We start from the raw sequence: 56,384 nt of genomic DNA on the forward strand, positions 1-56,384 counted from the left end.
GAATTCGGGAATTAATGAAGGAGGGCAAAGCTTGATGTTTCTCTACGGATAGTGAAGGAGTTCTATTCTTTGGGAAGCGTATTGTGGTGCCTAAGGATCATAACCTCAGGCGAATTATCCTGGATGAAGCCCATAGTTCGCAATTCTCCATTCATCTGGGAAGTACTAAAATGTATCAAGATCTCAAGCAAAGGTTTTGGTGGACTCGCATGAAGCGAGAAATCGATCGATATGTCATCGAGTGCGATGTTTGCCAAAGAGTTAAAGCTGAGCATCTCAAGCTAGCTGGTACCCTTCAACCGCTACCTATTCCATCATGGAAGTGGGAAGAAATTAGAATGGATTTTATCACCGGATTACCCAGGTCTTCTCAAGGGTATGATTCTATCTGGGTAATTGTGGATCGATTGACGAAGTCGACTCATTTTCTTCCAGTGAAGACTACTTATCTCGTCAAGCAATATGCGGAGTTGTACCTTACCCGCATTGTCTGTCTTTATGGCATTCCTAAGAAAATTGTCTCGGATCGCGGCCCTCAATTCGTCGCTCACTTCTGGAGAAGTCTTCATGAAGCTATGGGAACTGATCTCACCTACAGTACTTCTTATCATCCTCAAACCGATGGTCAAGCTGAGAGGGTCAATCAAATCTTAGAAGACATGCTACGAGCCTGTGCTCTCATATATGAAAAGAAATGGGTTACTTGCTTGCCATTCGCAGAATTCTCCTACAATAATAGTTATCAAGCAAGTATCAAAATGTCTCCTTTTGAAGTCCTCTACGGAAGACGGTGCAGAACTCATATTAATTGGTCTGAATCCAGAGAAAGACCTTTCTTTGGCCCGGATTTGGTAAAAGATGTCGAAGAACAAGTCAGAATTATCAGTGAGAATCTTCGCATTGCTCAATCTCGCCAAAAGACTTATGCCGATCGTCGCCGCCGAGAACTCCATCTTAAGATTGGCGATTATGTCTATCTCAAAGTTTCTCCATTTAAGGGCACTCGACATTTTCAAGTGAGAGGAAAATTAGCGCCATGTTATGTGGGATCTTTTCGGATCACCAAGAAAGTTGGAGCAGTGGCTTATCAGTTGGAACTCGCTCAATCACTCTCCACAGTGCACAATGTCTTTCATATCTCTCAATTGAAGCAGTGTCATCGTGTTCCAACTGACGTCATCGACCTTGAGTCACTTGATCTTCAACCGGGTCTTACCTATGAAGAACACCCAATTGTCATTCTTGACCGAGATGAAAGAAAGGTGAAGCGTAACATGGTGAAGTTTATAAAGGTTCAATGGAGCAATCATTCCGAAGATGAAGCCACGTGGTAGCGTGAAGATCAGATACGTCAAGAATACCTTGAATTCTTCTCTAATGAGTAAGTTCAATCTCTACCACACCCATGACTTAATACATCATCTCCTAGATCTTTATCTCGTCTAAGCTTGGCGCTTTATCCTTTCTTCTCTGTCTATCTAAATCTCGGGGCGAGATTTCTTTAAGGGGGGGCAGATTGTAACATCCCGGGGTGAAGACTTCAAAACCGGAACCTCCGGGTTCCAAAAACCGGAACTTCCGGTTTTACTCTGCTTCGTGGGCAGAGCACGAATCGCGGCGCGCCGCGCGTCGCCACCGCCGCCGGCCATCCACGCGACACGCGCCGGCCATCCTCGGCTGCCGTGCCGTCCCCTCACTCCTCTCCTCGCCTTAAGTCCCGACCAGCCCTTCCCCTCAAATCCTAACCCTATCCCTAGCCCCAACCCGCCATTGCCGTTGCCGTCCGAGCTCCGCCCTCGCCGTCGATTCGTCGTCTCCGGTGAGCCGTGGCTCGATTCCTCGCATGGGGAGCTTCCTTGCGTCGTCCTCCTCCGATTTCCTTCCTTACCCGGCCCCTTACCTCGCCGTGCAGAGCCGCCGGCGTCGCCCTCTGCCCGCCGCCGCCGTTCGTCGTAGCGCCGCCCTGCCGTTGCTCCCCTCTGCTCGTGCCGCCGCTGGTGAGACTCGCCACCGCCTGGGACACGCCGTGCGCGCGCCCCCTGCCCCTCTAAAGCCCTGCCTCGCCGCGCCGCCTCGCTTCACCGTCGCCGTGCGCGCACGCGCGCCCCGTGCCACGCACGCCTTGGCAAAATCCGGCTGAACCCGGAACTGCCGGTTTTAGAAACCAGAACATCCGGTTTTGTCAAGCCGGAACCTCCGGTTTTGTCAGGGTTGCATATCCAAATTGTTATCTCGTGTACATCTTTTCGCACATATCATTTCATGCATTTTATTTTATGCATAAGCGTATCATCGCACTAATGCATGCATCGCATTCATGCATTATAGTGACCGAATCGTCGGATAACGAACCCGTGGAGCCCGCCGAGTCCGTCGAGCATGAACCCGGAGTCCAGTTCGCGGTCGAGCCCGAAGCTAACCGAGGCAAGCAGCTAAGCATGATTCCTTGCTCCTATTTACTCTGAGTTAGATAGTTATCTCACCGGGTTATGTTGGGGTTATATGTATATTATGTATGTATTGCATCCTTGTACATATTTGCGTGCATTATCCTTCCTTGATTTGTTATCCTTGTTCTTGGCACTAGTTAGTTAGACAATTACTTAACCTGACTAGATGCTTAGCCCTGCTTAGAGTACTTCTTCTCCTCACTAGACAGGAATAATTTGGAGGATCACATTTACCGGTTATCCTTGTTGCACTGGTTCGGCTTGGTGGTAAGAGTTTGGTAGTATCGAGATTCGAGCGGAATAGTAGGGCCTAGAGAATGAAGTCACATGGGCATAGTCCGCTTGGATTGATTAAGGACCGAGTGGATGACGTCGGTTTTGAGCACCTTTCCGTGCTACCACATATCCAATATAATGGTACGGATGAGCCAACTACCTTCTTTGACTTGATCATTGGGGCCCGGTCCCAGATACGTGGCCAAGGGCTATGCGGGGAGGCTTAGTGGGTCCCCGAGTAGAACTATGTATAGGAAAAATTTAGAGATGTCCTCGGTGGAACTAAGTCTCCACGCGCAAGTTGGGCGTACCCTCAACGGTTGAGCATTGTTGGGAACGGTTGACGCGAGTACCCCCTTATCCAACTTTTGCGGGTTGGGTGAGTCGCATGGTCCTTGCGTCGTGTGGGTAAAGTAGTACACCCTTGCAAGGTTTGAATCAATTCGAATTGCCGCGCTCTCGGTTATGAGCACGCTCTTTATCCCATGAACTCCTCGTAGAAGTGCGGACATGTGGAAGTGGGTTTTAGTAACTCGGGAATAACTATGTTATTCTTATTATGTTCTACTAAAATTTAATGGGGGTTCGGGCAACATTAATTAATTTTGCTAGGTGTTGGTTTAGAGAGCTCATGCTTATGTAATAATTACTTAACCTTAAAGCTTTTACTTGAGCCTTTGCATGATCCTTGTTTATTTAATCGCGTAAGTCTTGCGAGTACCTTTGTACTCAGGGTGCTTCTAACCCGAGTTGCAGGTGAACCGGAAGTGGTGTTCGGCCACTTCTACCCCGCCGATTCAGGCGCGGGGGAGGAGTAGGTCATTGAGGCTGGGATGGTGTCCTTGAGCAAAACATCATCATCGTAGTAGGTTTTATCGTAATCGAGCTCCGTGAGAGCATGTAAATATAATAATCTTTAAGTTTCTGAATAATATGGTTTTCGTGAGCCCAAGGCTTGTAATGGAGATTAGTTTGAACCTTCCTATGTTGAGCTTGTAATGTTAAGTTCCGAACTCTGGTAATGTAAAACTGCTCTTTGTGGTTCATTGGCGATGTATTCGCTTGTAAACGGTATGTGTATATGCTGATTCTGGGCGTAAGTTGGAGCACATACCGGGACTACCGGATTTAATATTATTTTAGGCGAATGACGTGTCGGTTATTCGTGTCTCTAGATGGGAGGTAACACGTGGCACGATCTCTGGCAGGCACGTGTTAACTCTCATCTGGAAGATAATGACTGGCGGTTCGTTTAAAATAGTATTAAATTGGGTGGTTCTCACACGCAATTACTACCACAAGGGACGAGCCTCATCATACCGCTGGCTGCTCCTCCCACATCATTGCCAAATTTCTCTGGGATCAACATTCCTTCTGTTCACACAGAAAGAATAGAGTTAGAAATTGTAAGTCATACTCCACCTATGTAAATATGTTTTAATTCTACCCTATCCTGCAAGTTTCCCTTGATTTCTAACTAACTGCTCATGGAACCCTTTGTAAACACAACCAGGAATCTAGTAGCAAACCTGAATCCACTACCCAAGTAGAAAATTCTCTATAAGATAGTATACCAAAGATTGGTATGAAATTCTGTACAGAGCAAGAGCCGTATTACTTTTACAATGCTTATGCTCGAGACAAGGGTTTCAGCATTCGAAGGAGTAGTTCACACAATGTCAAAAATACGACAACAATAAAGAATAGAACATTCTGTTGTTCTCGTGCAGGTATTAAATTACATCTTTTATATTACTTTCTTCATGGCTGGGGATACAATGTCATTATATCAATTATTTTCTTTACCAATAGGTATTCGGGGTACTGATAAAAGAGAAGAAAATTCAAAGTATAGTAGACCCGAGACACGATGTATGTGTCAAGCACGTATGAAGATAAGTCTCACAGATGGGTTGTACTACGTCTATGAATTTGAGCCTGAGCATAACCATATTCTTGCTATTGCCAGCCAAGCCCATCTTTTGAGATCTCAAAGAAGCATAACCACAACACAACTTGCAAGTGTCGAACCTACTAAAGCAGTCGGCATATCAAATAAAGCCACTTTTGATCTCATGGCAAAAGAAGTTGGTGGAAATGAGAATCTTGGATTTACACGTGAAGATATGAAAAATAAATTGTATTCAACGAGGTCATTGAAGATAAAGCAAGGAGACACTGGAGGACTGTTAGAATATTTGGAGAAGAAAACATCAGAAGATTGGAAGTTTTTCTATTCCATTCAGGTTGATGAGGATGAGCTGATAACAAATATTTTCTGGACTGATTCTAAAATGGTTTCAGACTATGAAGTTTATGGTGATGTCATTTGCTTTGACACAATATACAGAAAGCTAAATGATGGGCGTCCATCATTGTTCTTAAGGTGTCGTCTAGGCGACGCCAAGGCGTCAAGGCGCTCAGGGAGGCCAAGGCGTCGCCGACGCCCAGCAAGAAGAGAGGAAGAGCAAGGGAAAGGAGCGACCGGGAGATGAAAGGAGGAGCAAGAAGGTTACCAGAACTAGCAGGCGACGACCTCCGCCTTCCTCATCCTCGACGGCACCGGCGCCGGCGAGATCTGGCCCCCCAAGAGAGAGGGTGTAGGCCGCCAGCACATGGAATCCTCGGTGGCGGTGCTCTGCTCCGTCTCTGCCTACCTTCCGGCACCCCTTCCTAGAGCGGCGGCGCTGGTGCTCCATCTGGGGGTGGCTGCGGCAAGGAGGAGGATTGGCGGCGCTGGTGAGGAGGACCGGCGGCGCTGGTGCTCTGTCTCGGAGGAGCGGGCGAGCGGCGGCGCACGATGATAGGGTGGAGAGGGTGGGCTCACGGGAGGACTGGATGAGTAGTTTATGGGCTGGTAGTGACTTGGTGGGCTGGGCCTTACATTCTTCTCGGACCTTTTCTCTTTTATTTCTTCTTTTCTCATTTCTTTTCCCTTTATACTGCTAATATGCTGCTTTTACGTTGGTGTATGGCGTCGCCTCGCCTCGCCTAGGCGTCGCCTAGGTGTCCAGAGGAGGTAGGGCACCACACCTCGCCTCAACGCCTTAAGAACAATGGCGTCCATTCGGTTTGCTAGTTGGAGTGAACAGTCATAAGAAAACAACAATTTTTGGTGCTTCACTTTTGTATGATGAAACTGCTGAAAGTTTCATTTGGATTTTCAAAACCTTTTTAGCTGCTATGTCAGGAAAGAAGCCTCAGACCATTCTGACAGATGAAGATGCAGCAATGGCAAAAGCAATCAGGATAGTACTACCAGAGAGTCATCACAGGATTTGTGTTTGGCATATGAACCAAAATGCATGCAAGCATCTTTCTGGAGTTGTGGAGGATTATAAGAAGTTTAATGTAGATTTTCAGAACTGTATTTATGATCAGGAGGATGAGGACGATTTTATAAATGCATGGAACAATTTGCTAGACAAGTATAAGCTACGAGAAAATAAATGGCTTGAACGGTTATTTGATAAAACAATTTGCTAGTCAAGGTTAAGGAGAAGGAAATTCATGGATGTGATAGACCAATTGGTGGATTTGAGAAGGCAACACAAAAGAAAAAAAAGACCAGGAATGATACAAAGGCATCTGCTTCTACAATGGAAGCAGATATTGGTTGCGCATCTAGTTTTGAGATGGCAACACAAAAGAGAAAAAAGACCAACAATAAGCCAAAGACATCACATTCTGCTATGGATGAAAATATTGTGACACACTTGCAGCCACACATCGTATTGGTATAAGATTTCAACAATATTGTTCATATCAAGATAGGTCATATACTCATTACCGATAGTACTATTCCTTTTTTTTATTGGAACAGGACCATTTGGGGGCTAGTACACACCAACATCCCATACAGATACCAGGGTGCTATCCAGGCTACTATCCAGTTGGGAATGGTTTCATGCATCCATCATTCAGTTCATTTTTTAGCACCCCTAACCTTGGTCAAGATACACAACAAGGAAATACCACTTGGTCATTTGATGCAAATCCCTACAACAATACTTTTCCTTAGTTCAATTGATCTCTTGAAGCAAGGTCACATCCATATAGCTATAGGAGAATGGATGCGTTCTCTGCACAATCCATCAAATCCTATGTATGCAGCAATTTATCTTAGCAAGAATTAACTAGATTTTCTATGTTTTTAAAATTGTTCAGGAACTTGGGTTTCAACCACACTGGAATGTTCCAATAAAGATCTCTATTTTTTTCTAGTGTGGTGCAAATTGTACAGATATGAAAAATCCAATTTTGCATCTTCTTACGAACTAATCAATCGATTGGAAGTGCATATTTCTGAAAAAAAAAGGAAAAGCACAAGACAACCAACCAGTCTAAATTTATCACGGAACTAAAATCACTTGCTATTAGAGAAGGACCTTAAAGAATAGAGGCTATTCCCTTGGAGCCATTATAAAATTTCGCAATTCTTTCTGCGCCACTAAAAAAGTTAGAGCTCCCACCCAACCACTAACCCAATTTTATCTGGACTTCCAGACCACTGCCGTCCAAATCCGTCACGTTGACTGTCGGTCAGACTCGTCGGGAAGCATCAGCAGTTCCCATTTTACCCCTCCTCACCTTGACCCTACCTTACCCCTCCTGCGCCGCCGCCCTCCTTCCTGCTGTGCGCCGTCACCGCCTCCTGCTTGCCTCCCTCGCCCGCCGCCGGTCCCAAGCACGCACGAGCGCTGCAGGCCGCCCTGCGCGCGCTGCACGCGGCCCCGCCTCCTGTGCGCCGCTGGGCCACGCCATGGCTGCTGCCTAAGCGCCATCGGCCGAAGCTGCAGCTCGCCCCCGCCCGCCTCGCCAGCCGGAGCCGCAGTTCGCCCGTGCAAGCCTCGCCGGTCGGAGCCACAGCTCGCCCCGCCCACGTCGCCGGCATGGGCGGGGCCTCGCCACAGGTGCGCCATCCTCGCCAGTCACCGTCACGCGCCGCCAGCTCCATTCCTACCATGTGGCAGAGCACCTCTGCGCCGGCGAGCCACGGCGAGCCAATCCCCGGCCTCGCCTGCGCCCTCGCCACGACACCGCCCCGCTCGCCCACTCCCCGTGTGCTCGAAGCTCCGCTCCCCTACGCAAATCCACGGCGCCCATCCCTTGCTCCGCGTCGAGCGCACGTCGCGCCGACGTCCTGCTGGCCACCACGGCGCCGAGCGTCCGTGGATGACCTGCCCAGGACGGAGAGATGATGAGGAATGCGTTGAGGTTTCGGCAGCTTGCTCCAATCGTGCGAGGGAGGCATTGGTTGTCGCGTCGTGTAGGGAAGGGAGGTGCTGCAGACAGCAGCGGCGATGGCCTCCTGGTGGCGGCGCTGCGTAGGCGTGGGCGCTTGCCCTCTTTGCGCGCACGACATGGAGGCGCAGGCAGCCGGGTTCTGGGGGGGCAAGGGCGATGCAGGAGGCTCCGGTCAGCAGGGGTCGGCAGCGGTGCTAGGCTTGATGCCTGGTCTTCTAGCATCTCGCAAGCAAGAGAGTAACGGAGGACTCGTGTCACCGATGCAAGGGAAACTCGGCTAGGTCTTGCTTGGGACCCCGACTTGCATGCTGGCGTGTGCTACTTGAACTCGGAGGGGAGGTGTGCAGTCCTCTGGCGTGCTCGCTGCGGAGCCCCCACTTTCTCCCTCTCTCCGCCCGAGCTGACCCTCCCAAGAGCTCCTCCACCTTCCAAGGAAGCTCTTAGGTCCGGCCATCACCACTCCCCTTCACCGAAATGCCGCCTCCGCCGCCAATCGCCGCTGCCGGAGCAACAGCTCTGCGGGGGACCCCCAATCCGGTCGCCTCCTCCCCAACCGAAGCCTTGGAAGGGTAGATCTCATCTCCCTCACGCTCCCCCACCATTTTAAGCTGCTGCAGCGCAAATGGGCACGCCACCACCCCTTCCATCGCCGAGCCCGTTGAGGAAGAAGACCGATGTGAGGGGCAAAAGAGACATTTTAAGCTGCTGTTAGCTGCCATTCCACCGAAATCTAACAGCAGTGGCACGTGAGTCCAAACAAAGTTGGGTTGATGGCTGGTTGGGAGCGAGAACTTTTCTAATGGTATGAAAGGAATTGAAAACTTTTTTAATGGCCCGTACGGAATTGCCTCTAAAGAATACACCGTAGCCTTCATGTTGTCACCAAGGTCATGCCTGAGCAACTCGGACTCGTGGATCCACGCATCCTAGCTCAATGAACCATCATGGGACCTTGACTCGACGTAGCAATGAGGAACACCAAAAATTGAACTCTTCACTGCACAAATCGAGATCCTGCATCACGAATCGAGATTGTGACCACCCGAATTGAAATGTCACAACCGAAATCGAGGTTCATAAGAAGAATCCAGAAGGCGCCGCACAGCATACCAGAAGAACCCGTGGAGACCCCGTCGGAGACCATTGTCGCCAGCCTCTTGCCAACCAGCTCAAACCTCGCACCGCCGCGGAGGCCGCTACGCTGCAATGCCGAAGATGATGGGCGTCAACACCAAGGCGGAGGTGGCCCGCGCGGCGCGGCGGAGGTGGAGCGCCGCAACCGGGAGGGGCGCGCCCAGGAGGAGGCCTGCTGGCATGCTGCGGAGGGCCCCAAGTCGCGCTCGGCGTGCCACCGCGAGGAGGACGCCGAGAAGCGCGTTGAGGCGGCTGCCTGCCATGCCGAGAATCACCACATCGCCGAGCTCGAGCAGCAGCAGCTTGCCGCCCCCGCGCGGAGCCCCGACCGCAAGGCCACGCGCGTGGGTAGGCCCGCCGTGCCGAAGGTCGCCGAGGCCGAGCTGGCGCACCACCGCGAGGAAGAGCGGCTCCGCTTGCAGTGCAAGGCCAAGGCAGCGAAGCAGCGGCAGGCGCGCACCACCGAGATTTACCTAGCTGCTGCTCAAATAAATCATATTGCTGCCGAGCGTGAAGTTCGGATAAGCTCTTCGATTTTTTTTGAAGGAGTACCTGTATTAATAGTTAAGGAAGACATACAAATACAAGTAGACCGTACAATGATATGGAGTACAGCTGTCCAACCCAGATTGCAGAAAGGGCCACAAGAAAACAAAAATTACATCTAGGTCCCTGGACCCTATTGCAGGCCGAACTTGCCGAAGATCCCCACCGCGGAGGATTGCCAGCTCCGGCCGCCGCAGCACCACGCCAGATCGGAAGGTGCTCCATCGCACAAACGCTTTGAAGAAGCCGCAGTGGACACTCGTCCCAAAGAATGAGATGAGGCCATCGCCGAGACGCCCATCGGCCGGGGCCACGCCCTTAGTAGCCATGTTCCCGTTTCTGTTCCCGGAACCGAAACGTTCCCGGAACGAGGAACAACGCTTATGAAGGATTTTTACACTAAATTGTTCCCGGAATGTTCCTGTTCCCATTCCGGAACGAGGAACGTGGCCACGTTCCACGTCCTCGGCTTCTATGGCCACGCCCCAAGCACCCTGGATCTTGGAACGGACCTTGCTGACGACGACGTCCGCCACCGCAGGAACCTCGAGCCCAAACCAACCACCAATCTTCCACAAACCTAGCAGTCACCTCCGCACCTCGGAAGTAGAAAGCCGGCGACCCCATCAACCCACGAAGGCAACGAGGCACCACCGACGGACTCCTGTACAAAGACTCCACGCAGAGAGACCTACCTCCACGGGCTCGCCACCGGTACCGGAGTGGAGCACCAACGGGGCGAGAAAGAGCCCGAGAGGACTTATTCCACCACGCCGCCGCCGCCGTCGCCTCGCCAACGTCGTCTGGAAACCTAGACCTAGACCCCCTAGGACTAAACCTAGACCCTACTAAAAGCGATCGGGTGCTCTAGCCTAAGAGGGGGAGTGGGTGAATTAGGCACTCTTAAAATCTTAACCTATGGCTCCAACTAGTTTGCACAAAACTTAACCTAAAACAAGCTATCTAGATATGCAACTACGGTTTACCTTAGTGTAAAACCTTCATCCCAAAAGAGTTTAGCAACCTATAGCCAATCCAATCAAGATACAACTCTATGAAAGTAAAGGCTCACAAATTGCAATATGAAATGCGGAAGCTTAAAGGGAGGGATGAGAGGAAGAAAACTCTCGACACGAAGATTTATCTCGTGGTTCGGATTGCCACAAAGGCGTCCCTACATCCACGTTGTTGAAGCAATCACAAAGAGTATCGCTTTCCGGCAATCAAGTCTCTTCCGTGAACACAATCACGGTCACCTTGATCCCGATCTTCACTAAGGGAGATTGCCCATGAAGGAGGGGTCTCCGTCCACCGCACAATGTTGTCGACGCCGCTCCACACCAAGCCGGAGGGTCGTAGACTTGCCGGCGAACCACCAATTGCTCCAAGGGGCCGGCGCACCGTAATACAAGTGTGGTTCACTCTAGAACCAGCCACAAGGATCTTAACCTTACTTGTTCACTCACTCAAGAGTTAACCTAGCACTAACACTCACAAAGTTTGTGCTAAGGACTAAGGATTTGATCTTTATGCTCTTGGATGGCTTGGAGGTGTTCTTGGGTGTGGGTATGACTTCCAGCAACTCCAGCAAACTCAAAATGGCCGGGGTGAGGCGTATATATAGGCCACCAAGTCTTGTAGCCGTTGCTCCAACGGTCAGCAGAAATCAGCATATCATCGGATGAACCGATGCCTCTGCATGGGGTGGCGTCGGTTCATCCGGTCACTCTCAGACCTGAAGTAGCCGTTGAGCCTTTGACGCACTGTCTGCATCACCATCGGTTTAACTGATGACTGGGTGTCGGTTAAAACGGTCACTCATAGCACTCAACTAGCCGTTGGGCCTCTTTCTCTTCTGCTGACGTCATTACACCGGTGCTATGCTCCGATGCACCTTCGGTTCAACCGGTGCTGAAGGCGTGGCTCCTGCTCGTTTGACATCATCTCTGGAACATAGTATATTGAATGCACCGATGCTTGACTTGACACCGTCGGTTCAACCGGTGCTTCACTTCTTTCTTCACTTGATCTCCAGAGGCGCTCAGTCTTGCACCAATACCTGGGTGTCGGATCTTCCGACAACCATCGGATGCACCGATGCTATAGACATCGGTTCTTCCGGTGCTACTGATTTCAGTAGAGCTCATCCAATTCAGCGTTTCTTTGAGTTCTTTCTTCGTGTTTTGCTTTGTATGGCCTTTTTACATCATCCCTGGGATCTAGAAATGTTCACTCAACAAAACCATTAGTCCCATTGATTGCGTTGTCATACGATCACCAAAATCACTCGAAATGGCATAAATGGTTTCATGTTCGTTACAATCTCCCCTTTTTTGGTGATTGATGATAACACAATCAAAGCAAGTATAAAATTTACAAAAAATTGACAAATTGAACCACTTACACTTACTTGGATGCTTACCACCATCCAATGATGGCTTGGCCTCCCTCTAAAACCATGATTCCCCCTTGTTCCTTCCCCTATTTGCTACTCCTCTCTCATGTGTTGATTTGATCCACTCGGCATTTCTTTCCTTTTGGAATATACTTTTCCGTCTTGGGAACAACTCTCCCTCTTTGTTGGGAACATGCCTTGCTTTGATCCACATCTCTCCCCCTTTATAATCAAATCACCTAAAAAGTCATGCACCTAAAAGGTCTTGCAAAATAATATAGCTCAAGAGAAGATTAGTAGTCTAGGGAATTAGTTCTGTGACTTATGATCCAAATATATGATATCAATGAAGATACCAATTTGAAAATTTTACTATGGTGGATCACAAAATCACAAAACTAGCATGACATGAGCTAAACTTTCCATAAGTATGTGCACAAAATGATAATGTAAAAATCAAGTGCACAACTAGATGTTATAACTAGAAAGCTTAGATCATATCATGCACGGAGGTAGCTCTAAAATAATAAGGAATTGGCAAAGATACCAATTGAATGAATTTAGAACCTTGCATACCTCCGGCGGATTCTTTGTTTACTTTGCATGTACCGATTTGAAAGTGACTTGCAACAATTGAAGTCTTTAGAAGATGAGCACTTGGTACACCAAGGTTAAGCAAATGTATGAGCACATAGACTATGAACTTAGATATGAGCATTTAAGTTCAATAGAGTATGACTCAATATGCATGAAAGCGCATTGTTTTATCTAATCACTCTTATAGAGTTGTTTGTTCACATTGATTGTGAATAACATTTTCTTAGAGTGTTAGCTCCATCGTGAGACTACAAAAGATAAACTTGCAAGCACATTAGTCTCAAAATCACAAACCATAGAGTGAACTCCCCCTAAATGTGTGCATTTAGTATTTGAATCACCAAGCAAATGTATACACATTGATTTTGGCACAATTGGAAAGTTTACCCTATAGCTTGTGTTCATGGTACACATATGAAATACATATCTCATGAGGTTCATGTACCATGAAGGGTAACCTTGTGTAGTTTTTTACACATTTATCAAACCATGTAGGTTGCTCATGGGTTAAAATCATGACACAAGCAATCCACCATATATAACACTAGGATATGCAATATGCAAACATCCTAGCAAAAGCAATGGAGCTACATGATGCTTGAAATGAAATCTATCTACCATTACCTTAATATGGAGGACTTGGGCAACAAATGTCCAAGTTGTGAACTTAGCTTCTTTGGCTTGAACCTTCACTTCAACTTGTAAGCCAAGCCTCCAAATCCCCTGAAGTCATTCTTGGGCTTCAAGTCTCCTTTGGATCTCACACCATTTGAGGCCCCTTCATATTGGTGATGATGTCCTTGGGCACCCAAATGGAGTGGTTCCAACTCCTTTCCTTCTTTCCAACCTTGTGAGCAACCATCTTGCCATTTGTCTTTTTTTATCATATAGGAGGTGCTATTGCTTTTATTCATCTGATTGGGCTTGGTGTAGATGAGAAAACTCTTGATTGTGAGTTTCCTTTTGTTCTTCTCATCCGGAAGCTTCTTTCTTGGTTGAGGACACTTGTTGGACTTGTGGCCTTCTTTGTGGCACTTTGAGCAAGTCACGGTGGACCATTTCTCAAGCTTCTTCACCATATCTTCACGGTTATCTTGAGAAGGTTGGACATTGCTCTTTATGCATTTGCCCTTCAATATATACAAGTCCTTCATGAGTCTTTCCCCTTCTTGCTTGAGCTCATCATTCTCCTTGGCAATGAGATCATCACATGATACTACAACAACATTCTCATTGCAATTCTCATTGCAAGGGTTAGAGCAAGATTCATCAATTAAATCAATGCAAGAAGTTGAAGCATCTATCCTAGATATTGGAATTGTACAAGAGATAGTTTGCTTCAATTCCAAAGAGTCATTAGTATCATTAATGCTCTCAAATTTTAATTTGAGCTCTTCATGCTCCTCGCTAAGCAATTTGAATTTGCACATCAAATCTTCAAAATTTGTAGCAAGAGAAGCATTTAGATCATTGAGGGCATTAAGATTTTTAATTTTTTTTTTATTGCTTCTTAATGACTTTTTGGTGCTCATAAACAAGCTCAAGAAGTTCATCAATTGAAGGAGAGTCGGAGTCATCATCACTTACATCGCTATCCATACCTTTGGCCATAAAACAAGTGATGGATGATGATCCCATGCGGGTGGTGAATTTCTTGTTTGATTCATCACTTGAACTTGCACTTGATTCTTCACCACCGCTAATCCATTCACTAAATATGACAAATGATTCATGCCTGGAATTCTTCTCCTTCTTTTGCTTGTTCTTCTTAAACTTCTTTTCAACCTTCATAAATTGATGGTGAGGCCCATCTTTGAGGAAGACCATATACCCTATTGAGTTGATTTCCTTCAAGCATTTGTTCATCTTCTTTACTTGCTTATAGAGGTTGGGGTGTATTGGCTCTTTATTATCACTTGAGGAGTTTGTTACATCCTCTTCTTCCTCATCACTTGAGCTATCTTTGATAGCCATCTTCTTCAACTTCTTGAGTTGTTTGCATGGAAGTGTACTATTTGTTGGTGAAGAAGATGTCGCTTTTGTCTTGATGTCATTGCGTAGCTCATGGGCGACCACCTTGTTAAGGACTTGATTTGATGTCAACGTGTCAAGCTCTTTCTCATATAGAATTGTGGTCACCAAATCATAGTCCGGCCTTCGGAGTGAGTAAAGGATCTTGCGAATGAGTTCCAAATCTTCAATTTGCTTCGCACCTAAGGAATTGATCTCATTTACAAGAGTGTTTAAGCATGAGTAAATAGATTCGGCATTCTAATCATCAAGTTGCTTAAAGTTATTAAGCTTATCAATGAGAACATAATATTTTTCGTTGGCAACATCCTCCGTGCCCTCGTGGTAGCCTCCACGTGCACAGAGACACAGACGGAGACATGCAAAGGAGACAGAGAAGCCCCAGCCGACTAGGCAACGGTATCGCCTAGAGGATGAGAGAGATGAGATGAGAAAGGCAGTGTCGGCGGTCGCAGCAGTCTAGCTAGCACCGGGCATGATTCCTCGTCACCATGATGGCTGGCCTTTCATGTCATCGGTCGCAGCAGGGACCAGACGACACGGGAAGATCTCATCTGATCCCCGCGACACGCGCGTCAAATACGCCATGAGATCGAAGCATGACGACACGCCCACAATGGAACAAGATCATGAGACATATATGTAAGCTAGGGCTCTAGAACTAACAGCAGATCTGGAGAGTCATTGGGCTGAAGAATTTCCCTTTTTATCTCGTGAGAAACTGAGAATAATCCATGAGCGCGAGTCGTGTCAGAAGATTGGGGATATCCATTTGGTCAAGCAATCTGGATTCTAGACAAGATACACGCCTCGTACTTACATGGATAACAAGACACATAGAAAGCATCGGAGTGATCCGTATTTTTGTTAGAACAACTTGCTAGAAGCCTAGGAGCTTCCAATCGGACCCTCTCATAGTTGCACAAGATATTCCGAGACAATCGACAGAGCAATGAGTCCGCTACTCCCAGACCGCATCGTACCCATCACTGCTACTACCAGAGGTTTATCAGCTGATCAACAAACACATGCCAACTGCCCGCATGCAGCGACATGCTCGCCGATTGTCCATCAGAGGATCGATGCGTATCCAAGTGCTCACTGACAAATTCCACCGAGCTGAGCTAAGGCACCACATGCCCAATGCCATGCATGAGATTGTTTGCTCTGATGCCCGGGGCGAAATCCAATTGGCATCTCTCTGAATGCAAGCCTAGCAGCTTTGTTTGCCCCACTTGGCCCAGGGCCCAGGCAACCTCACCACCCACTGCGAACAGGAGCACGGAGTCGGAGGGAGGACTGGCCGCGCCGGGCGGCACCACGCACGCAGGCAGCTCATGGTGCGTTCCCTGCCCGCTTACCAATCGCGTCCCGTTCTCCTGCTCCAGCATGGAGCGCACCTGCCATTCTGCCGGTCGCAGGACATTCAGCAGCGGACTTGGATCACACAAAAGCAATAATCGAGCATTTATATGTTCACACATTTTGCCTCAATAGAAAACAGTATAAGAACAACTTCATGTAGACAGTTCATACATGACGATGCAGTATTAGCCATGAACCATCAAGTAATTACAGAAAGCTGCATGCGTCGTCAAAGAAACGAGCCGATGGAAATCAAGCAACACAGAAAAGGAAATGAACATCATAGTTGCTGCGCACTCAAAGAACTAGTCTCTCTCTTTATGCGAATGGGAGACAACTCAGATCAGCTTTCCCAAAATCCTCCTGTTTACATCGAAAACTATAGGAACTGGAACGCTCCCTTCTCGTGGTATGATGGGCAACAACCCGATTGTAATAAACACACCCTACAAATACTTTGCCTTGGCAGCTGATCAGACACTTCAGTTACCCTACGTGGCATTCTATCACCAAGAAAAACCCTACCTTGTAAATTTCAGAGATCAGGATACCAGAGTACCTAAACACAGGGATACAGATGCATCTACATTCCAGGATTCTCGCAGGCTGTGGGTGCCAGTTGCAATCCACAGCAACTCAAGGCTTGCAACATGTAGCCATGTTAAGATTTTCAGTTTCTTCTAGCTACCGGGCCAGAAGCCTGTATGATGGCATGTCCTCAATCCGCTGAATATCCTCGATCAAAAGCTCCCTTTCTAGCTGACGCCGTGTTGATTTCATGACCGTCTGCAGTTTTAGTGGTACAGTCAGGTGAGCAAGAGTTCCCAGGACCCAATATGCGGATTATTCAATTATCTATGGATCTTTCATACATAAGGTCAAGAAAGGATAAGTTGATATCCAGAGAATTTAGAGATTTAGTGGAAAAAGAACATACATTGAAGTCCATGTAAGTAGCATGCATGTCAAGCCATTGCTGATCCATCAGCTTGAAGGTTATGCAGTAGAGAATGTCAAATGCTTCATCATTTTCTGAACAACAAAAAGAGCCAAAACATTGAATTAATATTAGAAACACTACAACTAGATCCTTCAGTTATCTCAAAGAGTCACATTTATGAGTGTTTTCTGCCTCTGAGAAGTACAAGCGTAAAACTGAAAGATAGCATTACTAATTATGGCCTTAGACAACTGTGTGGAACTTCGCAAATATGGACCATCACCAGATTCATTCTTGTGGTCATTAAACACACAGGACTTGTTCAAAATGTGCATATTGATGTACTCTGTTCTTTTAATAGTAGTCATCACCACAAGAAAACAACCTAAGTCCAAACAGAAATAAGACTTCACGGGTGCAAGGAATAGTTGAGACGAAAGAAACTAGTAGTAGTGAACAGCTCTTGTAGATTATGATCAACATTTCAAAATAGAGTACTGAAATAAACATTATACCTGAAAGAAGCTTTAGGAAAACTGCTCCGAACAATGACCTCGGTTTAACTGCACGGGCAGGACATCAAGATTGAGTGTCAGTTAAAATGAACTAAAATTGACCAGGTCAAAAAATTCTTCAGACGTTTCTTAAATTCTGCAGAACTATTATTATCTTGCACTATTTAATGCACACGAAACTTATGGTTGACAAACCTGCTTGGAGATCAAGCATCTGAATGAGCATGAAGGTTATATTTACACCAGCTACAGCAAATGGATACTCCCAGATTGCACGGTCACCATTCTGCTTGCGAAGAAGTTCCTGAAAAGATTTCTGCACAGAAGAGTTTGTTAGAGTGATTTGTGGCAATTATGGACAAGTATCTGAGGTAATTGTCTCAATGCTATGACATGATGAACATTTCAATTTAAAAATCACTTGTGATAACAGATCTTTCAGCGTCCTATACTGTTTTTCCCCCTTTTCGCCTTTCCCTTTTTGCACGGGGGTAACAAGGAAAGATTAGACATTCATAGTCAGAGAATTGCAATATATGACAATTTTACTATTAACTCTGCAAATAATTATGTTCAGCAAGCCATCTAGCTTGTTATATTCTAAACACAAATGCTAAAGACTACAGAGCCTCGAGCCTTTAAGGCCATATAAATCATAACATAATAGCATGTAACGAGGAAAACATCACTGAAAACAAGGATTTGCACTCACTGGATAGTTCCTTGCAAAGTACAACAGATTCTCCAAGGAGATGAAGCCTCCGCCTCTGTAATGCCATCACACCAAAGGACCATCCATCAGACTAAAGGATACTACTGACAAAACAGGTAACAGCTAGCAACTGGAACATAGGAGAAAGGTCAAATACCTAAAATCTGTAGATGGGTCTTTCCCTTGCCAACCCATCTCTTTCCATTGTTCTGATATTAGACCCCGAAGCTCGGTTCCAGGAAAAGCATCACACCAAAGAGCCCGTAATGCTTCCTGATAGGGCAAAAAAAAAAAAGATAACAGGTTGAGTAACTAGCTACGCTTTCTCAAATTTCATCTGAAAGGACAAATGATCTGGATTGATATATATAATTCCAACAGGTTAAGTTTTAACTCATTAAGCAACAACTGATCTTAACAAGTCCTTGAATAAGAGACTATCTATGTCCTGCACTATTAACAGCAAGTACTTCCTTATGGTTTGCTCAGATCTGCGGACATGCTAGATTTCTCGATTTTACAGTCATGTTAAATTTCATGGTCAGTCAATGTCAATGAACATCTCGTCTCATGTTCACCATCTTGTACTGAATAATTAGATAACATGGGATCCCACAAATACCACAAGATGAAACCGCATAAGAAGAGTTTGTTGTCAATAGCAGCCAAAACAAGTACCTGATGCTCTCTGTTTGCACTATCATACTGAACTTCTATTCTGTTCTGCAGCCTCTGTAGGCATTCTTCCTGAAACAGGAAAAGGAGAATAAGTTAATTGCACGTAAAACTTCACTACCCCGCACAGCATCCAGTCAAAGTTAAACTACTACAACATTCGTGAAATTAATAAAAATTAATTCATGCTCAGAATAGCACTGAAGTGAATTAACAGAGACGTAGCAAATTTTATGTAGATAGCACGAAGCAATGCGAGATCAGAGGAGGGTACGAAAGTTCAGGACGAATTTGGGGGCTAAACGGTGAGGAATTTGAAATTCCACTGACAAGCTCGAGAATCTGGGACAGCTTTAGAACAGCTAAAGCAAATTTGGGGATCATCAAGCCAAAAGAGAAGCAGGCGAATCGCACCTGCGTAGGCGTCAAATCGAACGAGAGGCGCGCATCGCTGTCCCTCCTCTGCGCGCAGACGCAGGAGAGCCCCCTCCCGATCCACGCCGACGACCCCGTCAACACCTCCGCTGCAGCACCGGCGTACGGACAGCACGGACCATGAGCACCATCGTCCCCGTGGAAGGAGCAGCAACAATAGCCAGAAGAAGAAAAGTGGACAGAAAACAAACGAATAACCAGACAGGAGGCGAGGTGAGGCACCCGAAGAGGAGTGGTGGAAGGCGGCGGCGCGGTCGGAGCCGGAGAGCCGGCGGACGGCGACGAAGGAGCCGGCGCTCGCGTCCATCTCGCCGCGGGACACGGCAAGGCAACGCGTCCCTGGCCTCCCCCACTTAACTCCCTCTTGTTAGATTTTAGGATCGACTAGACACGGATCAAGAGAGGTTTTTTCCATCTTTCCTTTTCATTTCATTCATAAGTACAAGAGATTCTAGATCTAGTACATAAAAAATAGAAAATAGAAAAGTGCGCAGAGGGAGAGACCATCACCACCAGCACTTGAACTCAATCCGGCAGCCATCTCTGGTTCGCTGATGAAGATCTGCTCTAGGTCAGCGGCGAGTGATGCAGCGGCTTCACGTTCACGGCGGAGTTGTCGTGGACGACGGCGCCAGCGACGACGAGTCGAGGATGTAGACGGAGATAGTGGTGGTGCTTCCCACTGCTCCAGCGCCCCCTCCAGATCGGCTTAGGGTTAGGAAATGTGGGTGAGAGTGCTGGCAGCGCGGTGAACCTCGTACCGAGTGCCCCGGCCCTCACCCCTATTTATTTGGCGCTGTACAGTAGGGGCCCACCAACCATTAATGGGTTGGGCGCCCCCGATCAGGGCGCGGGATTAAGGGCCTCATAAGCCGTTGGGCTTATTAGGAAGGAGATCAATCCAACATTCTCCCCCTTGATCTCACTTTGTACTTTAACTTCTTTAATTGTTCCATCACAGATTAATGAATAGAGCATGCTTTATCGTCACGATATAAAACCGATAGACTCAACAGCTACCACACATATCACTGTTTTGAAACGAATTCTTTATCTTTTGGACCCTTTTACTCTCCAGAAATCACAGTCTTTCCCTTAAACTCATGCCGGCTGTGTGTTCCATGAACACATTGGGTGGTAAGCCTTTAGTGAGCGGATCCGCAAGCATTTTCTTTGTACTTATATGCTCGAGAGTAATGGAGTGATTCTGGATTTTCTCTTTCACAACATAAAACTTTATGTCAATGTGTTTGACAGCACCACTTGACTTATTGTTGTGAGCATAAAACACTGCTGGTTCATTGTCGCAGTACATTCTGAGTGGTCTTTAAATGTTGTCTACCACTCTTAAACCGGGTATGAATTTCTTTAACCATTCAACCTGCCCCCGAGGCTTCATAACATGCCACAAATTCAGCGTACATCGTCGATGACACAGTGACGCTTTGTTTAGAGCTTTTCTACGATATAGCTCCCCCTGCGAGCAGTGGCGGAGCCAGGAATCCTACCAAGGGGGGGCCGGACGAACATAGATAACTTCTACATAAGCGCCAAGGATCAAATTGTCAATTGCTGACATGCTGCTTGCCCCGACTGTGCTTTCGTAGCCTAAGAGCTAGAGCTTTAATAAGAGTTTTAGTTTGCTACCGACTGTTTTCCTGAGTGTTGTGTGCCTGTAGGGCATGCAGTCTAACTGGCTCTCTACTTTGGACTACTATTTGCTGCAGTGCTCACTGCTGAGCAACTGTGAATGGTACTGGATCCTCAGAAATCGGCGCAGAGCAAGGGGGGCCACTGCCCAGGTTCGCCGACACTTGGCTCCGCCAGTGCCTGCGAGTGTGAACACATAACCGGACGTGGACTTTCGGCCATCGATGTCCCCCGCAAAATCCGCATCTGAATACCCTTCTATCTCTAGGGAATCATATTTTCTGTATGTTAGCATGAGGCCTTTTGTGCCTTGCACATAACGTAAAACTTTCTTTACCATGATCCAGTGTGCCTATCCTGGATTATTTTGATATCTGCCAAGTATTCCGGTAACAAATGCTAAGTCATGGCGTGTACAAACTTGAGCATACTGTAGGCTTCCGATAGCTGAAGCATATAGAACCGCTTTCATTTGATCGATCTCATACTGGTTCCTGGGACATTGAAATTTCCCAAATCTATCGCCCTTAACTATAGGAGCAGGTGAAGACTTACAAGCAAGCATACTGTATTTCTTTAGAACTTTTTCCAAATAAGCCTTCTGTGACAATCCTAATACCCTCTTCTTCTATCCCGATGAATTTCAATTTCCAAAACGAATGAAGCTTCACCGAGATCTTTCATATCGAAATTTGATGACAGAAATTTCTTTGTCTCCAGTAGCAGACCGACATCACAGTTAGCAAGTAAAATGTCGTCCACGTACAGGATAAGGAAAATGAATTTTCCACTTTTAAACTTTGCATAAATACAGTTGTCCTCTTCATTCTCTTTAAACCCAAATTTCATTATGGTTTCATCAAACTTTAAATACCACTGCCTAGAGGCTTGCTTTAATCCATAAATAGATTTCTTTAAGCGACATCCTATATGTTCTTTTCCTTTCACGACAAAACCTTTTGGTTGTGCCATGTAAACATTTTCATACAGATCCCCGTTAAGAAATGTTGTCTTTACATCCATCTGATGTAACTCTAAGTCATAATGTGCCACCAATGCCATTATAATCCTGAAGGAATCTTTACACAAAACCGGAGAAAAGGTTTCGTTATAGTCTATCCCTTCCCTTTGCGTAAAGCCTTTTGCCACGAGTCGTGCTTTGAACCTTTCTACATTTCCTTTGGAGTCATGTTTTATCTTGTAGACCCATTTACAACCTACTGTTTTGGCTCCTTTAGAAATTTCCTCTAAGTCCCAAACACCATTGGAACTCATTAATTTCATCTCATCCTTCATAGCTTCCAGCCATTTAGATGAGTGAACACTTCTCATGGCTTCTTCATATGAAGTGGGATCACCCTCCATATGAATCTCTTCTGTATTATAAACTTCATAGTCGCTAGAAATGGCCGACCTTCTTTCTCTTTGTGACCTTCTAAGAGCCACTGTTTGTGGTACATTTTGTGTCTCAACTTCTGGCACATTTTCCATAGGGGGTTATAGCTCCTCCTCCTCATGTCCAACCGCGGGTTCAGGCGGTTCCTGGATGACAGGTTCCAAACCTTCGCTCACTGTTGATATGGGTGGAGTTGCGACAGGTGTTGACACCGTAATATCTGGAATAGTTGGCGCAGCAACAACCGAAGAAGGTACTGGCGTCACTATTTCAGGAACTTTTGGTACAGCATCAACATGTAGTGAGAAAAATGGCTCTTGAATCATAGGAGTAGGCACATACACCCGCTTCTCCTCAAGGTCAATTTCTCTAGGTACCATGCTCCCCCTGATCATTTCGTTTTTCTAAAAAGACAACATGTCTCGTTTCTACAAACTTTGTATGTCTATCTGGACAGTAGAAACGAAAATCTTTCGACTTTTCAGGATAGCCTATAAAATGACAGCTTACCGTTTTGGGATCCAGTTTTCCAATACTTGGATTAAACACTTTAGCCTCAGCTGGGCTCCCCCAGACCCGCAGTTGAGTCAATGAGGGTTCTCTTCCTGTCCATAGCTAATTAAACTATGTAATTAGTTATTTTATTTAGATATATTTAATATTTCATGCATGCGTTCAAAGATTCGATGTGATGGAGAATCTTGTAAAATTTTGGAATTTTAAAGGCAACTTACAAGGCTTGATTCGCCCTTACTCGTTTGATCTGGGGCCTACGGAATGTTACGAGATCCTAAACTTTTATTTATATTATAAAAGTTTATATATTTATTTGTAAATAAAGATTATATATATACATCTCCTGCAGACTGTGGTGGGCGATCTGTTTCTGTCGAACCACCTCAGCCTCACCAGAGCGGCAGAGCATCTGAAAAGAGACGAAGGAAAGCAGGCTGCACTGTACCATCCGATTATCTGAGCTGTCATTTTCGGAAAGTTACCAATGATTTTCGTACGTGGCTGCTTGTCCCGCTGACGCAGCTATCGCCGACCGATGCATCAGGATCCGGGGCAGCAGCAGTTTGGTCCGGGTGACAGGTGACTGGCGGTTGAACACCCCGGGTCAGTGGATCTGGACCGGACAGGTGCATCACACGCTGTCCACTTGACCAAATCCCACCCACCTTTCATCTCCTTTGAAAGGCAGGGAATTCGGCGTCAGGCTAATCATGTGGTGCGTGTGCGTGTGCGTGTCTTAGTTGGGACTACGCATATGCCTATTCAGCCTCCTTAAGAAATGCATTCATTCTTCGGCGTCTTTTGCATTGCCAGCCAGCAGGGATCCGGCGACGTACTGGTAATACCAGATTGGTCACGATTACGGACAGAGTACAAGCCTAAATCGTGTCGAAAATAAACAGAATCATCGGATATACTAATGTTTTGACCGCACGGGCTAACAATAATGGGTCCGACTGGAGTGCAAGTAGCACAACCGTGCAAGGCTGCAAGAAACGCTTGCTAGGCCTCCGATCCCCATCGAACGGTGCATGTAAATTTTGCAGAAGAACCCTCCCGCACCAGCAGATCCGCCCCATGTACACTTTGCACAAGCCCCCTCCAAATACTATACCTCATCCTCACCGGTTCGTGAGTTCATGTGCCTGGTGATCACGTAATCTCCACGGTTCGGCGTGACGAGGTGCCGCCGCCGCCCTCCATCCAACCGCAAGAACGAGCTCTGGCCGGGCACGGACGGAGGACACTCTGTCTCTTCCCGCAGGTCGCCAGAACTCGGCCGCCGGCCACCACTCGGCCGCCGCGCACCACTTCCTCAGACTCGATAGTTCAGGCTTCTGGTCGGTGTGGGTCCCTGCTGCGGTATTGGAACCTGCGTCCACTGGTTTTAATTTCAACGATCAGCTCATCGCCTACGTGCGCCCGGCTCAGGTGAAACAACGATCATGCTTCTTGCATCAGGTGAACAACGCGGAATGATTAATGCTAAATCCTATTTGCTGCAGGAGGAGAATAGTTAGTCGTATAATAATAGATGAAGTTGGGCATAATAGGCGTAATTGCCCAAACAAGGGGAGCTGAAGCAGCGGCTCAAACATGCTCGCATTTACCTGTGGCAATGAAGCAATGTGTTTAGTGCTACACTTTCAGGATGATTTGCTAAAATAATGTGCACTTATATTTTTTTAGATGCCAAAAACAATTTGGATGCTATGTCAATTCTATAGTTTTATTTTCTCTTTGGATCCTGGAACACATTTGTATTCAAGAATTCCTCCACTGTAACACCTGTCCCAACTTCCTGCCTTCTCTGCTCTTATTTCATATGCAGCAGCAGCATGTTACCTATACATACAACTCGATTGCTGAGGCAAAAGATCATCTATTTTCATTCTTGATCACTCTTTCATTCTCATAACTATTGATGTCTGCAAACACATACACACACTATGCATCTATGCTGCTCAATTCTCTGAATTTAGCTAACATAAGAGAGAAAACAATCTTGCATTATCGAAGCAGGGAGCATTCTCACAAGCCGATTTTTATTAGCGACACAAAACTGATGTACATACTCAATTTTACAGTGCGTCAAAGTTGTATAGATGTTCATTACAATGGCAGGAACAACAATTTTGTCTGCACAAACAAGGATTACAGCAACTACCACCTCCATGTTGCGTCCTCCAAAATCATAGAATGAAAATGAAACAGTTATTGCCCACGGAGTGCCCTTGACAACGGCAGCGAAAGAAGTTTGTGGCCAAGACCTGGGGCATCTGGAGGATGCCAGACAACGAACTTGTCAAGGCGTTGCCCTGCATCCTAGAGGTCAAGGCGTCCTGCATCTTAGCCTCTTAGGGGCCACGGCGGCGGCGCTCCGAGGCCTGATGGCGGGCGGCGTCCTCCATCCTAGGGGCTGCGTCGGCGCCGGCGGTGCTCCAAGGCCTGATGGCGGGCACGGCAGCCTGTAGCCTTGTGGAGCAACGAGGAGGAGGAAAGTGGTGCGCGGCGGCCGAGTTCTGGCGAGCTGCGGCAGCGCTCGGATGGAGGCAGGCCGGCGGCCGAGTTCCGGCGAGCTGCGGCAGCGCTCGGATGGAGGCAGGCCGGCGGCGGTCGAACGAGTGAACACCACACCGATTACGATTGGGATTAATCTTGCCAAGGGGGTTTTCGTATTTTTGTTTTGCATCTCTGATGGGGTGCTGAGAGGGTTTATGTGTAAAAAAGTATGTCACCGTTGGATAGTCATCGGACACATCACAACAGCTGCTTGCACGCTTGCACAATTGGCCTGATTGCACCCAAGTAGCCGCCAACAATAATTAAGTCGTCATAAAAAACAATAATTAAGTCAGAGCAAGCGAGACGGTGAGCCGTCCTGATCCCGCGACGGTTAGGCGGGCGGGCCGGACCCCAAGCCGGGAAAGGGCTCGCGTCGCTGATCGCATCGTGTGGGCCGACACGGCTGCGCTGGGGCACACCGCCTGTCCCCATTTTCCGCGGCCGCCGCTCGCCCGCTCCCCATCGCCGGAGAGAGGCGGAGAACGACGGATCGGGTGGTCGGCGTCGCGGCGTGCTGAGGGCCGAGGCGCAGAGCGCGGGGGGACGGCGGGACGCAGCCTTTGTGTGTGAGGTCGCCGCGAGCGACCGGCACCGGCGTGTCGGGCCGATGCCGGCGCCGGCGGGACGCGCGCGCGCCTCCCCGCGGGTCCCGGTGCACCGACCGGAGGTGAGCGAGGGCGATGGCAAGCAAGTTGGTCGGAGTCGGAGGGCCCGTGCTGCGCTAGCTTCGAGCCTGGGCTTTCGCTGCTGGAACGGAGCAGCATGTGGCTCCGCGGCACTGTAGCTCGTAATGGCAACGGCATACGAGCGCTGAATTCTCATTCTCTGCTCTGTTTCCTTATGCAAATCATTTTCGAAACTTTTGCGAATGAATGGAAGGAGTATATGTGGGCGCGAACGACATTGTTGAGTGTAGGAGACGGTGCTCGATGGTCCCGTTGCATTATTTTTGTTTGGAACGGTTGGTGTAAAAAAAGTCAAAAGGGAGCATCATTAAGGGGTAAGTCGGCATGATTAGATCCTACGGGGGCCATCATTTCAGGATTAAGTAGGATGATGAGAAACTTTACCGTGCTCCTCTATTATTCATGCTCGGCGGCGGCTTGGCGCTTCTTTTCATGCAGCATAGTACTACAGTATCACCCACGCTACTGTACTGTATGGTCATGGTTTAACAAAGCTCTAAAGTGAATAGACTGCGATCAATTAACCTTCACAGAGAAGCCATTAAGGACCTTTTTTTTTTGTTTAGCGGGCAAAGGCTGAAAGGCGGCGCGAATGATATTGTTCTCTCACGCTCAGTCGTTGAGGCCAGAAGTATACACGCCCGAGTGGTTACACCAACCTAAGTGAACAAAAGCATTGTGCTAATCATTGGTGCCCAAGCAAAGCATCAGACTGATTACGCTCAGAACATTTTTAATTTTTAATGTAAAGATGATCTCGGTGTAAAGCTGCATTGAGGTTCCGGATTATTTTTCTTTTAAAAAAGGATGGACTAAAACTGCATCGCCGCATCTCCTTTTCAAAAACAAATCCATATCGGAGCATGGAACCTCATTCCTATCAACAAGGGCGGCAGCATGCCGTGGCAAAGAGTGATTTACACTGTACGCTCCGCTTGGTGCCATAGGAATCAGTTCGTTTTTCTTTTTGTTGAAAATATGATCAGTTCAGAATTCAGATCCACACCATATATATGCATAGCTTAGCCGGCTTGATATGCTTTGCACGTGCGCCTCACGTGACTTGGTGCCGTGTGGTGGACTCTGGAGGAACCCAACAAGCCGGACCAAACTGTAACTGCAACAGTTAGCGTTTCTGTTTTCAGCGTAACTGTCACAAGCTTGTGGCTGAAACTATCGTGCGTGTGAAACGGCGCGCACAGTGTGCCGAAGAGCTCGCAAAAAACATCGTCGTCCAAGAGTAGATCGAGCGAGCGAGGCAAACAAGAACAAGAAGGCTTCATTTGAAACGCCAGCCAAGGTCAATTTTTTTTAAAAAAAAATTATGAAACATGCACGGCATTGTTATTTTGTTAATTCGTAGACCTAGGCCACGGACGTTGACCTCCTAGATCTCGATACGCACAGAGCTACCGCAGCGTGAGTTCCGAAAGATTCTGGTTGCAAATCCTGAAATCCATGGCCTAAATTATTGCTCCCGACTGAGTCATTAAGGGCGCAGGATCTGTTGGCCGCGCACATGCAGAGGCAGATGGCACGTATTTTTTTCTCATTTGACCCTTTTGTAAAACTATTTTCAATAGTGGACGGCTCAGGAAACTATTTCCAAATCTGACCACACTTGATACGCCAATTAAGTTGGCGCTGAACGTTACTTCATTTACGCCAAGACGACTGGCGTGGTTCTCCGGCCGTTGAATGTCCCCATGGCATGTTGACCGGTTGGAGTTCCGACGTGGCACACTGCTACCGCGCCAATTGCCCTGGCGCGGGTCTCCTCCCATGTAACAGATCTTTCTCCCATTTGGCTGTGGGCCCTGATTGCATAATATCCGCGCCGGGGCCGTTGTCGCGGAGTCGCGAAACCCTAACTCAGGGGTTCTTAGTTGTGGGGTCCTGCGGTCTTCGTTTACCCCCTACCCATCCCTCTAGTGGTCTTTCCCCCGTAATTAGTTATTTTGTTTAGTTCATTTAATATTTCATACATGCGTTCAAAGATTCGATGTGATACGGAATCTTGTAAAGTTTTGAAATTTTGAAGAGAACTAAACAAGGAGTGTACCTGTATAGTTTCACTTTGCTTTCGTGAAAATAGATAGATTGGTCACTAGGAGCTGGATCAGTGATACTTTTCCCTTGCTTTTCCTTCAGCGCGAACTGATGGGCAGGCTATCTGCCTGATTGGACTCAAGCCAGCATATGGTTCAGACTTCAGTTTAGCCCAACCGCACTTGGGCAGGAGGATTTCATTATCTCGTTCCTGGAATCATAGACGTGGTCAATATTGCTGACCAATTAGATCTTCGTAATCTCACACAAATTAGAGCTTTGCCACAAGCTTGAGACTTGTTCGTATGTTCTCTAGTAGTACATCACAGCATCAGAGCTGACTGGAAGGGTAGAAATTTACAAGGCTGGAGAGCGATTCATGGCGAAGCACGCCATGCCGAACAGGAACCATGAGAGCATAAACATCTAGGAGTAGTTCAGACAGACTTGAGAGTGCCCAAGCATTACGGTTCGTTTCAGCAGTGCCAGCAAACTACTGACAGAAGTGAGAAAGGCTAGTTCTTGCGCACGGTTCGTTTCACTGGCTCAGGAGCAGCAACGCCTCTGGCGGTTGCTGCCCGAACCTGTGGAACGGGTGGTGGTGGTGCGGCTCCTCCGCCTCCACTTCCCGTGCCAACCGCGGCAGCTCCGGCCTTGTCACCAGGTTTTCCTTGTCACCCTCATCGCCGTCCTCTCGCCGTACCGCTCCTCGAACCGCGAGTTGCTCCGGCCGTAGCCGCGCCCGCCGTCGTCGCGCTGCCACCGTTCCTCGTACTGCGAGTTGCTCCGGCCGTACCCGCGGCCGCCGTCGTCACCTGGCGGCTGCGCGACGGCGCGCGAGGCGCTGCTGAGGTTGAAGCTGCCGAAGCCCTTGATCTCGCGCGCCCGCTCGCGCTCCTCCTCCAGGAACGGGCCCCGCTCCAGCAGCTTGAGCACGCGCTCGGGCTTGCTCTGCCCGGCAAGGACACCGCGCGGCCCCTGCCTTCCACCACGGCGTTTGGGCCGCCGCCGCCTCTTTTTTGGGGAGGGGATGGGGACTGCGCAGACCAGGCAAAACGGAGTCAGAATTTAGGGCGCCAATGGCTCCGGCGCGGACATTATGCAATCCGAGCCCACAGCCAAACGGGAGGAAGATCCGTTACCAGGGAGGAGACCCGTGCCAGGGCAATTGACGTGGTAGTAGTGTGTCACGTCGGAACTCCAGCCGGTTAACATGTCAGGTAGACATTCAACGACCAAAGAACCACGCCATTTGCTTTGGCGTGAATGAAGTAATGTTCAGCGTCAACTTAACTGACATATCTAGCGTGGATCAGATTTAGAAATAATTTTTTGAGCAGTCCACTATTGAAAATAATTGTACAAAAGGGTCAAATGAGGGGGGGGGGGGAATACACGCACCACGGCACCGGTGGTGCGTACGGCCACTTTTCTCCGAGGCATTCTTGGTTATCTTATCACGGATTCAGAGCGGCAGCACACACATGTTGGTGGGCTGGCTAGGCTTCGTTTCCACAGTTTCTGCCGGGGTAGCGTGTGCGTGGTGGCCGGTGTCACGGTTTGGCAGTTTTTTTTTTTTTTGAAGAAAAACGGTTTGGCAGTTACAGCCAAGCTAGGGTTTTGTTTAGTTGCAGGGTGTAAAATTTTTAAAAGAGAATCTTTCTATATTTGAAGTATTAAACATAGACTAATTATAAAATTAATTACAGAATTCGTCTGTAAATCGCGAGACGAATCTAATGAGCCTAATTAATTCATCATTAGAAATTGTTTACTGTAGCATTAATGTAGCAATTTAGCACATAATTATGGTCTAATTAGGTTCATTAGATTCGTCTCGCGATTTACAGGCAAACTGTGCAATGTGTTTTTTTATTTCGTCTAGATTTAAGTCTCGATGCAGGTGCCGAAAAAAAAATTGGAATTTTGAATTTTGTAACTAAACAAAGGCTAGCACTTTTGGAGTAATGGGCTTGGCCCATTCATTCTAAAGCATTAAAAGAATTTAAAGCCCACTATTAATGCTAGGGAATCAATGCTTAATTCCGTACCGGGAATTGAGGAGGATCTCAACCGACTTAAAAGGTGGACTTCGTGTACACCACTTGTGAAGCCGGTAAGAGGAGGACGGTGAACCACACGCGCGCGCGCGCTCGCCTCGCCGGGCAGGGCCGGACGTGACGTGATGTGCTGAAATGAGAAGGATGTTTTGCAGTAAAGAGTATTAAAACAGAGGGTTAATGTCGTCACTAATGACCGGACATTGAAGGCTCTTTACGACGTCCAGGTTCGTTGAACCTGAGGCACATTAACTGCCGCTCATCAAAGCCATTCATGACGTCCAGGTTCGTTGAACCTGAGGCATCTCGTGCCTATATAAACCAGCACTCTCTCCTCTCATCCTCACTCATTTTCAAGCACTCATCCAGGTACTCCTCTTCAGGAGACCTCTCCCTTCTCCCTCAGCTGCTTTCTGCCTTCCCCACCGCTAGCACTGCGCGCACAGGTCTAGCGAGAGCAGGGCCTCCGGAACCTCTGCTCGCTGAAGGTCCTGCACGGGACGCGGGCAATTAGGTTTTTGGGGGGCGTCTTGACGCGACTGCTCGCTCCCTGAACAACTACTTCGTCTACTTCCCGGCGTGACCGTTCGTGGGACGACTACTTCGACTACTTCCCGGCGTAACCGTTCGTGGGACTGCACTGCGAACATCTTCCTGCATCGACATAGTTCGGCTACTTCGAGCAAGGCCAGTCGAATAGCATGTCTATTCCAGCTGGTAACGACGCAACCGGTGCCTCCGGCACTGGTCCCGTCTTGGGGTACTTACTAAACCTACTCTGATTTAATTCTTTGTTCATGCTTATTAGTGAGAATAACATGAACACATGCACATATCTTGTACACACATTATCACTTATCTATATCATGAAATTGATATTAATATTTGAAATTAAAATATACCGAAAATTGTCTAGATATCTAACAAGCACGCAGTGCTTCTTCCCAGGCGTCCTGACTCCTGAGATGATGCGCTGGAGATGCCGGATCAGTTGAGAGTCGGGATCGATGATTTGAACCAACCGTGTGTGTGTGCAGCCGTACGTGCGCCGCGCCTCCGTTCCGGGACCTCCCGTGCGGCGACCTCTAGGCACGTGTGTGCTGTGTACGGGCAATAGGGCTCGGGCGTGCGTGCAGAGCAAGGCAGGCGGCCTGCGCATGTGGATCGAACAGCTCAGCGTGGCCGCGCCGCCCGTCGGAGCATGGCATGGTACTGCCCGGCCGGCCGGCAGGCCGCCGAAATCGATCAGCTCTGTGGTCCTGGTTCCTTTCGCTAAACAAACGCCGCGGCTCCTCATCACCTCACGTGGCTGGAAGAGGAAGAAACCACCATCCTTCTCACCTGCGGTCCACAGAGGCACATGCTGACGATCGATTCAGGATGGGAAAAGCGCACACGGTGCGCGGCCGGCCATGGAAGCTAGGCCTAGGCTGCCGTCGTTCCAGCCTTCCAGGAATCCACCGTCGCCAGGGGTCAGGGCCCCCCAGCCGCGCCGTTTAACCACCGGTGCGGACAAGCTTCGGCCGGCGGCCGAGACGGTCATGGTTCAGCGATCAGAGCACGACGGCTTGAGGTCGGGTGACCGCTGCCCGCACGGCGGCGTCAGGTTCACAAAAATGAAAAAAACTAAGTAATTCCTCACGCGTTGCTGCGGAATTTGAGAGAATTTTTTAATAAATCTATGAGAGGATATGCATCTTTTATAATTGCAGGAAGGGAGCAGAAAAGTCAGACGATGAGTTGAAAAGCCATCAGTAGTGGTATTTGAGTTATGATCATTGTGGGTGATGCTAGTGGGGGATTATGATCATTATGGTTAATGCTAGTGGAGAATGAGGGGATGATACATGGACGGATAGATTTTAGAGGACACTTATAATCTGACGGTAATGAAAATAGAAGTGATGTGTCTTAACGTAGTCGCAGAGAAATAAAAGTAAACGACGGTTAGTGAGTTCCGTCTATATAGAATATATAGATTGACCGAGGCGTTCGTGCGCGCCGGGGGGGCGAGCACCGCCCACGGCCGCGTATTGGGCTGGGAATTTGACGCGGAAGAGAAGAAAACAAGCGGTGGACTACTAGTACCACGTCTTCCTGGGCTCGTGTTACTAAGGGATGGGCTCTTGACAGAACTGCGCTGGCCCAACAGAACTAGCGTATTACATTATTTTGTAGCCGAGACATGCTTATTACGACCATGTGAAAACCGGTCTTCCCTTTAATTTTAGGTCAATATACATGGAGAACTTCATCAGAATTTTACAACCAATCCTCTTTCAGATGAACAATCCGCGCATACTCGTTGCCACGTCAGAATTTGTGAGGTGCAATTCAAAACTATCGGCATCAATACTCTTTCTGGATGCCCCTACGACGACCTCCTCTTTACATTTCCAGTCGTTGAATGCGTACAACTACCACGTATACGTATACCGAACTAAATACAAAAAGAATTACAAAAAAATATGGGGAAAATACAAATGGAGACGACGAAGCAAGCACGGGTGATAAGTGATAACACCGCATGCAGCCCGTTATCGTTTCACATAAAACTACAACATACAACGCGAAGAAGAAAAGAATAGCGGCGGAGACTAAAATAGAAAGGCGGATCTCTTTTGCAGAGTTCATCGTAGCGTCGATCTGAACATTGGGCTGCAACCTCTGCGTCTCAAGCAGTGGCCGGCGGCGAAGAGAAGATGAGGCTCAACAGGAGTCCGACTAGGACACCTATTAGGCCAGCGAACGCGGCGAACGTCAAGGAGAAACCCGTGTCGCCTTTGCGGCTCCGACGCCTCCGGAGCACATCCTGAAACAACATTGTTCTTCTGGTAAGTTCAAAGATTAAAAAAAAAAACTAAACAGTTCTTTTACATTTTGCTCAAAGCAGGTGGCCTCCTTCAACACAGCAAATTATTTTTACTGTATATTGAAGTTTCATTAATGCAAAAGCCAAAGTTCAAATTGCTCAAGAAATTAAAGAAGGGAGACAAAGTCGAAATGCAAATATGATCAAGTAAAATATGGGTCCAGAATGAGGCTTAAGAAGTTTGATAAACTGTACCAATTCACGTTGCATTTGCTGATTTTGCTGAAGCATGTTATCTCTTTCATCCTTCAGGCGCTGAATTGTCTGGATCTGAATAAGGTAAAAGAAGCCAAGAAACGGTGACAAAGGTACCCAAAAGGATGTTTTGTCATTCATAAAGTACATGAGTCGTGTTACAGTAAGAATATTCATATAACACTCGCTTTGTATGATCCCAGTTTTTACTTCTTTTTCAGTTGAAACTTGGAATGTGTTGAGCAGGATAAAAAGTGCTACTCTAGTTGAAATGGGAAATTGTAATTCTGGTCCATGCATAGTTAACAAGTGTGGCAGAGATTATTAAAAAAACAAGTGGTTAACAAGTGTGGCAGAGATTATTAAAAAAACAAGTGTGGCTAAAGGAACACGCCAATGGGCTTCTGGGCATCCTACCTAGCTCTCTCAATTATGACCACTCAATTATAGGTACCTTTCCCCATGGTCAACTTTATGATCTTTAAACTGTATCATGTTGCTTCAACAACTTCCTAATTCCCTGACTTGTATAGCATTACCCAATATGCTGTGCAAGAGAATTGCGTTTAAAATGTTAAGGCAAAAGGAAATCTGTGTGGGGTGACTTAGAGTAGTATCTAGCAACTCTCTGACTGAACAGTTAATGTGTAACGACATACAATTCCTGTGATACACAACATCACATAGTCATGATAAAAGGCTTCAAGCATGATATATTTACGTTTGCAGAACCTTCCCTTGTCTGAATTTATCAGAGGAAAATCTTAACCAACATGTATTTTTGGTCAAGTTTCAAAGTAAGAATGAGAAGTATTTTTAGGATAAAGTGTATTACCTCTTCGATGCTTGCGTTCTTCAGCAGCTGAAAAGTATGGCGTAAAAACATATCAACCACAGTAAGAGTTTTTACTGAATGTTTATAAGTGAATCATAATTATTATACATATTACTATGGAACTTTCATAATCTTACTGTCAAATCATCAGACGCTGCTTTGAAGCTCCTGCTTCCCAAAGATGAAACACTAGAGTCGTCTGAGCCTCCACTAGGTAATGTGTAAACAACCTTAAGCTTCATTTCCTCGATAACCTTATCAGCTTCCTTGTTGAACTGCACACATACAACAAGATGGCATATGGCTGAAAACTATTTTGCTGCTGTGATAATGCAATGCTAAACCTTACAAATTAGTCATTTTGCAATTTCTTCTTACAGTATCAGGGGGGATCTCGTCCATGTCGGTACTGGCAGGCACCTTCGTGCTCTGAATCAAGAACTTATCCTTGCAGTGCATGTCTGGTGGGTACTCCTTCTGTGCCTGGAGCGTAACTATATCCTCAAATAGGAAGGCAAATACAGACACAACAATTGCACATCAAAAACCAAACGGGGAGCCCAAAACAGAGCCGCGGAGAATAGGAAAGCTAAGTGTTTACTCGTTATCGTGCAAGAATCCCATGGCTGGACGATGCTCGCGTTCGGCCGGACGAAATACTTCCTCGGCGATGTCGTCTTGACCTGAAGAAAAAATTGGACAAGCCTGGTTCAATTTCAGCCAGACGAAACGCGGAAATTCTGAGGTGGACACCATGAAACAGGAAAGCATGGACCTTGAATGCGACATGGTGCTCGCTGTTGTTCACCACCTTGAGATTGCAATAGCAGGCCTTGTCCAGCTCAACTGCGCACAAGAATTTAACGCGGAGGAAAACCGCAGAAGTTTAACCAATCGCAATGTGAATAACGAAAACACCAAGAACTTCGAAGAACTTACACAAGAAGGTGAGCTCCTCGGGATAAACCGAGATCAGCGTTCCGCTGCCACCCATCGAAACCACCTGATCGAACACACAGAAAAGAAGCGGAAACCCAACCTTTCTCTCCAAGAATTGAGTGCATGCAAAGTAAACTAAGAAAAGGCAGCGAATTGGAGCAGAAATGGGGAGGGGAGGAAGCCAGGGGTGGAGGGAAGAGAGAAGCCAATGGTTTTCTTTGCTTTTCTTAGCTCCGGCGACATTGACGGGGCAACACTCACTTTAGTTGTTGGGCCCGAGGCACTGTAACCGCATCGTAGTTCTCTTTTTTTGTTTCTTTATTGGTGGTTGGTGATTTACATTACTTTATTCGGAGTGTGGGTTCCAGGACTAGAAAGTCATGGCTTTTGGCAGTTATTATTAATCACTTTCAATTTTAATAGCAGATTGTTTACTGTCTTAAACATATTTGCAATACTCTGAGGAAGATAATATATGAACAAATATAATTGTGAACTATTTAGTGAAATTAACAAATCATCACTAGAACTTGTAACTTCTAAGAAAATAATGAGATAGTATTGTTTGTACTGGTAGTTGCAGTGCCACAAATATTTGATTTTATTCTTTAAAATCCCCATACTGTACAAAACCTGAAGTACAAAAAAAAATCTGAAGAATATCCTTATCTGATTGAAGTATTAAACAAACAGTAACAATTTTTCTCTGTATTCTCCTCGACAAATTGTTGGGGCATGCGTGACCTGTACTCTCCTTGTGGTAGGAACTCATACAATTTTTAATGGATACAAGATGGGGTTCTCAATCATTTTGGCAATTATGACGTGTGGGTCCCAATTGTTGCTTTAAAGAAAATTGAGCTAAACTTAAACTAAAATTTTGGTGCTGTCAAGTAGTAGTAGACTCAAATTCAAGATACGCTGGGAAAAAAACGATTGATTCTTGGTTACAAAAACACCGCATGCAATTTCCACACCAACCATGCTAGAGCTAAAAATTTTTTAAAAAAAGTCGACCTCTGAGGTTAGCCACCCCGAGGCATTACCCCAAAAGATAGAAGATTTTCTTCCACAGGCCACGCATTCACGTATTTCACTGAAATAGCACAACGAGTAGCCTTTTTTGTGAGAACGGGGAATCAAACTCCCGACCTGCACACTGCACAACTGCAGCCTGCAGGCCTACCACTGTGCTACGTGCAGGTTTTCATGCCCAAGCTAATAATGGCCGTGTTTGGTTGTGATGATGAAAAAATTTGGTGAATCTTTTTGCACTTTTAACCACTAATTAGTAGTATTAAATAAAGTCTAATTATAAAACCATTTCCAAAACCTTGGGTACTGTAGCAAAGTTGTACCTTACGAGGGCTTTGACCGTGCGATTAGAGAAAGATTTGACCTTGGTACTGTAGTATTACTGTATCTAATTATGGATTAATTAGGCTCATTAGATTTGACGCGCAAAGTTGCATCTATCTGTGAAAAAGTTTTGCAAACAGACTTCGTTTCGTACATCATGCATAGAAGATTCTCTTTGCTTCTACAGTAACCAAACACGGCCAAAAACTGGTGCTATTTGATATGGATAGAAAGTTCTTTGTAAGAGCTTTACTTTTATAAGAGCTTTACACGGTACTTCGAAGTGACTATGAACCATCCATTTAAGTAAATCTAGATGGATATTTAGCATATTCATATAATTTTTTTTCTGAATAGGAAAAATAGACAACATACTAACTTGCAACTAGATATACTATTACGCAAAATATTTTTGCATGTTGCAGGCCGCACGACCGTTCTTCCGTGCCAAGTGCGTTGCACGCAGAACGGCTTTGATGTTTTCCATCCTTCTAGCGGTTTGTTGCTTCCTTGAGGCTTGAACCTATGCTCGTGTATCTTCGATCAATTGCATCTGTATTGTTCTGCATTGGCGTCGTCGATCTCATGCATGGAGGTTGTGGTGATTGGAGATGAAGCACGGTGGCGGTGAACGGGAGAAGGTGCTGAGCTGTGGAGAAGAAACGCATCGCCTGGCATGCGAACGGATTGGAGTAACGTCGTGAATGTGATTGAAGGTTGGACGAGACCAGTCCGGCCCAACAAAGAACTCCACACCCAATTTATTAGGACTCATTATGGCAATTACTTATAATCCATAAAAATGCAGACCTAACACTAACAGACACCCCTTTTAGGATAGCAAGATGGACTTGGCTAACTTACGGCAGGCCGTAAATTAGTCTAACAGTATGGCTGTCCTGTTTTTGGAAAGCATGTGATACACCGCCAAATCAAGTTAACTTTTTCGGCAAAAACCAATTGCTGCTACTTTTCCCCACGCGTAGACATGCACTGGGCTGACTGGGCAGAGCGCCTGCTCCCTGGACGGCATACATATTTTTTTCTACTAGAACAATATGTCATTTTTTTCTACAAGAACAATATGTCATCGCTCCTGATCTAAAATACCACTGCTTCTTTGCTTCATTGAAAAAGGTAAAATTGCCAGCTCCAAAACACCGCTTGCCGGACAACGTTTGCTGGACGAAGGTGGCAGCACACATATTGAACACTAAATGAATTAACAAAGCTGCATATATAGTATCTGATATGCCAAGCCTCAAAACTGTTAGATTTCTCCTAGGAGCGTATAGTGTAGTGTTGATGCAACATTACAAGGGGCATGAAATGCCTAGACCATACCGTCTTTGTAGCAAAACTGAAACATTCTAGATTTAGATTATTGCCAGGCGAATATCACAACAATTTTGGACCAAAATTAGTCATCGATTTGAAGGTGGTGCATCAACAAAACACATCAGTACTTATTTCGGGTCCTTGTTCACCCGTGAAGCTCCATCTTGCTCCACTTCAGACAAGAGTTAGGAGCAACCGAAAAGAAGAGTAACAAACCTAGAAAGAAATAAAAAAAAACTGTCAAGAACACTAGACCTCATGGTAATGATAATGCTGGCACGATCAAAGAGTTTCAAACCAAACCAAACCAATAATCAATGTACACTGCATGGCAGACCTTAATTGTATTGCGGTTGCTGAGTGCTGGTTGCACATAGTGGTAGGGGATAATATTTAGTACAAATGCTAGTAGATGTATGTGGACATAGTACTTAACGCAACCAATCAGAAATGGAACTATGAAATGCTCGATAAAAGATTGCCTAATGAAGTGCATTGTTTTGTCTATCAAGAAGCATATTATTCAATAGTACATAAACATAGTGTTGCCTACTGAGATGTACCTACTGAGATGTATTGTTTTGCTTAATCTTGAATCATATTATTGCTTACTAAGGAAAAAGTACTATGTCGACACAATAAGGTAAGAAAAAGCTATGTCGATTATTGAAATGGTGACAACATAGCCAACAAACCCTTACTCATGAGATCTGAGCATCACGTGGCATGCATCTATTTATGATGAAAAACAAAATAATATCTGTACATACGGATACTAATACATGATGGACAGGGATATAGCAAGTTAATGATATTAATAAGTAAAATGACAGTCCAAGAAAGGTGAGATTGTCGGTACCCTGAAGCAGGGATACCCACTCCTATTGCAGCAAAGCAGGACTCGCGTAGCCATCCGTAACTACGCCATAAGAGGCGGAGTAGCCGGGCCCCACGGGTCAGACTCTTACCTCACCAGGCCAACGGCCCCGGACCCGCACCCCGCTCTGGACGGGTCCGGTGACGCCACGTGTCCCTAAGGAGGGGAAGCTCCGAGCCAACAGCCGAGGGCTCGGACCCCCCATAGGGGTCCGGGACCTCCCCGAGTCCGTCCGGACCTTCCACGCGCGTAGAACCAGTATACCGCCGGGGCGGGGTCCGGGGGCGCCATGTGTCCCGCAGGCGCGGGCGCGAGTCTTCCGCTGGAAGACTCGCCCACCCACCGCATTCAATGCGGGTGGTTGAGGCGTGCTCTGCCGCCGCGGCACGCGGGGTAGCCTTTGTCAGACCTCACTGAAGACCGCATATTACCGAGGTACATAGTGCAGCCGCATGCGCCGCATCCGCGCAGAGCCCGTCTGCCGCATTAAATGGATACGATGGCACGTCACCTTTTCATCATACCGCCTACGCCGCAAGCTACACGGCCCGTTCAGCTACGCGGCAGGCAACGCCGCAAGCTACACCCTGGCGTCGTTTCGACAAGACAGGACATGGATATGCTGGACGGAGGATTCCCACGGGCAGAGCAAGGAAATCCAGGAATGAGATCTCCGTCGCCTGTAATGCCATAATGTCTGTACAGTATGTTATTTTATACTACATCGATTGGGCCCACCTATCATGGACCCAACGGCCATATACGCGCCTCCCTTGAGATATAAAAGGGAGGCGCTCGCTGCACACTAGGACTCATTCTGGACTCAGCACTAGACACGCCAAGACTCTCTCGAGACTAGGGAGAACACAAGCAATACAACACACAGTGGATGTAGAGTATTACGCTCCGGCGGCCCGAACCACTCTAAACCAGCTATGTTCATCGTGTTCTTCCACTCACCCTCTGGACTTAGGCGGGTGCATTACGCCACCCGGCTGTGGGTTTGCACACCATGACAGAGATGTTCATTAATTTCACTTGTAGAGATATACCCATGAAATTGCTAAACCAGAACACAAAAAATGCTAAACTAAAATGAATAATTTGCATATTCATTTAGCATAAGTTGACTACATGAAATATGATGAGTAGGAACATTGAAAAATGCTAGAATGAAAATGCAAAAATGCTAACTAAAATTGATAAATTACTTGATTATTTAGAAAAAGATTTCATGGCTGAATCATAGATTACCAAGAACATAAGGATGGAATAAAAAATGCTTAGACAATAGAAAAGATATGATTGGTGTCAACAGTTGCAGAGGTGCATTAGACATCTCACCATGGGAGCCGACCACCATGGTAACTTGAGTGGCAGCCTCCAGGAAGACCTCAAGATTTTGGGGGCATATCCAAATCTCTCTACTAGACACACCTTTTTGGGCATCACCTCCCAAGGGCGCTTTGATTTTCACTCCACACTGGATTAAAACATTAGAAAAGCAATCAAGCCACGGGTTTGTAATGAATTTGTGAAGGGGGGCTCAGCAAAATCGCCACATGAAATTGACTGAAAAACAGCACAATACACAACTTCACCCCTCACCTGATTGTTTGAAAAAGCAACATCTTGCCACCATGCCTAGAACTTCTGCAATATCAACCTTAGCAGCAAAAAATAGTTGAATCACTTAATTGAAATAGTAAAATTGTCTAGTTCAAAATAGTAGAATTGCCTGGTGAGAAACATAATGTATTGAAAAGGAGGATTCAGTGGATTATGTATAAAGATCTAGTTCAACAAACTATGGTACTAATTGCTAAGCTATTCGATCTAGTCCTATGGTTCTACAAGTTATGGAATATGTGTCATGTAAAAACTGATTCAGTACTTTGTCATATCATATTTATTTGATTTAATGGATTTGCTTCAAATTTCGTGGGAGATGATCTAAAGCAGAATAGTAAAAAAACCAAATTCGTGGAAAGAGGAACAATGGGGATACACACTCGATGACGCACGCCTCCGCAAAAATCATAGGGTGACAGTTTATAACCCCAATATCAACATCGATCTATAGATAGTGTTGGCAGAATTGAAACTTAGAACTGATTTTTTAGGGGAATGAACTGGAAAAAATGGGGGAGAAATCCTTACACACCTGGTGAAAATATTCATCGTGCTCCTTGCCGCTCGTCAGGATGAAGTCTTCGATCGATGCTCCTGCGCATTCGAGAAAAAAAAAGACTTCGATGCCTATGACTTTTCCCCTTGGTGGGTGCAAAATATCCCCCAAATCCTCTCATCCAAGAACAAAATAACAAGCATTTTAGGTAAATGTTGTATACATTTTAGTGATATCAGTTAAGCATTTTAATGAGAAAAGAGAAAGAGGGGGCAGCTGGGTTGGAGGAAGGGGAAAAAAGAAAAGGGCCCAGCCTTGATACAGTTAAAAGATTAGATAGTTAAAGTCACTTAGATAATAGTTAAATCACGTGAGACTTTCCTAAATAATTCATTTCATCATTTGTCTAATTTTACCTCTGAATGGATAAATGTCCACCCAATTTAGCTCACAGACTAAATTATCAGTCCACACTTTGGAACTCCTTTTCGGAGCAATTAGCAATGTCATCCTAACTCTAACTATAATCACAGTCTGAATAGTTAAATCTGACCGGGAAACATGTGAATTCCTCCATTAGTGTGCTCTGGGCACAGGCACACAAAGCAAGGTTGGTAGTAGTAGTGATGGTCCAGAACTGATGGAGAAATGCATCTAACTGATGGAGAAATGCATCAAAAAAGCAGATAGTCAACTTTATCCTCTAGCAGCAGAGATCACTAAAAGCACCATATCTAATAGCGATTTTAACAGTTATTTGCCTAAGAATGCACCAAAATGGGAAATTGGCTAAGCAAATGCACCAAAATTTTGCTAGTACTAACAACAATTTTAACAGTTATTTGTCTAAGAATGATATTTTGACAAACTGAGAATAGAACTTTCCTTACTCAAGAATAGCATTTTGCCCAAAATGGGAACAAGACTTTTGCCTAGCTAGAAGTGACATCATTAACTAACAGACAATAGCGTTATTGCCTAATGAAAACCATGTTATTGCCTAGTGAAAACTATATTATTGCCTAGTGAAAATTATATTATTGTCTGTTGAAAAACATGTTGCCACATTTGAGCTTAAAGGACAAGCATCATCCAACATACAGTCTGGGACGCGGATTTCACCGCTTGCTTAGGCTTCAACAGAACCGAGGGGGAGCATTTGTTGGCTTTGGCACAACCACGCCTTCGTCCTTGGGCATGAGGACAATCGCAAGCTCCTCTTCTTTTCTTGGCCTCGCTCTTGATCTTTGCGTCGAGCGCCTATGTCCCTGAACATGGATATCTGAGTAGGCAATAAAAAGTTAAATAAATCGCACATGTAGAGCCATTGTGTAACTTGGCCTTGCATTTTTTACAATACAGTAAAATCAACCACAACACAAAGTACAAAGTGAACCACATATTATCTAACAATGTGCGAAAATGGTTAACAAAATCAGCCTCATTAGTGTTCTTTTTTATGCAGTAATTTGTTTATCGGAAGTACTAAAATGTACAAGTGAGTAGCAACAAATTCAATATGTTAGATGTAGATAGCAAAAAATCTTCATCAGTTTGATTTAATTTCATTAGAACTCATTCTCTGTTTAGTCATCAGCCTAATGTACCCTACCTCCCTCATCCCCCAACTAACCACAATCAAAATGTAGCCGAAGAAAAATTTCTAGCTTCAAAAATCATGTAGCACATGCTGAAAAAAATAGGAGAGCGGGGAAGGGGGGTCAATTTGACTCACCATGTGCGTTTTTCCTCTAGTAGGGATTCTTCTGCTGTATTGAATTGCATATCTAAAAATAAAGGAAAAAATGCCCAGATAAATGCACTGAGTTGCCATGTTCTTAACATATTATTTCCTAGATAAATGCACTGAGTTGCCTACTTTGAAGCATCCCTGGATAACACACAGTGGGCATTTATTTTTGTGATATGAATACCATTTTTGCTAAAGTTAAAACATAAAAATGCTAAACTGAACTGAATAATTTGCTTATTGATTTTGTATAAGTTGCCTACAAATAAAGAGACAATGGGAGTAAGGTATAGATCATCACTACTGAATGAAATGTGATACTAAGTTGGATGTATGTACATGTTGTCCTACTGTCAGCATTAGTTAACTATCTAAAGAAAATGTTCTGCCACGCCTGATGTTGGTCACTTGTCATTTTGAGCTCCTTCATGCATTCAGCTAATGACTATGCTAAAATTAAGCTTCTTATAATCATGCAAAAGCATATGTATACAAGGAAAAAACTAATCCACCTCACTACTCTGGTACTTCCTAACAATTGCGAGCTGTAGGATAGAATGAATGCAAAAGCATTCATGTGTAACAGCTATTGGGGGTTGAATAAGAGACCAATGGGGTGCAAAAATCCTAAAAACAAGTAGGATAGCGTGTAATAATATCTGATTCGGTGAGGATCCCACATTGAATCCCCTAAATCTCATCCCCCGAAGGCATCCCATCGCAAGGGATCCGTCCGATTTAGACCCACCCCAACCAGCACCAACAACCATCAAACTATAGCATGAAGAAGAGATGATTTGCTGCAATAAGAGACGTCCCTTACTGTCAGGTGGAGGACGCCGAGGATGCCGGTCCCAACCTCCATCGATTCGAACTGCGGCGTGAGGCATCTGACCATAGGACGCGCAACTCGACGCTCCACCTCCGATCTGCAGTTCCCACCGTGAAAAATCGTTGGATCTGAGAGCAATGAGGACGAATCGCTAAGGGAATGGGAGAGGAGGGAGAACCTAAACCTCGATGAGAGGAAAGGCGAGGTGGCGCGAACCCGGGCGTCGTGCAGGTGCGCCCATCCCGGAGCCCGCGCGGCTCGCGTCATGGCGGCGTGGCGCAGCTCGCCGAGGCGCACGCCGGATGCCACCATGCTGGGGTGGTCCACCGCGATGTCAAGCCGACGAGGAGGGCGCTCTCGGGAGGGGAGGGGGCGTGACGAGGAGGGAGCGCGCGGCGGGGTTGGGGAGGGGCGGCGGGAAGGATCAGCAGAGGAGGTGAGGTGAGGATGGATGGGGGGAGAGAGACGGGTGGTCGGGTGAAGAGGGATGGGGGGAGAGAGAGAGGGGGGGGTGTGATGGGAAATAAATTGGTGGGTTGCGGTAGGATGGAGGCGGCCGTAGCGACCAGCAGATTTACGGCCGGCTTAAAACTAGTCTTTACCTAGCAAGATACATACTACAAATTAACTCTCCTTCCGTTTTAACAATTTTAAAATACGAGGAAAATATCGTTTTAAAACATATGATGTTTAGAACAAACTAATTATGTTGTTAACTCTGGACTAGGGTACCCCTCTTGCTGTGTCAAGACTCGCGTAGTTATCCGTAACTACGCCCTAAGGGGTTGAGCAGCCGGACCCCTGGGGTCCGGCTCCATCTCACCAGACCAACGGTCCTGGACCCGCTTCCCGCTCGGGGACGGGTCCGGTGTCGCCATGTGTCCTAGAGGTGTTGTTGTGTCTAGGCGAGATCCTCGTAGTTATCCTTGACTACGCGCTGACGGCCTGAGCAGCCAGGCCCTCGCAGTCCGAGGCCCTTCTCACCCGGTCAGCGGCTCCGGACCCGTCCCTTACTAGGGAAGGGTCCAATGACGCCACGTGTTCCGGAGAAGGGAACGCTCAGCCAAAACAGCCGGGGCCCCCGGACCCCCATATACTATCCGGACCCCTCAGCGGGGAGGGAACAGACACCCCGCTTGGGGGGTTCGGAGCCGCCACGTATTCGCAGGCGCAGGCACGCGCGCGGCTGCGAGGCTTCCTCGGGAAGACTCGCCCACCTACCGCATTCAATGCGAGAGGCGTTAAGTGCGCTCTGCCACAGTAGAGCCCGAGGTGACTTTTGCCAGACTGTACTATTGATCGCGCGTTACCGAGGCGCACGGTGCAGCCGCTGGCGCCACCCACGCCACGCGCGTCAGTCTGCAACGCCAGTTAGACACGACAGCTCGGCGACGAAGTATCATAACGCCTACGTGGTAGACCCAACAGTCTACGCCGCAACCTACACCGCCTCAATGGGCACCTCGCCGATGGGACAGGTGAAGACCCCCCTCGGTCAGAGAGTCTACAGGGCAATGAAGCGTATCCGGCAAGAGATTCACAAAGCGCTGTTAATGTCTTTTTCGTGGTATACTATACATCCTCGTTGGGCCCACCTGTCGGGGTCCAACACCTGTGTACGCGCCTCCCTTGCGCTATAAAAGGGAGACGCCCGTTAGAGAAGAACTCAAGTCCAGGAAAAGACTTGGAGGCAGAGGATAGACTCATCCACAGACACGAGAGCAATACAACTCTCAGTGGACGTAGGGTATTACGCTCCGGCGGCCCGAACCACTCTAAATCCTCGAGTGTTCTTGAGTGCTTGCTTCATGAGAAGATCTGAGTAATCGCTTGCACTTCCCCGAGTAACCACCCTCTGGGATTAGGCGGATGCACTACGCCACCCGGCTGTAGAGCCACGACAAATTAGCTCGACAAATGTCACATATTTGAAAATAGAAAGAGTATGGTTATACGTATACTCAAGAATTCAGGACATCATAAAAGGACGAGATTAAATTCATAATAAGAGGGTCCTAGTACGATTTTGTACACTAAGGACAAAAGAAACATTGCACTGCAAACCAAAATATGCTATAAAGCCATAGATATTACACATTTGATATCCAGGTAATACAGTGGAATGCACTGATTTGGACAGGGAAGTGAAAATTGTGTGCTAAGAGAAATCGAAATGGTGGAGGGAGAAGCTGTTCTGTTGTCATATCTGATTTTACTTGAAGGTTGAAAAGCGGGGAAGATTGTGTTTCAAGTAGTACAACTTTGCTCGCCTCACTTTCTTGTGCCTGATTACTGTGATCTCCTTGATCCTGGGTGAATACCTGTAATGAAATATGTAGGTGAAGTTACAAAAATTGTTGTGAGAAATTCTGAAAGAAAGAAGTATGATATTTCAAGCATTTAGCATGTGGTCAACCGAACTAATGTGATTGAATTATTAATCACTACTAAAAGACAGAACTGTGGGTAACCACATCACTAGGAGCAGCCCTGCACAAAGTGGGACTTATCACAATAAAGTCTTCTACATTTGCTGAGAATATTGGCAAGTAGCAGATAACAGATTACTGAGGATATTTACACACAGAAACGGGGGTAATTGACAGATGGCCAAGTTGTCTCAAATTTAGGTGTAACAAAACGAAGTATCAGTGTAAAATGGGGTAAGGGATAGTTTTTCACTATGACAAGGGGTCACTAGGGGTGCAAATTAGTGACTCTTAGGTGCACCTCCAATCCTCTTTAGTTCAAAGTTTGTACTAATTTTTCAAAATGAGATCTGATTTTAGAGAAGTACAAAATTTTGAACTAAAGAGGGTTGGAGGTGCACCTAAGGATCACTAATTGACACCCCTAGGGAGTCACTATGAAGATTTCAAAATTTTGAGTGCTTCAGATCATATTTGATAGCTCTTCAGGTTTGCTGAGAAGATTATAATTCCAAAAGAACTATAGTGCACGTAATGTACTTAAAAGAAAGGAAAAGCGAGTGGATAAAAAGAAAGTTTAGGTTGCAGCATTTAACTGGTTTGGATCTTCTGCTACAAAACTGAGTGATAACGTATATTGAGGTAGAATGCAAAACATTCTATAAACATTTCAAAAGAAATTTTCAAGCTCCACTATGAACCAGTAAGTATTGCAAACTAAACCGATTATATAGCCATCTTATACAAAGGTATACTAAGCATCCCAAATTTCACTATAATGGTACTCAGTAATCTCACTGCTAATTAAAATACAGAATGACATAGATGTATTATTTTTTTCTACCTATACAGAAATTTTTGGATGCTGACATTTAGCAATAGTGTCACCATGCAACATTAAGCAAATTATCTGCACAGCGCAGAAAAAAAGATCATAAAGTAACTTACACTGGGAAGGTAATCTCAACTCCTACACCAGCAATGATCCTTCTGACACGGATTGTGGTGTGAACACCAGCTTTGTGCTTTGCGATGATTATTCCCTTAAAGAGTGACAATCTCCTCTTGTTGGGCCGTTGCTGAAACAAGAAGTGCTTCAGATACCAACAACCATCCAATGAGGAATTAGCCCCAGCAACACATCCAAAACAGTGGAAATTTTTACCATCCTAAGCTCAACGATGTCGCCAGGCCTCAGATCTGGCACAGTCTTCACCTTCTCAGCCTCCTCAATGAATTGCTTGTTCAGAATCTGCAACACCAAATAATTCAAGGAAATAGTACACAACATGTTAAAGCTTCACGAGATGATGATGGATTGTACAAAAGAGAAAAGAATGGCCAGCCAAGGATCTTGCAGAAATAGTCAAAACACCAAATTTCTATCCCGCCATGTGTCTGTTAATGAAACCGTGCAAGAACAAAAGAGAATTATAGCTCATAAAAGATATTAGATTCTTTGCTGACTTCTCTGCATTGACAAGCCTTTCAGGACAGGACATAGGCCCTGTTTGTTTCCGATTATAATCGGCTTATCGGTGGAAATAAGCGATAATCCCATCAAACGCCTCGCTTATTTTCGCTTCTGTGGTAATCCGCTTTAGAGATTTAAACTACGAGAAGCGAGAAAATCTTCACTTCTCTCGGCCACGCTTAGATTATAAGCTAAGCGAAAACAACCAGGGCCATAATGTATTGAGAGTTCGCATAAACAGTGAGAAAACCTATTCTCCACTTCGCCCATTACTAATTGGAAAAATTAGATCTATACCATTAAAAGATCCTAAAGTTAAATATATATTCCAATGAGCGGTTACTTTAAAGAAAAAACAAAGAATCTCTAAGCATTTGCCATAGAGAACTAGAATTCTGAACACTACGCAATGAGATGTTACTCCTCCTCAATGACCTGATGCCTCCCAATCTAGTCTTTTACAGTAATTTGCAGACTACATTTCCACATAATAAATACACCAATCCCGGATGCTTCACAACTCTAGGAGAGGTCCGTTCAAGGAGTGCTCACCCCGATGATTTCGCCGAACTTAAACTTCGGCTTGCTCGGCGGCGGCTCCTCTGCCTCCTCTTCCTCGGCCACCGCGACAGCCCCCTCGGCCTCCCCTTCCTCGGCGTCAGCTGAGGCAGTGGCAGGCTCGGCCTCAGCCTCAGGCTCCGGTTCCCCAGCAGCTTCGGCGCTGGCGTCGGCGCGGGAGACTAGGTGGGTGGTCCAGCGAGGGGAGGCGCACAGGGAGACCCGGCGGAACAAGGAGGCCACGGCGAAGACCTGTGGCGGCGGCGAGCGGTGGGAGAGGAAGGCGTGGGGAAACACGACGCCGGAGACGGTGGCGGTGGCGGAGGCGGAGGCCATTGGATGGTTGAGTTAGGCCCAACGTGTCAGCGGCGGAGCATGGGACGGGCCGACGGAGGAGCAGGGTTTTCCTAACCGACCGGTTGGACCGAACCGGCGCCCACCGGTTCCGGTTTACCGGATCAGTTTGACCGGTTACCGGTAGAAACCAGTCAAATTCAAATTTGAATTCAAAAAACTCAGTTCAACCGGTTCGTACCGGTATACCGACAGGTTAGACCGGTTTACCGGCCGGTTTGATCGGTTTGAATTTAAATCCAAATTTAAAATCGCATATGTAACCGGTATACCGGCCGGTTAGACCGGTTTACCGGCCGGTTTAACCGGTTTACCAAGTGGGTCTTAATGGGCCGCCTCATTTTTTCCTTTTCTTTTTTTGTTTTAACTTAAAATGCCCGAAAACTATGTTAAACGAACGAATTTTTGAGAAAATTTGACACCATTAGATTCGTCGCACCTTGAAGTATTTTTAGAAATTTTTTGAAAATTTTTCATTTTTTGAATTTAAATTTGAATTTTGAATTTGGGCCGGTTTGGTACCGACCCAAACCGGAACCGGACCGGACTGATTTGATCGGTAACCGGTCAAACCGGACCGGTTGCCACCGGTTAGGTGAACCCTGCCGAGGAGGGGGTGGGGGAAAAGCGGCGCCGCGGCGGGAGGATTGGGGGAGAACACTATCCGCCCATCTCTTTGTGGGAGGGGATGTGACGCTACATGTGGGCCCCAGCTTCTATCCAGGAGTCCGAGCGATCTGAGCCGTTGGCCGAGGTTAGTGGGTCAAGAAACATTTTGTAACCGAAATTTAACATTTACCCCTCTATAAACAACGTTACTATCCAAATAACAGTCAAGTAGAATGAATCTTACTAAATGCACTGAAATATCCCTAACATATTTTTACCATTTCATTACTTAACAGTTTACTATTATTTGATTTTTTTTTTTGCTCTTTTTAATTAATGTGCGCCCCTCTCAATTTTTTGTTGTTGTACATATATACAAGGATCATAGCTAGGGTGGCAACGGATTATAGTCCAATGTTTGAAATTGGATAAGATAAAAAGTTCAGCTTTTAAATTATCTAGACTAAAATTTAAGACGTTCACCACGTCGCATGTAAACCCTCCACGTAATAACTTCATTTTATGCCTCTACAGCCATTGTAAACATACTAGTTACTAGGATCATTGCTGGGTAGTGCCCCAGTGAGTAGTGATAGACTGGTACTTCCTTCGTCCATAGTGCCAGTCAAACTAGTTAAATTTAATTAAATTTATATTAAATAGTATTAGTATTTATATCTCTCAATAAAATTATTATAAAAATATAATATATAAATAATTAAAAAACACTTAAAATCTATTATTTTTATTTAGCTAAAGTTCAAACTATTGAACTTCTCAAAAAATGAGAATTGTATTTATTTTTAGACGGAAGAAGTAGTCTTCAGGTAAAATTGGATCAAAAACTCGTGGCTCGCTAGCTCGCCCGGCTTGGCTCATTAGTGACTCGCAGTTGAAAAATGTTACCAAGCCGAACCAAGATTTTAGCTCGGCATCGAGCCGAAACGAGCTAACACAGCAGGCCAAAAGCAGCCCAACACTTCAGCCCAGTTCGACCCATACTCAGCCCACTTCACCCATCGAGTAAAATGTTGCTGAAACCTAGCTCCCTCACCTCCAGTCCATTCCCCTTCTCCCTCCTGATTTGCCTCTCACAGTCTCACCCCTGTTCGCCGCACAGCCGCAGTGCCGCACGGAGGCTTGACGCCCAAATCTCGAACGACGGTCAGTCCGACCTCGTCAGCACCCCCGGCGCCCAGCCTACCGGCAGGGGGGCCCTGCAGCGGGTGGCGGCCAGCGCCCCCGAGCACTGCGCCCTTGGCCGGCGCCTGCGCTCGTGGCCGCGCCCGGCCGGCGGGTAGGCGGCACTACGGCTGGCGGCCAGCGAGCCCGCTCGCTGCGCTCGTTGCTGCACCCAGCCGGCGGGCAGCGGCCGGTGCCCCACGCGGCCGCGTGGGCGTCGCACGCTGTGCCCGAGCTCTGCTCGGCCCTTTGCGCCTACGGTCTCGTCCGGCTGTCCCGCTCGGCCCCTCCCCCAAACCCGCGACCATGGAGGAAGACCAAGGACTCATGCTCGACCACTTGAAAATATAGAGCAAAATCGTAGCACTCATTTGGAAATGTAGAGCAAAATAGTTGATATATGCTGGAAGAGAAGTATGCTGGAGGTTGCATATGGGCCGAAGGTTCCGTTCGTTTGGGCTAGGGCATCGTTGTGGGCTGTCTGCGGGATGCTGCTCCGCCGGCCGGACCGGCTGCTGACCCCATGCCAGTGCTATCCGCGGCTTCCTCTTCGTGCTCCTCGTCGAGCTCGTCTATCTCCTCGTGGGTCTGGGACTCGAGCGACTCCGATGGCGTGGGGCTGGTGCTGCCCTTAGTCACCAAATTCCCGAAACGATGGAAACATGTTTTTTTGAGGGGTCATGAGAACATGATTCACTTCAGAATCCTGGAACGTGTTCCGTTTTATTTCGGAATGACTGTGGGAACGTGTAGCAATTTTTTGGGAACAATCATCATTCTATTTACAAATATAATAAATAATTATTTTTTTGAGGGAATACGTAATTATTTAGATATAGCATCTCACTATGTTCTCACGGCCCAGCAACTCTCCACCGGCCAAGCCCAACAACAGATCATCTTATCATTTCCCAACAATTCTTTATCTCACACCTCCACTCCTCCGGGCAGCCTTATCTTCTTCCTTGAGCGGACACAACAGAGAGGGATGGGGGACGGGCAGACGGCAGCCCTCCGCCGATAGACCTCGAGGAGGAGAAGCTTCATGTCTGGGCCGCGCGGCAGGCTGCCGGGGCAACCACCACCACCCCGGTGGCACGCAGCGGAGGCAAACGTGCTCCCGGAAGGCCGGTTGCTGAGCGCTCCACTGTTGTGTGGTTATGGCACAGAGACGGACGGACGGCGGGGCGATGGTTCATGTTCCGCCTATTTGCGGGACGGCGACCCAAGCGCCGTCCCCCCCCCCCCCCGAACCTGGTGACGTCCCGCATCGTTCCTGGAGAGGCGCACGCTTACCAAGTCGAGGAGGAGCGCGGGGAGGGCATGGCGGCCGGTGAGGTGCGTGTTGGGGGCCTGGGGCCGGCACGGAGGCACCGTGGGAGAGAGCTTGGCGGTCGGCAAAGCGCACGTTGGGGCAGCGAGGCTGGCAAGGAGGCACGGCGTGCGGGAGCGCAGCTGAGCGGAGAGAGAAGAGAGCATAGCGGAGTGAGAGAGAGAACTTGTGGACAGGAAGCGGCCGCGCGCATGAACCCGCGTGGACCACTTCCAGGGACCGTGTCGGGCTGCTCACCAAAACACGTGTCGGCTGGACGTTCACCGGTTGCTCTCAGGCCTCCACTCTCACGATGTATAGGGGTTAGAGTATGTTTTTAAGATAGCTCGTGAGCTAAACGAACGAGCTCGAGCTGTCAAACAAGCCGAGCCGAGCTCAGCTTCTAGCTCGCTGTGATAATCTAGAGGTGCAAGAAAATTTTTTCTAATAATTATTTTGAATCCGCCACCGAGCAACGCCCGGCGGTGAGAAGCAAATCGGGGCGCATGGGAGGAGGCGAACGCGAAGCCCATGTGCGTGCAACAGCCCACGAATAAAACTGTCATGGCAAATATTCATTTCGCAGGCACCAGACAGTCGTGTCAAGCCCATAACAACTCGGGTGCGTGTCCTGCCTGCGCCTGGACCCATCCATCTCCCCGCCACGTCCTCTTTCTTCCCCTCCCTTCCGGCCTGGAATTCCTCCGGCCTGGAATTCCTCCGGCCTTCCCCACCGCCGGCCCCACCGGCCACGCCACCACTCCTCCCCTGCCCTCGCGACCTCCAGCCTCCAACCGCGCCGCCGATGACGAAGCCGCCGGCGCCGGCGATGCATTCCCCGGAGCGGGCCGACGGGCCACCCGGCCTCCGCGCCCTGCCCGCCCTCTCCTTCAACACCCACCGCGCCCTCGTCCTGGGGCTCACCTTCCTCGCCTACGCGCTGTACCACGCCTCCCGCAAACCGCCCAGCATCGTCAAGCGCGAGCTCGCCCGCGCGTGGCCGCCCTTCGCGGACCCCGCGCTCCTCGGCGCCGCCGACGTCGCCTTCCTCACCTCCTACTCCCTCGGCATGTTCGTCGCGGGCCACCTCGGCGACCGCCTCGACCTCCGCCGCTTCCTCGCCTTCGGCATGGACGCCAGCGGCGCCGCCGTCGCGCTCTTCGGCGCCGGCTACTTCCTCGGAATCCACTCCCTCACGTTCTACGTCGCCGCCCAGGTGATCGCCGGTCTGCTCCAGTCCACCGGGTGGCCCTCCGTCGTCGCCATCGTCGGCAACTGGTTCTGCGGCCGGAGGCGCGGCCTCATCATGGGCGTATGGAACGCTCACACCTCCGTCGGGAACATCACTGGATCGCTCGTCGCCGCCGCCATGCTCGGGTACGGGTGGGGATGGTCGTTCGTCGTCCCGGGCGGTTTCATTGCGCTCGGCGGCGCTCTTGTGCTTCTCTTCCTCGCGCCTTACCCCAGTCAGGGTTAACAATTTCGGCGACGATAATTTTTTCGTTTCCGCTAGTTACTTGGAAAAGAAATTTCGGTATTTTCTGTTTTAAATTTGGAAAATTCAAAAAGTTTTGTAAAAAAATTAGAAAAAAATATGATAAAAAACTAGGTGGTTTTCTAAGCAAATAGGACTAGAACACACTCAAATCTAAGATCATTTGCTAGGCTAAAATTAACATTTGAAACCGTAATTTGAATGACTCGTCATTTCATGTGCAAAAATTTGTTTTCTCCCCTCGACTTCAACTAGACTTTGGTTTATCATGATGTTGGTGAGGTACCTATTCAATTTCCTATGCATACCTACATCGGTTTAAAAGTTATTTAACACCTTTAGAGTGTTGTGGATGCTATGTGGACATGCTTATATGGTTTTGTGTTGGATATATTGTGTGTGAAATATATAATATGCACTCTGAACTGTGATATGCGCAACATGTCAAAATTTTTAATTTTTTCTGTTATTCCCTCTCAAAACAAGATTTTCCGGTTCACAAACAACGAATTTCGCCCTCTGGACACCAAATTTCGGCCTAAATCACCGAAATTTCGCCGGTATATATCGGAATTTCGTTTTTTGAATTCAAATTCCCTCTCCGTTCGGAAATAGCAAAATTCGGCGAAATTTCGGCCGAAATTTCGTTTCCGGCAACTACCGGGATTTCACCGAAAAACGAAATGGTTAACGCTGCCCCCAGTACGTTGGCTTGGGTCCTGCGCCGATCGAGCCGGTCGCTGAGGAGAGCACGGACGGGGGAGGACAGCTGCAGCAGCGCGGCGAGTGGCGTTGGGAAGGACAAGCGGGATGCCGTGGGGATTTTGAAGGCTCTCGCCATTCCCGGCGTGGTCATCTTCGCGCTCTGCCTCTTCTTCGCTAAGCTGGTTGCGTACACGTTCCTGTACTGGCTCTCCTTCTACTTGAGCCAGACTGGTATGCTCGATGACTTTTGTTTCCAATTGATTGGAATTAATTGGCCACAGAGTTACACATTATCAAAGTAGATTGGCGTGAATAATCATTAACTTGCTGCCCTGTATTTGGTTTGGTTAATATGTTCTTTTAATGAAAAAAGTTGGCTCTTCATTATAATCAAATTCTGATTGTGGACACAACCTTAGTTTATAGCATGTTAAAGTAGTAATTCTGATCGAATTATGCTTTAGCAGTGGTATTTCCTTCGTAATGTAGGAGGCGTGCAAGATTTACAACGTAAAAGGCAAAATGTGGTAGCAATTTATGCTCTGTTAGTTAACCAGTTTATTCTGATCCTGTTGTTCTGTTCTGTTTATCTGATTTCAGCTCTCTCTTGGTCATATGCAACAGTATTATGCATACTGCCTAGCGGTGTCTCAGATGTCTTGCATCTTGTCACTTTTTTCCTGAAATTACTTATCCTGTGCATGACTTGTGATTTGTGAACTTCGTTTGCTATTTCATCTTGCCATGATTCGAGTAATCCTTGATATATTTCTTCACTTTATTTTTTCCAGCTATTGGAGGCGAGCACATGTCAGCTGCATCTGCTGGATATCTTTCAGTTTTGTTTGATGTAGGTGGAATCATTGGTGGGATTCTTGCTGGCTTCATATCTGATCACCTCAATGCTAGGGCCACAACTGCTGCAGTCTTCATGTACCTGGCGATTCCATCTCTTTTCCTATTTCATGGATATGGCAGTATTTCAAAAGCGACAAACATTGGTTTGATGATGATCAGTGGCCTGTTTGTTAATGGACCCTATGCTCTAATAACAACTGCCGTCTCTGCTGATCTCAGCACTCACAAGTCTCTCAAAGGAGATTCTCGTGCACTGGCCACGGTAACAGCAATTATAGATGGAATAGGATCTCTTGGTGCTGCATTGGGTCCATTTCTTACCGGATTCATTTCAAGAAGGGGGTGGGATTCAGTGTTCGTAATGCTTGCTCTTTGTGCATTTATCGCTGCTGTATTGTTGTCGAGTCATGTGAAAACAGAAATTACTCAGATCATTGAGAAATGGAGAAATCTCTCAACCAACATGAGGAATGGAAATGAAGGTAAATGCACTAGTGTTGCTATCTCCCCCCATTTTATGACTCCAAATACTCAGTTTCTTGATATATCTTGTTGACCTTTCTCTGTCTCGTAGATCACGGTGTTCAGCCACTTTTAGTGGAGGAAAGCTGATGGCAAGGCAGCTTTCGTTGTTGCTCTACTGTGAGGCAGTTTTGTAGTGTTGTTGTAAGTGAAGAATCTGATGGTTGATGGTTCTGGAGAAAGCCAAATCAGGCCGAGATAAAGGAAACAGTTTTCGTCTCTGGTGCTTACACTCTGAGCAGACGGACATGGTTGGATAGCATCTGTTGTGGTATTTGTCAAATGATGGTCCATCCACAGTAGAATTTTGGATTCGTCAATCTGTTGTAATTTGTAAGAATACCTGTTTTTTCACGTACCGAAATGCGCTCACTCTTCAGGGTCTAGATGAACATATATAGGGAGATAGAACATTGACTTGACAGTCTGAAGTACAGGTGAATTTTGACGCAAAGAAATGCAGATGAATTAAGGCTGTGTACACGATGTCAATTATCTTTGTTTTCACTGTGGATGATAACTGAACGGGCGTCAAGCATTTTGTGGTATTCTGTAGTTTTTATATAGTGATATGTGCTGTTGTTTGCAGAGATACTGAGATGATAACTGAACGGGCGTCAAGCATTTTGTGGTATATGTTATCAAGTCTGAACTGCTGTCGTCCCATAGTTTTATATAGTGATGTGCTGTTGTTTACTGCTATTGTTTGCAGAGATACTGAGAAGGTTATTCTGGAATGTATGCATGAGAACTTAATCTTTAATTTTTTCTGGATACATTCTTATCGCCATTCCTATCGCAGATTTTTTTTTTTTTGAAAGGATACTCCTATCGCAGTTTTTTTGGAAGGATATTCCTACCGCACCTGCAATATTCCTATTCTGTGAAGAACACTGTAAAAGCTCTCAACGCAATACACGGAAGTGTGCGCCGTCCCGAGAGCCCAGGCTTGCCCACGGCGGCGGCGTGGCTGGGTTGGCTGGCAGGAAACTGCAAGAATATCTCGTTCAACCTGGCCCGTGGGCCGTCGTACTAGAGCTGCGAGCCCATAGACAGGATTGCACCATCACCGTGCCCGCCCAGCCCATCAGCAGTCGTGCTCATGAGTGTGCCGCTGGCCTTACAGGGGAACCCCCGAAGAAAGAAAAATCAAAAATAAATCATACTTATAATATTCCAACCCGTTTCCTCAAAAAAAAAAAAAAAAAGTGGGCCTAAGGCCACACAAAACGTAGCTTCAACTAAGAGTTGACTAAGGCGAATTGGCTTGTAGTCCAATGGTAAGACGGTCCAGTGGGACGCTACCCACCAGGATTCAAATCTTGGTGCTCGCACCTTTTTCTGGGATTTCCCTAAGATTTACCGGTGTTACACGTTAAGTGGTAAGCAATGTTCCCGTCGATGACGAGGCGCCAGTGGTGACTTCGAGAATCTTCAGATCTGCCGGTGCTCAGTCCTTCGGAGGTGCTCATAGGGGTAGGGTTTGCGTACGTGTATTCATAGGGTGTGAGTGTGCGTGCG

General features: G+C 46.8%; 4 protein-coding genes and 2 pseudogenes across 6 annotated transcripts; 2 read left to right on the top strand and 4 right to left on the bottom strand.

The window, feature by feature from the left end:
- The first annotated feature begins 9,179 nt into the window (after positions 1-9,179).
- On the top strand, positions 9,180-10,237 carry LOC120653668 (annotated as a pseudogene).
- Positions 10,238-16,317: 6,080 nt separating this feature from the next.
- On the bottom strand, positions 16,318-19,733 carry LOC120656657 (ELMO domain-containing protein A-like). Of its 2 annotated transcripts, none has more exons than XM_039934825.1 (9): positions 19,541-19,733; positions 19,298-19,407; positions 18,887-18,955; positions 18,366-18,481; positions 18,209-18,263; positions 17,692-17,812; positions 17,497-17,544; positions 16,979-17,073; positions 16,318-16,827 (listed from the first exon to the last, which is right to left on the bottom strand). In XM_039934825.1, the coding sequence occupies exons 1-9, from the start codon at positions 19,623-19,625 to the stop codon at positions 16,726-16,728; spliced, it is 801 nt and encodes a 266-aa protein (XP_039790759.1). In that variant the 5' UTR covers positions 19,626-19,733; the 3' UTR covers positions 16,318-16,725. The 2 variants fall into 2 exon arrangements, with proteins under 2 accessions (XP_039790759.1, XP_039790758.1); XM_039934824.1 differs by having other exon boundaries at positions 19,517-19,701.
- An 8,682-nt stretch (positions 19,734-28,415) lies between these two features.
- On the bottom strand, positions 28,416-29,242 carry LOC120653669 (the record flags this gene model as incomplete). Its single annotated transcript, XM_039931360.1, has 1 exon — positions 28,416-29,242. A coding segment is annotated over one exon (405 nt), but the record flags the coding sequence as incomplete, so codon positions are not given.
- A 3,275-nt stretch (positions 29,243-32,517) lies between these two features.
- Positions 32,518-35,333, bottom strand: LOC120656659 (vesicle-associated protein 2-1-like). The gene is made up of 8 exons (XM_039934826.1): positions 35,082-35,333; positions 34,918-34,988; positions 34,744-34,825; positions 34,521-34,636; positions 34,280-34,417; positions 34,143-34,169; positions 33,308-33,382; positions 32,518-33,052 (listed from the first exon to the last, which is right to left on the bottom strand). Exons 1-8 carry the CDS (start codon positions 35,134-35,136, stop codon positions 32,915-32,917), a joined length of 702 nt encoding a protein of 233 aa, XP_039790760.1. The 5' UTR covers positions 35,137-35,333; the 3' UTR covers positions 32,518-32,914.
- Positions 35,334-37,680: 2,347 nt separating this feature from the next.
- On the bottom strand, positions 37,681-48,858 carry LOC120656660 (50S ribosomal protein L19-2, chloroplastic-like). Of its 2 annotated transcripts, XR_005667965.1 has the most exons (9): positions 47,821-48,203; positions 46,960-47,046; positions 46,743-46,873; positions 42,519-45,686; positions 41,885-42,065; positions 40,820-40,881; positions 40,264-40,321; positions 40,000-40,138; positions 37,681-37,994 (listed from the first exon to the last, which is right to left on the bottom strand). XR_005667965.1 is itself a non-coding variant. In XM_039934827.1 (5 exons), the coding sequence occupies exons 2-5, from the start codon at positions 48,160-48,162 to the stop codon at positions 45,578-45,580; spliced, it is 669 nt and encodes a 222-aa protein (XP_039790761.1). In that variant the 5' UTR covers positions 48,163-48,224; positions 48,791-48,858; the 3' UTR covers positions 45,338-45,577. The 2 variants fall into 2 exon arrangements, 1 of the variants encoding a protein (XP_039790761.1); XM_039934827.1 differs by lacking the exons at positions 37,681-37,994; positions 40,000-40,138; positions 40,264-40,321; positions 40,820-40,881; positions 41,885-42,065 and adding an exon at positions 48,791-48,858 and having other exon boundaries at positions 45,338-45,686; positions 47,821-48,224.
- Positions 48,859-52,018: 3,160 nt separating this feature from the next.
- On the top strand, positions 52,019-55,355 carry LOC120656661 (annotated as a pseudogene).
- The last annotated feature ends 1,029 nt before the right edge of the window (positions 55,356-56,384 follow it).

Source organism: Panicum virgatum, chromosome 1N, assembly GCF_016808335.1.
Source record: "Panicum virgatum strain AP13 chromosome 1N, P.virgatum_v5, whole genome shotgun sequence".
Classification (NCBI taxonomy): domain Eukaryota; kingdom Viridiplantae; phylum Streptophyta; class Magnoliopsida; order Poales; family Poaceae; genus Panicum; species Panicum virgatum.

Bases quoted from the DNA above. Each gene is read 5' to 3' on its own strand.
- LOC120656659 (XM_039934826.1), bottom strand. From the start codon at position 35,136: ATGGGTGGCAGCGGAACGCTGATCTCGGTTTATCCCGAGGAGCTCACC. The intron at 34,989-35,081 runs GTAAGTTCTTCG...TCTTGTGCGCAG, and splicing joins CGAGGAGCTCACCTTCTTGT to TTGAGCTGGACAAGGCCTGC. The intron at 34,170-34,279 runs GTAAGATTATGA...CATACTTTTCAG, and splicing joins CAGCGTCTGATGATTTGACA to CTGCTGAAGAACGCAAGCAT.
- LOC120656660 (XM_039934827.1), bottom strand. From the start codon at position 48,162: ATGGCCTCCGCCTCCGCCACCGCCACCGTCTCCGGCGTCGTGTTTCCC. The intron at 47,047-47,820 runs GTGAGCACTCCT...TTGGTGTTGCAG, and splicing joins AGTTCGGCGAAATCATCGGG to ATTCTGAACAAGCAATTCAT. The intron at 45,687-46,742 runs GTAAGTTACTTT...ATTTCATTACAG, and splicing joins GTTGAGATTACCTTCCCAGT to GTATTCACCCAGGATCAAGG.
- LOC120656657 (XM_039934824.1), bottom strand. From the start codon at position 19,625: ATGGACGCGAGCGCCGGCTCCTTCGTCGCCGTCCGCCGGCTCTCCGGC. The intron at 19,408-19,516 runs GTTATTCGTTTG...CCGGTGCTGCAG, and splicing joins CTCACCTCGCCTCCTGTCTG to CGGAGGTGTTGACGGGGTCG. The intron at 17,074-17,496 runs GTATAATGTTTA...TTTGTTGTTCAG, and splicing joins TTTCCTAAAGCTTCTTTCAG to AAAATGATGAAGCATTTGAC.